Source organism: Oncorhynchus mykiss, chromosome 12 (genome assembly GCF_057628025.1).
Source record: "Oncorhynchus mykiss isolate SJ-2025 chromosome 12, ASM5762802v1, whole genome shotgun sequence".
Lineage (NCBI taxonomy): Eukaryota > Metazoa > Chordata > Actinopteri > Salmoniformes > Salmonidae > Oncorhynchus > Oncorhynchus mykiss.
Genome location: NC_143033.1, coordinates 22,009,645 through 22,081,733, shown reverse-complemented (window position 1 = coordinate 22,081,733; position 72,089 = coordinate 22,009,645). Strand labels below are relative to the sequence as shown.

Here is a 72,089-nt window from a genome sequence, read left to right as displayed (position 1 = left end):
AGACAGAGTATGTTCCTGAGTGGCCCGAGTTACAGTGCTTTAAAGTCTATGGCAAGACCTGAAAATGGTTGTCTAGCATTGATCAACAACCAATTTGACAGAGTTTGAAGAAGTTTGAATGTGCATATGTTGCACAATCCAGGTGTGGAAAGCTCTTAGAGACTTACCCAGAAAGACTCACAGCTGTAATTGCTGCCAAAGGTGCTTCTACAAAGTATTGACTCAGCGGTGTGAATACTTATGTAAATTAGATATTTATGTATTTCATTTTCAATCCATCTGCAAAAATGTCACGTTTTCGCTTTGTCATTATGGGGTATTGTGTGTATATGGGTGAGAAAGAAAAATCTATGTATTCAATTTTGAATTCAGGCTGTAACACAACATAATGTTAAATAAGTCAATGGGTATGAATAGTTTCTGAAGGCACTGTATATATTTCTTGGTCATATACACACAATAATATTAAGCGCTGTGCAGCAGTGGGATTTTCTGACCTGCAGATGTTTACATTCTCTGCATACTGCCCTGTCAATTAAGATGTGACATTGTTTTGGCCAAGGCGGAAGATTTATAACTGGATAGCAGCTGCCTGAATTGGGATATATGTGGGCTATTAAAATACTGCTCATGAACAGTCTTGGCTTTCCTTGGGACTGCAATATTAATCTCCTCAATGCACATTCGTTCCCTCTGTGCCTATTCACCAGGTATCACAAGGCTTGTCTGGCATGCAGAGGCAGATTAGTTTCTTAGAGTGCCTCTCTTCTGGTAATCTCCTGTCCTCTGTCTCCCTGTAGATTGTCTCTGCATTAACTACGGCTCCCCATCGTGCTTTAGCCCAGTCATTTAAATTGTGCACGTCTAAAACGGTAACGGTAACTCAATGCTGAGGGAATTCATTAGTACAGAGTAGAGATTTTACCTGGCCTACTTCTGGTATACCTTCCATGGCACAGACTTATTGGGATGTTCTGGAAGCCGTTTGGAAATAAGGGAGGGGCCGGTTGATTGAGTGCCATGATGGTTAACTCCCTCAAGAATCCTCATCCTCCCTTGTTGGGTAATGACTAGACTTAGAAGAGTAATGTGCAGAGTCCTAAGGCTCTATTCAATCCATATCGCAGAAGTTCAGCGTTACAGTGTGATTGAAATTTAAAGGCCGTATTCCTGTGTTAGCAGAGACTGCATTCACGGTAAACCCTGCATTTGTCTGCTCAATCTGAAATTACTTTTACATTTATATTGTGCAATCTGTAACGCTTAAGTGATACAGACTGAATAGAGCACCTAGAGGTCAAGAGGCCAAGGTCTAACTTTAATGGTCATACATCTTTATGTCCAGTGCCTCACCTTGTGCCATAACAAACTTCAAACAGTGCCAAAGCAATTCTTGTTATCAGATCATTTGACAAACAGTTGAAGTTAAAACCTATAACCTAAGCATTTAATAATTCATTTCATAATAACAGATTAATAATGCATTAATTAAAAACAACAGGGATTTATTCCAAGCACAGTTCACAAGGGTTTCATTTAAACATAATCTAGCCTAGGTCTTAAATAAAAGAAGAAGATATTATCATCTAATTAGAGAGGAATTTTATTGGACTACTGAGACTGGTGAAGTTTTATGAGCATGAGGTAAGATGTTGGCAGAGAACAGACTTTTTTAAAAGTGATTTATACTCTGATACTGCTTGGGATGCTACAGCCGTAGTTCAGACACTCTCATAGCAATTATCCTAATTTACTCACTCTATACTGAGGTGATACATACCTTAAGGTATTATACACAGTATTGGACCTGCTTCTTTTGAATGAAGGCCATTCTTTAGAGATATGCGTACTCCGCATCGACTTGAGGGGGAGACAAACTTAAAAGTGAAGTGGTCTTTTCTTTTCTGAACAATGAGCTGTCTATTTCCTTGATGGATAAACCTTGAAACCTAACAAAGATGAATTAGAATGACCAAAGGGAAAGAACCTTTCGCCATCATCAAAGTTCTGTGTTTGACATTCATAAGAGGCAACTGGCCTTTATAATCAACTTGCGGCATGTCACAATGCCTATATGGTCTACTGATTTCTCACATAATTATTCTTAGAAAAATTTGTGGAAGTACCATAGTTTGAGCTGGCTTTTACTGTTGTGTGTGCCAATAAGCTCACACGTACACACACAGACCAGAACCCAGTTAGGCCATATCTGCTGATAGATTGATGCAGGGAAGCATTCAGTTGTGTAGTTCAGATATCTCTACATCACGGAGAAGAAAACAGAGTGGCATGATTGGAATATCAAGTGTCACACCGACCAACCGTTGTCACTCTCAGTGAGTATCGCAGGATGACTATGCCCTGCTAAATTAATCACAGGCCATTCATTAGGAAACATCTTAGCAAGTCAAGTGCACTAAGTGCATAAAAAGAAAGATTGAGATTTCCTTAACAGGATAAGATTTATTGCTGCATCTCTTCACAATGGAAATGGAATGAAGCGCATCGACATTGATTGTGTTTGTTTGGCTTGGCACCTCGGCACCTGCCATCCAGGACATCTACAGCACCCAATGTCACAGGAAGGCCAAAAAGATCATCAAGGACAACAACCACCCGAGTCACTGCCTGTTCACAGGGGTGAATCAACCAGAAGGTGAGGTCAGTACAGGTGCATCAAAGCTGGGACCGAGAGACTGAAAAACAGCTTCTGTCTCAAGGCCATCAGACTGTTAAATAGCCATCACTAGCACATCAGAGGCTGCTGCCTATATTCATAGACTTGAAATCACTGGCCACTTTAATAAATGGAACACTAGTCACTTTAATATTGTTTACATATTTTGCATTAGTCATCTCATATATATATACTCTATTCTATTGCATCTTAGTCTATGCCGCTCTGACATTGCTCGTCCATATATTTATGTATTCTTAATTCCATTCCTTTACTTGGATTTGTGTCTATTGGGTATATGTTGTGAAATTGTTAGATATTACTTGTTAGATATTACTGCACTGTCGGAGCCAGAAACACAAGCATTTCCCTACATCCGCAATAGCATCTGCTAAACATGTGTATGTGACCAATAAAATATGATTTGATTTCCTGTTCAGTTACGACTGCAGAAGGCAGGTCTGAGGTTGGGGGTTTATGTGGGTCTGGGGTGGCTAGCTTCAATAACATTCCTCCCCACACTCTACTTCTGTCTAACATGAGGGACAGATCAGCCTTACTTGCCCTTTCACCATAGTGTCCAAACATCCTCAGGAGACTAATCTGGCCTTGAATGTTAATAATTTCCTATTATGCGATATATTGACAAATGAACATTGAGGATGAACTTCATGAAGCGATTATGTTTCATGGATATTAGTGTCACTCTGTATTCAATTCAACATCAAATGTCAGCATCTCATTGTCTCTTGTCATTGACATGACACAAATGCAAATAGAATACATGCATTCAAAAAAAAAAATTAAGAGACAAACATTTTCAAATGGCAATGGCTTTATGATGCCTGTCACTTAACCTGTATTGAACACAACAGGTCTGCAAAACAAAGACAATACTTTTATTAACAGTATGGCAGATTGAAGACATCCTTGATAGCCTGTAGGCTTACCCCATTGAGTTTGGTTTACAGCAGGAGGATGCCTTCTTTATAAGCTTCTCACAAGCCACAGAAAGCTGTTGGGTCAGCATCAGCATTCCACATGGGGCACTGGGCTTGAATCTCTGTTGGGCCATACCTGTCAACTATGACCGAAAAATAACTTTTCAAGCTTGTGGCTTGTTTTCATAAGTCACGATTATGATGCTCCCTCCTCTCTAATAAAATTGTCCTGGAGTTGTAACCCATCCTTAATGAGTCTGTAGTCTGCAACTGGCACAGGCGTAATGGGTCATGAAAAGCTTATTCCACTCGATGTCAGCTGGGGAGACAGACTTTGATTCAGTCCAAATCTGCATACCCAATTTACATTTCAAAAGGCACCCATCCCTTTAATTTCCATGAAATTGGGTGTGTATTTGAAAGACTTGGATACATGGAATAAGAAAATAGGTCCAATATGATTATCACTCGGAGGACATTACACTTGGGAAATCATCAGGGAGATTACTGTTGCGGTTATCTTGCCTCTTAATGATTGGTTAGCTTCCAAATCATATCCATATCCACATATCTTACCTGACTCAAGTTATTCAAAAACATCATATTCTAACGCTTATATATTTTGGTGACCCATGCACTACACATGATGAGGAGGATATTACAATTTTCCAATACATATTTTAAGTGAATGTTTGTGCTGGTATACATTCCTCCATACTTTGCATCATTTTCTAAGGCAAATCTATTTTCATTGCATGTTTTTATGCCCCCCACAGTCTCATACATTGGAATCTTACATTGCAGTCAGTCCACCTGGTAACTGAAATGTTCAGTGTCCCATGACATGATCTTTCATCTCCATCGCCCTAGGACAGACAATTTCATGGCCATGTCACGTCCTGTTACACTCTGATGGACATCCGGGTGACAGACACTAGACAGGCTTCCAGTAATAGACAATGACAAGGACCTGACATACAAATTCCCTGAGGGAATTCAAACTTTATTCAGGGTTATGTGACTTTACCTGTAAATCAGAACAGGTTGGTAAACATGTTCACAGGGGCAAAACACATAACAATTCTAATCATACAACCAGCCTTCAAGCAACAAAGTTTGTAAAAATATCAAAATAAAATAAAAGTTTGATTGTCGAAACAGTATTCATCAACCACAAGGAACTTTGGGCATCTTACTCACACTGGCTTTCAAATTTGGTCTGACATTATTATGACCATCTGGCTTCATTTCTGCTCTTGAACTCTTGACTGGCTGAGATTTGCTACAGCGGCTACCTGGCTGGAAGAAAAGTTTGCTCTGTGCCCTCACTTGAACTTCCCAGGAGAGACCATGACTCCCAGCTTGACTCCTGAGGGCCATACCCAGTCATCATTACTGTCAACAATACTGTCGTGTCTTTGGCTATGCCGGATTAAGTGATATGACATTCTATTCTATAAAATCCTTTCTCTGTAATTAATATTACCTGATTGAGCTAATCATGTAAATGTAATTAACTAGAAAGTCGGGGCACCACAAAATAATATTTATAGAGCAGTTATCTTCCGAATAAACTCTTAAAGACCTAGTAATATTTTACATCAATATCAGTCAATATTAATCGTCACCGTTTTTCATTCTCATCTGAAATTTGTAAATTCTTGGTTATCTTCACGTACCCTGGCTAACAAGTTGATTCAGCAATACAAAATTGGGTTTAATTATTTTTTTTACTAAATACCTAACTAATCACACAGAATTACATATACACAGAATGAATCATACCTTGATTACAAATGATGTCATAAAGGAAAACGTCCCTAGCGGATGGAACAGATATGATAGCTGGTTACCCAAAGGAAAGGGGGCTTGGTTTGAGTGAAAGAGCGGGAAGACTGACGAACAAAGGGAAAAGCTATGTCTCTAGGCAACTACTCTATCGTAAATACAGAATCTTATGCATTCTAAATTACCGCCCAATTGGAAAAGGAAATGCAATAAATATTTACTCTGAGCTGTGTTTCGGTAGGTTGGTGGTAGATGGAAGGCTGTGTTGCCCAACAGAGTCCTTTGTCCTTGGAAGAATGTCTCTGGTGGTAAATTGGTTACGTTGTATTAACGTCATTGTGTGGTAGACAGGATACTCTGTCTGTTCTTTCCTAGCCCACATTTGCAGCTACTGTTGCTAACTCAACGGTTAGGAGGTGAATAAGAGTTCAAAGTTCATACCATTCGCAACCAAAGCTCACGCTGAGGTTGGCTTCGTTCTGTAGTTATTATCTGAACCCTTTTGACATCGGATCACCATCCTAATGTACCCGGAACAGGAGGTTACATTTTCGTCAAGGGATTATATAGTGGAGGGAGAAGGGTGTGTTTTCATAGTTTTATAACCCATGTCTCTTCACAGGGGCGGGCCACTGATTGAGCAGAGCCCTAACCTTATGAAAACCCACATTTCTCATCTGGAAGCTAAAATTTCATTTAATCTTTTCACCAATAATTTTATATTCAAACATTTAAATTGCACAACAATTCCATGTGAATCTGATACCTATAATGTGTAGACTTTCCACTGTACTGTTTATGTCATCCTATCATTGATGAGAATGTCTCAGATGATAACCGAACTGACATCATATTCATTAAGTACCAACGCATATGTTCAACTGGTTGGATTACCAAAATATGGTTAATTTTCCCCCACCTTCTGATGTTCCCAGAATCTCTGTTTAACAAAGGCTATTCAATAGTCCCTCTGTAGAGTCAAGAGAGAGGGAAGGGAGAAAGGTATTTATGGGGGGGGGTCATAAACCTTACCCACAGGCCAACGTCATGACAGTACCGTAGTCTGGATATGTTATGTGCTGTTAGCGCCGCAGCTCTTCCAACTTACTGGCTTTGTCTGCTGATGTCAGTGCTTTGAGTAAAGCTTTGATCTTTAATTCCAATCTAAAAACCATTTAACTATTACACTATCTCTAACTTAATTTCTACCCCGACCCTCTGGCCCCAGTACCCAACCCCTAACCCACCTTTTAATGCCACTCATCTATACAAAAATCGTAGAACAAAGTAAAGTATTGATACAATTTATGAAATGCAGATCTTAAAGATCACTCTTGTGTGTAACCTCTTGTCATCAATGCCTCTCCTCTATGGCTGCGAAGTGAACGGCTTCATTACTTGAGAGGTGACTGACCCACAGAACTGTAAAATTGGTCTCAGAAATGGTATTGATCCAGCCTCTCAAAGCAGTACAGCTGTGACCAGACTCTCAGCACTCTCTTTGATAGTTCCCCTGTGCCAGCTTCCTTCTTCTGCTGCTTCCCTGCACCAAGACTCCAGAAACACACTGCATTGATCATAGAAACATTTGAGACTGTAAACTCTCCTCTGTTCTATTAGCTTAGTAGGGGTTATGTTTTTCCTCAGAATTGATCACAGTGAACCAAACAGTACCATACAAAACATTTGAAAGTACACTGAACCAAAATATGAACGCACCAATGCAACAATTTCAAATACTTTACTGAGTTACACTTCATATAAGGAAATCAGTCAATTGAAATAAATTCATTAGGCTTAATCCATGGATTTCACATGACTGGGAATACAGATATGCGTCTGTTGGTCACAGACACCTTAAAAAAAGGTGGGGGTGTGGATCAACAAAACAGTCAGTATCTGGTGTGACCACCATTTGCCTCATGTGCGACACATCTCTTTTGCATTGTTGATCAGGCTTTTTATTGTGCTCTGTGGAATGTTGTCCCACTCCTCTTCAATGGCTGTGCGAAGTTGCTGGACATTGGCGGGAATACACGTCGATCCAGAGCATTCCAAAATAAAATGCAATTCTGTTCGTTGTCCATAGCCTATGTTTGCCCATATCACAATCCCACCGCCACCATGGGGCACTCTGTTCACAACGTTGACATCAGCAAACCACTTTCCCACACAATGCCATACACTGCTGTCTGCCATCTGCCCTGTACAGTTGAAACCGGGATTCTTCCGTGAAGATATTAGCAAACCACTCACCCACACAATGCCATACACGCGGTTTGCCATCTGCCCAGTACAGTTGAAACCAGGATTCATCCATGAAGAGCACACTTCTCCAGCGACTATTGAAGGTGAGCGTTTGCACACTGAAGTCGGTTACGATGCCAAACTGCAGTCGGTTCAAGACCCTGGTGAGGACAACAAGTACACAGATGAGAGTCCCTGAAACGGTTTCTGATAGTTTGTGCAGAAATTCTTTGGTTGTGCAAACCCACAGTTTCATAAACTGTCCAGATGGCTGGTCTCAGACCATCCCGCAGGTGAAGAAGCCGGATGTGGAGGTACTTGGCTGGCATGGTTACACGTGGTCTGCGGTTGTAAGGCCGGTTGAATGTAATGCAAAATTCTCTAAAACAACATTGGTGGCGGCTAATGGTAGAGAAATTAACATTCAAATCTCTGGCAACAGTTCTGGTGGACATTCCTGCAGTCAGTATGCTAATAGCATGCTTGAGACATCAGTGGCATTGTGTTGTGTGATAAAACACATCAGCATCTTGATATGACACACCTGTCAGGTGGATGGATTATCTTGGGAAAGGAGAAATGCTCACTAACAAGGATGTAAACAAATTTGTGCACACATTTGTAAGATATTTTATTTCAGCTCATGAAACCTGGAACCAACACTTTACATGTTGCGTTTATATTTCTGATCCGCTTCAGGAAACTAGGCGTATGACATAAGTCACGACTTCACATGAGAGCCATTTGAAGTTCAACATTTCTTTTGATCAAAATGTGTTCTTTGTCAGAAATCCCTTCTCAAACATGTGAACTTTCACATGCCTTAATAACAAACATTTGTGCCATCTGTTAAATTACGAGCCCTGTTGGTTTAGCCAAAGAAAAAGTCGATTGACTGAGATAATGAGTGGGCTGGACATGCCGAGAGATGAGTTTCAGATTGGTCTGCAGAGTAGCATCTTGTGTCTCTAAAATGAGATGCTCGTTATGCATAGATAATCCTTTCCACTGCAGTTTTTTTTTTTCAAAAGGTATAACATTAGCCATGGAGAACTGCAAATATGTTGCTACTGCTCTCAATAACATTTCTGCCCTGAATTTATCAGGCGCTATCAACAAAATTCAGTGGGAAAAAGTTGTGAGGGACTACTTTCTGGAGGACGATCGAGACGATGAGCAAATCCCTGATTTAGGTAAAAACATTTTAATTGAAGAGTCTTCTGATAACAGTGATGGGGAAGAAATGGCGATCAACAGTATTGTTGTCACAGAAGAAGTTGACCAAGTTTTGAAATCAGTGGAATTTGATCGCCATTTCTTCCCCATCACTGTCATCAGAAGACTCTACAATGTATTTTTCAATGAAAATGTTTTTACCTAAATCAGGGATTTGCTCATCGACTGATTCATTTTCAGAGTCAGAGAGCGTCAGCATGGCATCATCGTCCTCCAGAAAGTAGTTCATCACAACTTTTACCCACTGACCTTTGTTGATAGCGTCTGATAAATTCATGGCAGAAATATTTTCAGTTCTCTATGGCTAACATTATATCTTTTGAAGAAAAGAAACTGCAGTGGAAAATATTATGTACACATAACAAGCAGCTCATTTTAGAGACACACGATGGTACACCGCAGACCAATCTGAAACTCATCTCATGTCCAGCCCACTAATTATCCCAGCCAATCATGGCTATCAGGAAGGTTCCTGACTTTTCTTTGGCTATGCAAACGTAATTTAACAACTTTATTCGTATTTACAGATGGCATAAAAGTTTGATATTAAGGATCATGAAGTTCACATGGTCGAGAAGGCATTTCTGCATCCTGACATACAACTAGTTTCCTGAAACGGATCACATATTCTTGAGGAAGAACATAACAATTTTAATGCTAATTTAAGCGGCCATGAGATGACATGGCTTTTTTATATGCTGCTTATTACACCCTTGTGAAGGTATGGTGGTTTGAGGAAATCCACCATGAGTGCTTGGACTCAAAGTTTCCACAGAAGGTTTGTGGCACCTTAATTGGGGAGGACAGGCTCATGGTAAATTCTGGAGCAGAATTGGTGGAATGGTATCAAACAGATTGTAAGGACCTTCGTTGGTGGAATTAGACCAAGATGCAGCGTGGGGTAGGTTAATCATATTCTTTAAATGATAACCAGAAAAACAAGAAAGTGAGAACCAACGAAACGTACAGCCTTGTTGGGCTCAACAGCAACAATATCAAACAGATTGTAAGGACCTTCGTTGGTGGAATTAGACCAAGATGCAGCGTGGGGTAGGTTAATCATATTCTTTAAATGATAACCAGAAAAACAAGAAAGTGAGAACCAACGAAACGTACAGCCTTGTTGGGCTCAACAGCAACAATACAAGGACAAGATCCCAAGGCTACCTAAGTATGATTCCCAATCAGAGACAATGATAGACAGCTGCCTCTGATTGGGAACTACACTCGGCCAAACACAAAGAAATACAACACATAGAATGCCCACCCAAATCACACCCTGACGAAACCAAATAGAGACATAAAAAGGCTCTCTAAGGTTAGGGCGTGACAGTACCCCCCCCCCCCCAAAGGAGTACCCCCCCCCCCCCCCAAAGGAGCGGACTCTGGCCGGGTGGGCATCTATCCTTGGTGGCAGCTCCGGTGCGGGACTCATGCCCCGCTCCACCTCTGGCTCCCCCCACTTTGGTGGTGCCTCTGGTGCGGGGACCCTCATCGCCGACCCCGGACTGGCAACCCTCGTTGTAGGCCCTGGGCTGGGGACCCTCACTGCAGGCCCCGGACTGGGGCCCGTCGCTGGAGGCTCCGGCCTGGGGACCGTCGCTGGAGGCTCCGGACTGGGGACCGTCGCTGGAGGCTCCGGACTGGGGACCGTCGCTGGAGGCTCCGGACTGAGGACCGTCGTTGGAGGCTTAGTGCCATGGATCCTCACTGCAGGCTCCGGGCCATGGATCATCACTGGAGGCTTCGTGCCATGGATCATTACTGGAGGCTTCGTGCCATGGATCATCACTGGAGGCTTCATGCCATGGATCATCACTGGAGGTCTGGAGCGTAGAGCTGGCACCACCCTTCCTGGCTGGATGCTCATCCTAGCCCGGCAACTGTGGGGCACTGGCACAGGACGTACTGGTCTGTGGAGACGCACCGGAGACACAGTGCGCAGAGCCAGCGCAGGATATCCTGGACCGAAGAGACGCACCGGAGGCCAGGAGCGCTGAGCCGGAACAATCCGTCCTGGCTGAATGCCTAGGATGAATACTCTAGCTCGACAAATGCGAGGAGCTGGCACAGAGTGCACCGGGCTGTGCATGCGCACGGAGACACACTGCGAAGAGCCGCATAACATGGTGCCTGACTAGTCACTCTCTCCCCACGGTTGGCTCAGGTCTATAGCCTGACTCCGGCAATCACCCCGTGTGCCCCCCCAGGCTGCCTCTCGTGCATGCTTCGCCGCGCCAACTCCTCGGATCTTCCCCGTTCCGCTTTTGCTGCTTCTCTTACCTCATTAGGACGGTGATATTCTCCAGCATGCGCCCAGGGTCCCTTGCCTTCCAGTATCTCCTCCCATGTCCACTCCTCCAGAAAATGCTGCTTGGTCTTTTTGTGGTGGGATCTTCTGTAACGTCCGTCGTTGGTGGAATTATACCAAGATGCAGCGTGGGGTAGGTTAATCATATTCTTTAATGATAACCAGAAAAACAAGAAAGAGAACCAACAAAACGTACAACCTTGTACGTACCAGAGACAACGATAGACAGCTGCCTCTGATTGGGAACTACACTCGGCCAAACACAAAGAAATAAAACACATAGAATGCCCACCCAAATCACACCCTGACCAAACCAAATAGAGACATAAAAAGGCTCTCTAAGGTCAGGGCGTGACACACATGGTTACTATGTATTTGATGTCATTCCATTCGCTACATTCCAGCCATTTTCATGAGCCATCCTCCCATCAGCAGACTCCCCTGATCCCCACCTAGGCTGGAATGTAATGGGATTGGAGAGGAGTAGGATGAGGCTGACAGCGCAACCGGTTCATGAGGACAATGACTGATTGCCTGGGGAATGCAACCCTACGTAATGCATTACTGCTACATAATTGACTTTAGTGGCAGACAAGATTCCCAAGGGCTAACGCTTTATGCACAAGTTCACTGTTTTGTGCAGGAAGCAACATTCTTAAGAGAACGTTCATGCCAAGATGTCCCAATATGCAGACCAAAAGGTAAAAAAGGTAAAGCCATTATACATGACCTTGTGTAGAGTAGTATCTGTCAGAGGCCAACACTCTCAGTTGCTCAACACTAACCCATAGGCCAATTAAAAGCTGTAACCTATAACATTATAAGTCGATGACGGTTCTTGCTGTGTTACGAGAAAGCAGGTTTATATTGACTTGCTGTTCATGTTTTTTTGTTTCACCCTGTAGACATTGTTTTGGCGAGCTACATGTTTTGAAATGTGCAACAAGCATAACATGGCTTATCCAGGACATAGCCTACCCCAGGACGAATTGAATTTGGCCCACAGTTATGTATGTTCTCATTAAACTTGAAACACTAACACTTGTAAACCCTTATGAAGGTTTACAGACCAAAACATTGTTTTAAAGTGATGCCAGCCAGTGTGCAGGAGTTTCTGTTTTCAATTATTCAGTATGCTTTACCAAACACTTCAAGGTGTGCAAACTTTGCCTTCCCTAACTCATTAAAACACTTAAAATGTGAAAACAACATAAAACACGGGGAATAAAACACACTGGAGGAAATAGAGTTATTAGCTAACCGTCCAGGAATATATTCCTCAAGTCCATCAGAAAACAGACAAGCATAGCAGGAACCAGGGAGAAGTGAATTTAGCTCTGACTCTTTGGGGAGGCTGGTTAATTAAGCTTGGCTCTCTTTCCTGGCCCAATGACAGCGTATTTAGTTTCAACACCCATCAAGCATCTGTCAGTCTGTTGTGCCTATTACCATGATTGATTGTCACACACAGGCGTCCAATGACTCGACAGAGACAGCCTACCACTGTGTCACTCTCAGTGGTTAATGGCCTCCTCAAGGTGTGGATGTGACAGGAATACTAGTTGAATGTCCAGCCTGACCCTTGGCCACATATGAGCCTCCCCACCGACACTGACACAAACACTGTAATTAAATGATCAGAGTACAAGAGAAATCCTTGAAGTATTTTTGTAGTCTCTAAATCTCTGTCAAAAGTGTCATGCCTGCTCCCGCTCTTCCCCCGCACCAGGCTCCTCAGCATTACACACTCCTGCCACCATCATTACGCACACCTGTCTTTGACTGTATTGCGCATCAGCAATTACTAGACTCAATCACCTCTGTCATTACCTCCCCTATATCTGTCTGTTCCCCCGCTCTGTTCCCGGCTTCAGCATTAATGTTCATATGTCGTTGTGTTACCCGTGTGCTGAAGCTTTTCCTGTCTTGTTCCATGTCTGTTCCTCATTAAATGTTCAACTCCCCCATACATGCTTCTCTTCTCTGGCATCGGTCCTTACACAAAAGGGTGAATTATATCCCCCATATCGCGCATTCATGACTTGGCCTGGGCTATCAAATGGGCTGGAGGAGATTCATAAAGCAAATAGAGTCTCCTACACACCAATTAGTGAGGATCCATAGGAGTAGAAGCACTGTGAGTCTTCACACGGCACTAATGTCCAGCATGCTGCCATGAATACCTGATGAGACTGAGTGTTAGCTGTGTGACATGGTAGTGATGAGTTGCGAGGCTGTGGAGATCACCTGCAGGAGTCACACAGAAATCTGTCACTGTCACGGGTAGAGAGGGGAAAACAGCTAGGCTACAACTAGATACAGACACGCACAGACAAACACTTGCATGCACACAAATGCATATCTTTATGTAGGGTTCATTCACCAAACAACATATAAACAAGCACAACTCTTGGTCTCTGAACCAAACAAATGCTGCTCAGAGAAACAAAACAATCTGAACTTGAAAAAAACCACACAAATTGAGCCCATGTCAAAATAAAACAAACTATTTAACTTCGAGGTGTCTATACCTTAAGGCAGGTTACCAAGAAGTTCTATCAAACAACCTACTTCATTTTGTTGGCTCCTTGTCTCTGAATACTGAATATATTCCATAAAGTCTGGCAGGCAAGATACACTGAGGCTGAAAGACTCATAGAGATGGAGAGAGAGAGAGAGAATGGTAGAGATCCAGGAACATGTTTCTCATTCCAGGCAGACTTTCCAAATGCCCCTATGAGACCAGCCTTCCATGAGGGTCTGGCTATTGAACATGAAGGGTCTCCTTAGAGCTCTTTTCCACCTGTCAGGATGTTTTCACATCCAGGTTGCCTGTACCAGGCATGCATCCCTGGAGAGATAAATTAGAGGGATAGTGTTTGCACTTTCATGACCAGCTTGGGCCTTGTTGACAACATGATGGCGGAGATGCCACTCATCTGAGTGGTCATTGATAAAAAATGTGGCTTGTCCCCTAAACCCTCACAAACTTTTACAGATGCACAATTGAGAGCATCCTATCGGGTTGTACCACTGTCTGGTATGGCAACTGCACCATCCACAACTGCAAGGCTCTCTAGAGGGTGGTGCGGTTTAAACAACACATCACCGGGGGCAAACCACCTGCCCTCCAGGACACCTACAGCACCCGATGTCACAGGAAGGCCAAAAAGATCATCAAGGTCAACAATCACCCGAGCCACTGCCTATTCACCCCGCTACCATCCAGAAGGCGAGGTCAGTACAGGTGCATCAAAGCTGTGACCGATAGACTGAAAAACAGCTTCTTTCTCAAGGCCATCAGGCTGTTAAACAGCCATCACTAACACAAAGAGGCTGCTCCCTACATACAGACTCATAATCATTGGCCACTTTAACAAAATTATCACTAGTCACTTTAATAATGCAACTTTAATAATATTTACATATCTTACATATTCATCTCATATGTATATGCTGTATTTTATACCATCTACTGCATCTTGCCTATGCTGCTCGGTCTTATTCCATCCCTTTAGATTTGTGTCTATTAGGTAGTTATTATGGAATTGCTAGATCACTTGTTAGATATTACTCCACTGTAGGAACTAGAATCACAAGAATTTTGATACATTAATTTTGCACGCATTAACATCTGCTAACCATGTGTACACTACTGTTCAAAAGTTTGGGATCACTTAGAAATGTCCTTGTTTTTTAAAATAAAAGCACATTTTTTGTCCATTAGAATAACATCAAATTGATCAGAAATATGGTATTGTTATGCTCGTTGATGGTAGGTTCGGACCAAGATGCAGCGTGGTAGGCGAACATCTTAATTTATTAAATGAACTTCTTGACGCACCCATCCCGTTAGCGGGATCATTTTCATCAACATCCGCTGAATTGCACAGCGCCAAATTCAAATTAAATTACTAAAAATATTTCATTTTCATGAAATCACAAGTGCAATATAGCAAAACATAGCTTAGCTTGTTGTTAATTCACCTGGCGTGTCAGATTTCAATAAAGCTTTTCGGCGAAAGCATAACAAGCGTTAATGTAAGAACATCTCTCCCAGTAGACAAAATATTACAAACAGCTAGCAGCCAAGTAGATTGGTCAAGAAAGCCAGAAAAGCAATAAATTAAATCACTTACCTTTGATGATCTTTGGATGTTTGCACTCACGAGACTCCCAGTTACACAATAAATGTTCCATAAAGATTATTTTGATATCCAAAATACCTCCATTTGTTTGGCGCGTTATGTTCAGAAATCCACAGGCTTCGCAGACGAAGATTCCAAATAGTATCCTTAAAGGTCGTAGAAAGATGTCAAATGTTTTTTATAATCAATCTTCAGGTTGTTTTAACAATATGTAATCGATAATATGTAAACCGGAATGTAGCTTCTTCCATAGGCGAGAGAGAGAAAATGGCCATTGCGCATTAAAAACTCTGCTAACACCCAGCTTTCCACTGACGCGATGGGTTCTTTCTCGCTCATTTTTCAAAATAAAAGCCTGAAACTATGTCTAAAGACTCTTCGCAGCTTGAGGAAGCCATAGGAAATCTGGTTGATATCCCTTTAAATGGAGGCAAGGCATCCAATGGAACAGAGAGCTTTCAGGAAAAACAGCACTTCCTTGTTGGATTTCTCCTCAGGTTTTCTCCTGCAATATCAGTTCTGTTATACTCATAGACAATATTTTGACAGTTTATGAAACTTTAGAGTGTTTTCTATCCTAATCTGACAATTATATGCATATTCTAGTTTCTGGCCCTGAGAAATAGGCAGTTTAAAATTGGTACCTTTTTTTGCCAAAAATGAAAATACTGCCCCCTACACTCAAGAAGTTTTAAATGAACACCGAAAAAACAACAAATACGTAACGTCTAGTAGGGCTAAACAGCACAGTACCAAAAACAAGATCCCATCCCAAAAAGGCTGCCTAAGTATGATCCCCAATCAGAGACAATGATAGCCTCTGATTGGGAACCATACCTGGCCAACAAAGAAATAGAAAACATAGATTGCCCACCCTAGTCACACCCTGACCTAACCAAATAGAGAATTAAAAGGATCTCTAAGGTCAAGGCGTGACAAGTGTAGACATGTTTAATGTTGTAAATGACTATTGTCACTGGAAACAGCAGATTTTTTAAAAAATTTTAATGGAACATCTACATGCCCATTATCAGATACCATCACTCCTGAGATCCTCTGTCCTGTGTCTATGTTATTTTGCCCATCTTTTATTCTTATTAACCAGTCTGAGATATGGCTTTTTCTTTGCAACTCTGCCTAGAAGGCCAGCATCCCGGATTCTGGTTAGAGCCAGTTTGCGCTGTTCTGTGAAGGGAGTGTTGTACGAGATCTTCAGCTTCTTGGCAATTTCTCGTATGGAATAGCCTTCATTTCTCAGAACAAGAATAGACTGACGAGTTTCAGAAGAAAGTTCTTTGTTTTTGGCCATTTTGAGACTGTAATCGAACCCACAAATGCTGATGCTCCAGATACTCAACTAGTCTAAAGAAGGCCAGTTTTATTGCTTCTTTAATCAGCACACAGTTTTCAGCTGTGCTAGCAAAATTGAAAAAGGGTTTTCTAATGATCAATTAGCCCTTTAAAATGATAAACTTGGATTAGCTAACACAACGTGCCATTGGAACACAGGATTGATGTTTGCTGATAATGGGCCTCTGTACGCCTAAAAAAATCAGCTACCATAGTTATTTACAACATTAACAATGTCTACACTGTATTTCTGTATCTCCCCCAAATTAAATGTGATTTGATTTGATATAGTTCACACTTGGAGAGAACTGACTTGGACATCTGCATGTCTGAAGGGAACTTTGTTTATTTTCCTTGGCACTTAATTGATCCTTGGAACTTATTAATTAGAGCCCTATCGTCTTCCCAGTACCCTTTGCCCAATTAGGTACCAATCGACGTTGAAAAGAATAAGACATGTCATCTCAGCAGCTTGATTCACACCCTGATGGCACACAGCCAATTCAGCAATCCACTAAACACATATCTAATATTAATACGTCTCCATTGTCACGCTCGCTGGAATAATTATCGGACCAAGCTGCAGCGCGATATGGTTTCCACATATTTATTAGAAACGCACAAAACAACAAAGAACGAAACACACAACGAACTGTAACTAAGAGGTGTAACATACACTAACTCAAAACAATATCCCATACACACAGGTGGAAAAAATGCTACTTAAATATGATCCCCAATTAGAGACAACGATAGCCAGCTGCCTCTAATTGGGAATCATACCAAACACCAACATAGAAAAACGAAACTAGAACCCAACATAGAAAATAATAACTAGAAAACCCCCCAGTCACGCCCTGACATACTTTACCATAGAAAATAAGGTCTCTCTATCGTCAGGACGTGACATCCATTAATAACTGATCAGGTAATGGATTCCATTTGAACAGTGTGTGAGGGAGAACTCCTTCGGGATCCTGATTACAGTATCAAGCAAAATGATTTTGATACATTTCCACTGACAATAGTAGAAAAGTTATAACATGGATTATCTGTACGTCATGGACAATGACATGTGAGACTGACAGGATCTCGAAGTCCCACTTATCTCATGATAACACATTCCTCTGACCGCCTCGAATGCTACATGGACGGCTGAGATTTCCTAGGCATTAGATTAATCAAAGGACCGTGTCAATTGATTGTCTTGACATATCGTCATATGTGTGTGAAACCATCTTCTCAACCTCACTAGAGGAACCAGAGCCATTTATTTATTTATCATTTCCTTTTACTCGTTTCAAAAACATCACATAACAGATAGTAAGACAATTCCATTGAAAGAAAGAAGATAACAACCAAAAGGTTTAATACTGATGTGCCTGTATTTTAGTTTAAAAGCAGCCTAATGAGCGGCAATTAGGAAATCACACATCCCTCATTAGCTCCTCTCTGCCTGGGTTCAATAATTGATGAATTTGTTATATTTTAATATATCACTTTAACACAGGAAGATATCCACAAGCTCGATCTGCCTTTGTTGGCCTTTTATCTGTCCTCGCAGGACGGAGGAACAAATTAATTACACGGCCATTCGTCATGAACATCCATGATGAATGTCTAATCAGGAAGCCATGTTAATTCCCTGCATTTGGGTTAATGACAAAGCCTGCCATCTGCTGCAGCAACAGGTCATTTAAGAGTTATGTTTCACCACCATCTCTTGGCACATGCTTTTGCCATGGCATGATCTGTGAATGTGAAGAGTGAGCCGTCATATACTTGATACACTCACTTGACTTTATTGACTGAACCAGGCTAACAGTATGTGTTAATCAACTTGTGACTAGTTCAAGTGAACTGTCTCCAGATCTCTACAGGGGTCTTACTTCAGCAAGGCAATGTGTTGTAACTGGAAGAAGGTCCATGCTACTTTTCATACAAAGACAATGAAGGAGAACATACAGTCAGTGTGGCTGATGATATGCATGCAGATTGCTTCACATCAATCCCATAATGTACATTCTTAGAAAATAAGGTTCTTTCTAGAACCTAAAACAGTTCTTTGACTATCCCCACATGTAAACCCTTTGAAGAACCCTTTTGAGTTCCATGTAAAACCCCTTTCCACAGAGGGTTCTACATGGAAACCAAAAGAGTTCTACCTGGAACCAAAAAGGTTTCTACTTGGAACCAAAAAGGGTTATCCTATGGAAAGAATGCCTTTGGAACCCTTTCTTCTACATGAGGAGCCTATTTTGGCACCATTAGACAGTTTTAATGACCTCTGAATAATACATGCTGAGGGAGATATAGGAAAGAACTGAATGAATAGTAAATGGATAAGATCTAAATGCAGTTGGGAGTGTGAAGTGAGGAGTGTGACATGATTAAAATGTAATCACAAAACGATCTGCGGAGTTTCCTTAATGGCCCCTCCGATGGCTAGTGACCCTCCATCCCCTATGCAGGTTGCGATTACACTCTCCTAAACTGTATATGCTGCACTTTTTTTCACCTCAGGCTGTGCCACTGCAACCAAATCTTTAGTCTTTGTGAAGTTACTCTGTATGGTCTTTCAAATTAGGTTATTCATAAATGTGTGTGCATGCTCACACGTGTTTGAATATGTGCCTCTTGTGTGTTTATCTGACTTTATGGATGTGTATAATTTGTGCTGCAGAGTGCAGGCAGAGACTGGGCTGTTTGCCCCATGCTCAAGGCCAAGTGCAGTCTGGGTCTCCAGTAATCATACTACTCTGGGTCTTGTCCTCCTCTGGTGAGAGGGGCTAGGAGTGGCGCTTCTCTGTCAGAAAGTTTCAAGTACATGCACAAGTACAGTAAAATGTCTTTAATGCAAGCTCTAAACCCAACAATGCATTGATCAATATTGATGTAGTACTAAGAAATAAGAAGAACAGAAGAAAGTAAGAAGCTATATACAGGGTCAGTTCTAATACCCTATTTACAATGTGCAGGGATACTGGAGTAATAGAGGGGTAAGGGGTAAGGTGACTAGGCATCAGGATGGATGATAGAGTAGCAGCAGTGTAAATTAAGATTGTATGTGAGTGTATGCATGTGTATAGTCAGTATAAATATGTGTGCATGTTATGTGTGTGTTGGAGTGTCAGTGTGCGTGAATGTGCAGAGTCCTGTGAGTGTGCATAGACAATGATGTAATGGTTGTTTAGTTGGTCAGTGGACACCAATCAAGGTTGAAAGGACTGATCTTTGTAAAAGTAAATAACAATATCATATCAAATAACAATGTTTTTAAATGAAAACACAACTGTGAGCTGATAAAAGCCTATTTCGGCTTCCTACTGATAAACAGAGAAATTAAAATAACTACATGTAGGATGGATGCAACAGAATGAAAAAGCAATTGTCAGCAAACATAGCAAAATACAAGTTTATAAAAAAGAGATAAAAGAGGAATCCCAGGTAGCACCTCTGGTTCTTTGGAAAGTACTATTTTGTTTTCCCATTTGGTTCTGGGAAGAAAGCCATACGTTCCCTGAACTTTAAAACATTTTGAGAACATAAGTAAAAATGTAACCTGTTTTGGGAATGTTCATTTTCAGGTTGCAGGGAGGTACTGATAAAGTTTTTCTGTCATTCCTTGGCATTTTTGCTGGGAGGTTTTATTAATGTAAATGAAGGTAATTAAATAATGTTCTGAGAACATCTTTCAATAAGACTTCTAATAACGCTGCTAGTTTAAGTTTACTGTTTTGAACTCCAATCACAGATAGGTCACATGGAAATGAATTTGTTTAGGCATGAATCATGCAAACACATCATTTTTTATTGTGGCATTAGTGAGATTTTAACCTATGATCTTCTGCTCTATATCCATGGAATTAGTCCACCGCACCAACAGGATGTAGCTAGCATGCCATGTTTTTTGGTTACTCATAAAAAGCTTTTAATTATTTTTGTCTATTCAATCAGACCCTATTTCAAAGGAAATTACTCATTAAGAGGTGTGGCCAATTAGTGGGCGCGGACACATAGTTTTGTTGATGCTGAGAACGGAATGTATATGTTTTTAAATAACGTTATTTTATTTGTTTAATTTTTAATTTCACCTTTATTTAACCAGGTAAGCTAGTTGAGAACAAGTTCTCATTTGCAACTGCGACCTGGCCAAGATAAAGTTTAGCAGTTCGACACATACAACAACACAGAGTTACACATGGAATGAACAAAACATACAGTAAATAATACAGTAGAAAAAAAAGAAAACAATGTCTATATACAGTGAGTGCAAATTAGGTCAAATAAGGGAGTTAAGGCAATAAATAGGCCATGGTGGCGAAGTAATTACAATATGGCAATTAAACACTGGAATGGTAGATGTCCAAAAGATTGATGTGCAAGTAGAGATACTGTGGTGCAAAAGGAGCAAAATAAATAAATACAGTATGGGGATGAGTTAGATAGACGGGCTGTATACAGATGGGCTATGAACAGGTGCAGTGATCTGTGAGCTGCTCTGACCGATGGTTCTTAAAGTTAGTGAGGGAGATGGGAATATCCAGCTTCAGTGATTTTTGCAGTTCGTTCCAGTCAGTGGCAGCAGAAAACTGGAAAGAGAGGCGACCAAAGGAGGAATTGGCTTTGGGGGTGACCAGTGAGATATACTGTACCTTCTGGAGTGTGTGCTACGAGTGGGTGCTGCTATAGTGACCAGCAAGCTGAGATAGGGCGGGGCTTTACCTAGCAGAGACTTGTAGATAACCTGTAGCTAGTGGTTTTGGCGACGAGTATGAAGCGAGGGCCAGCCAACGAGAGCGTACAGGTTGCAGTGATGGGTAGTATATGAGGCTTTGGTGACAAAACGGATGGCACTGTGATAGACATCCAGTTTGCTGAGAGTGTTGGAGGCTATTTTATAGATGATATCGCCGAAGTCATGGATCGGTAGGATGGTCAGTTTTACGATGGTATGTTTGGCAGCATGAGTGAAGGAAGCTTTGTTGCGAAATAGGAAGCCGATTCTAGATTTCATTTTTGATTGGAGATGCTTAGTATGAGTCTGGAAAGAGAGTTTACAGTCTAGCCAGACACCTATACGTGTAGTTATCCACGTATTCTAAGTCAGAGCCGTCCAGAGTAGTGATGCTGGATGGGCGGGCAAGTGCGGGCAATGATCGGTTGAGTAGCATGCATTTAGTTTTATTTGCGTTTAAGAGCAGTTGGAGGCCACGGAGGGAGAGTTGTGTGGCATTGAAGCTCGTCTGGAGGTTAGTTAACAGTGTCCAAAGAAGGGCCAGAAGTATACAGAATGGTGTCGTCTGCGTAGAGGTGGATCAGTGAATCACCAGCAGCAAGAGCGACGTCATTGAAGTATACAGAATGGTGTTGTCTGCGTAGAGGTGGATCAGGGAATCACCAGCAGCAAGAGCGACGTCATTGATGTATACAGAGAAGAGAGTCGGCCTGACAATTTAACCCTGTGGCACCCCCATAGAGACTGCCAGAGGTCCGGACAACAGGCCCTCCGATTTGACACACTGAGCTCTATCAGAGAAGTAGTTGGTATACCAGGCGAGGCAATCATTTGAGAAACCAAGGCTGTTGAGTCTGCCAATAAGAATGTGGTGATTGACAGTCGAAAGCCTTGGCCAGGTCGATGAAGACGGCTAAACAGTACTGTCTTTTATCAATGATATTGTTTAGGACCTTGAGCGTGGCTGAGGTGCATCCATGACCAGCTCGGAAACCAGATTGCATAGCGGAGAAGGTACGCTGTGATTCAAAATGTTCAGTAATCTGTTTGTTAACTTGGCTTTTGAAGACCTTAGAGATGCACGGTAGGATATATATAGGTCTGTAGCAGTTTGGGTCCATAGTGTTTCCCCCTTTGAAGAGGGGGATGACCACGGCAGCTTTCCAATCTTTGGGAATCTCAGACGATACAAAAGAGAGGTTGAACAGGCTAGTAATAGGGGTTGCAACAATTTCGGGAGATAATTTTAGAAAGAGAGGGTCCAGATTGTCTAGCCCGGCTGATTTGTAGGGCTCCAGATTTTGCAGCTCTTTCAGAACATCAGCTATCTGGATATGGGTGAAGGAGAAATTGTGGGGGCTTGGGCGGGTTGCTGTGGAGGGTGCCGGGCAGTTGACTGGGGTAGGGGTAGCCAGGTGGAAAGCATGGCCAGCCGTAGAGAAATGCTTATTGAAATTCTCAATTATTGTGGATTTGTCGGTTATAACAGTGTTTCCTAGCCTCAGAGCAGTGGGTAGCTGGGATGAGGTGCTCTTATTCTCCATGGACTTTACAGTGTCCCAGAACTTTTTTGAGTTTGTACTGCAGGATGCAAATTTCTGTTTAAAAAAGCTAGCCTTAGCTTTCCTAACTGCCTGTGTATATTGGTTCCCAACTTCCCTGAAAAGTTACATATCACGGGGGCTATTCGATGCTAATGCAGAACGCCACAGGATGTTTTTGTGCTGGTCAAGGGCAGACAGGTCTGGAGTGAACCAAGGGCTATATCTATTCCTGGTTCTACATTTTTTGAATGGGGCATGCCTATTTAAGATGGTGAGGAAGGCACTTTTAAAGAATAACCAGGCACCCTCTGCTGTCGGGATGAGGTCAATGTCCTTCCAGGATACCCCGGCCAGGTCGATTAGAAAGGCCTGCTCGCAGAAGTGTTTTAGGGAGCGTTTGAACATGACCAATGTTTTCTTGTGAGAGCATGACTTCAAATAGGACCATGAGTAAACATGCAAAAAACATAATGCTGAAGAACTGGAATTCCCATTAAAGATAGCTCTTTCTGAACATTCTGAGAACATGACCTTAAATAGAACCATGCGGAAACTACAGAAAACGTTTTTCTGAAGTACTGAAATTCCCACAGAATAACTTTTTTTTTTAACATTCTCTGAACATTCTGAGAACATGACTTTAAATAGAACCATGAAAAACCTGTAGAAAACGTTATTCTGAGGTTCTGAAATCCCCACATTGTTTCTTTACGTTCTCTGAACGTTCTGAGAACATGACTTTAAATAGAACCATGAAAAAACCTGTAGAAAACGTTATGCTGAAGTCCTGAAATGCTCACAGAAGAACGTTGTTTCTTAATGTTCTCTGAACAATTTGAGAACATTGCTTTAAATAGAACCTTGAGGAAGCCTGTAGGAAACGTTATGGGAAGGTTGTATGAAAAATAACTCTAGGACAACCACGCTCTCACCAAGCTCTAAGAAACATATGGTTCTCAGAACATTATGTGCTAGCTGGGATGTTCTCCAAGAACTGTTAGGGGCATGATGATACATATTCATGAGCTGATGATGTGTAAGTAATGTGCAAAGGTTCAAATGAAATGGTAACACGCCAGATCAGTTATAGCCAGCTACCCTGGGATAACACTCAGTGACAGATCTCAAACTAATGTAAAACCAGGCGTATCATATCTTTCGCCACACGGAGGGCCAGCAGAATGAAATTCAATACATTTTCAATTCTATACTATAATCCTTATGCATGAGTTGTTCTCAATCTCATCCTGAAACATAAGCTGGTGCAAAAGCCCATGTATCATGCAAATACATTTTTATAGACAATGGGTTTCAGGATGAGCCAAACCAGATAAGATGGCCATTACACGTTTGATCACAAACACTCTGAGATACCCTCTTGCAAGCTTAACACACACATACCACACACACACACATTTAACTCTTCATCGGCCATCCTTGCAGATGGTGAAAAGGAGTCATCTCCAAACATAATAGCGTAGAATAGTTGAGTGTCCTATTCCTTCTCCCAGTGAGTTTATAATAGTAGAGACACACTACTGAATAACTGTACATGAATATTAATTTATACCTGTCCACACAATGATACTAACTTTGACTCAGAGCCTATACTTGGAATTCCTACTTAAGTCACCATAGAATCTTCCAAGTACGAGTCACTGAGAGAGCAGGGACTACCGTCTAAAAACCATTTTTGTGGAAATATAATTATTTGGATGTGATTTACTGACACTCACAGCACTTTCACAGAGAATCCCACAAGGATGCCCTTGAGATTGAATTGTTCCTTATATCAGTCAGACTGGTATGAAGTGACTCATCTTAATGTCTCCTGTTTTCATTCTTTCATTATTCCCATCCTGTCCTTCCACCTCTCTCCAAAATAATGATTTCTCTCTGTCACAACTGCCAAACGCTTATCATTCTATGGCCCTATTGGCGTGTCAAAGAGGAGGCTGGCCTATTAGCAGTCCCAGTAATGGAGATGTATTTCAGTGTGACAGCTCCCATCATCTCAGGAAATAATGCAACACTTCGATTGATTTAAAAAAATTATCTTATTTTAACACCGGCTACATGCCTGCAGGGCTTTCGGAAAGTATTCAGACCCATTGACCTTTTCCACGTTTTGTTACGTTACAGCCGTATTCTAAAATTGATTAAATAGTTTTTTCCCCTCACCAGTCTACATACAATACCCCATAATGACAAAGCTTAAACCGGATTGTATGCTTGGCACACCTGTATTTGGGGAATTTCTCCCTATTCTTTGCAGATCCTCTCAAGCTCAGTCATGTTGGATGGGGAGCGTCGCTGCACAGCTATCTTCAGGCCTCTCCAGAGATGTTCGATCAGGTTCAAGTCCAGGCTCTGGCTGGGCCACTCAAAGACATTCAGAGACTTGTCCCAAAGCCACTCCTGCATTGTCTTAGCTTTGTACTTAGCATCGTTGTCTTGGTGGAATGTGAACCTTCGCCCCCATTCTGAGGTCCTGAGCGCTCTGGCGCAGGTTTTCATCAAGGATCTCTCTGTACTTTGCTCCGTTCATATTCCCCTTGATCCTGACTAATCTCCTAGTCCCTCCCACTGAAAAACATCCCCACAGCATGATGTTGCCACCAGCATGCTTCACCGTAGGGATGGTGCCAGATTTCCTCCAGTCATGACACTTGGCATTCAGGACAAATAGTTCAATCTTGGTTTCCTCAGACCAGAGAATCTTGTTTCTCATGGTCTGAGAGTCCTTTAGGTGCTTTTTGGAAAACTCCAAGTGGGCTATCGTGCATTTTACTGAGGAGAGGTTTCCATCCAGCCACTTTACCATAAAGGCCTGATTGGTGGAGTTCTGCAGAGGTGGTTGTCCTTCTGAAAGGTTCTCCCATTTCCACAGGGGAACTCTGGAGCTCTGTCAGAGTAACCATCATGTTCTTGGTCACCTCCCTGACCAAGGCCCTTCTCCCTGGTTGTTCAGTTTGGTTGGGCGGCCAGCCCTAGGAATAGTCTTGGTTGTTTCAAGAATGATGGAGGCCACTGTATTCTTGGGGACCTCCAATGCTGCAAAAACATGTTAGTACCCTTCTCCAGATCTGTGCCTCAACACAATCCTTTCTCGGATCTCTACAGACAATTCATTCAACCTCATGGCCTGGTTTTTGCTCTGACATGCACTGTCAAATGTGGGACCTTATAAAGAAAGGTGTGTGCCTTTCCAACTCGTGTTCAATCAATTGAATTTATCACAGGTGGACTCAATCAAGTTGAGTCCACCTGTTGAGTCCACAAGTTGTAGTTCAATTTCTAGTCTCATAGCAAGGGTCTGAATACTTATGTAAATAATATATCTGTTTTTTATTTTAATACATTTGTAAAAAAAAAAAAATCTAAAAATCTATTTTCGCTTTGTCATTATGGGGTAGTGTGTGTAAATTGATGAGGAAAACATTTATTTAATACATTTTAAAGTAAGGCTGTAACATAAAACATTTTGGAAAAGGGAAGGGGTCTGAATACTTTCTGAATGCATTGAACCATTTAATTTCACAATGGCGTGTTCGCTAGAGACACTCCACTGTCTTTCGGAATACTTTTAAATGAATCACGTTTGGCCCTTTGGTTTATACATTCTAAATGATGGAAACGCTTACATTCCAATCAGATTTCAATCAGACTATCAGTCTTTTCAAAAGGCCATTGTCACAGGATTCAATCATCAAAAAGGGAAAAAACTGAATCGGTAATTATTATATTATTCACAGACTCATAATGGGTATGCATGATAAGTGTGAAATATATTTTCATTAGAATGCTGATGGGTCCAAACGTACAAGCAATAATAACATTGTTGAGGATATGCAACTTTGGAACCATTTCTAGGTCATCTTGAAATGAAATTTTCCTTCTTTTGTTTCCAAATGAGTGTGTGGTGAAAAGAGTGCATTGTGCCTGCTTATCCTCAGTCATCATTTCTCCTCTTATGATAACGATCTGTCTTCGTCAGGAATCTCTATTTGTCATTGAATATTCAGAAACCTGCTCATTAACATTGTACATTCTATACCACCTAATGGATGATTCGTTGTTGTTCATCCTCTACAACTTTCATCTGTTCAATGTTTGAGGGGGAAAAACACTATCTGGTGTCTAAGATCTGTGACAAAACACTGAGATCATTCAAACAACACAAACGAGGTGTGCTTGTTCCCTGGCTGCACCAGTCAATGGATTTTACTCTGAATTTCACCCACTGACTTGAATTACTTACCCACTGACTTGCATTACTTAACATGTTTTCTAGACTTGAATATTCATCTAAATTCCCCTCGGGCTAGTCGGTTATCAAGCCAAAATTGAAAAAGTAGTAATAATATTGCTTAAAATGCAATCCACTGTACTCATGTTACTCCATCCAGCAAATGCCCGGCATGAGTTATTAGCTGAAATTCAAGTATATTAGTGTTCTGTATCTAGAAGGTAATTGTTTTGAATAGACTGAACCCTCGGTAGCACTTTTTGAAGATCTTTCTGATCGCTTGCATTGCTGCGAAGTGCCAGGAGCACAGCAGAAAAGGACTGTGTAATTTATGTATCTATGCTGTTTTGCCTTTCCCAGTGAGTATGCTGGAAAGCTCCAGAAGGTAACCTAATTGGATACAGAGTGGCTGTGTGCCCTTCACAAACAGAAAAAAAAACACCCTTTTCAAATTAATGGGAAGGCTGCATTGCTATTTTGGATTTTCTACTCTTTTGAAGAAGGCAGATTTAGAGGGTTTTTTATAGCCACACAGGCACATGCATAGAACGCAATGTTGTCATGTTTTGCCTCAATAAAAGTGAGGGGTTAGGGATTAGGTTGCAATGTGAATACCTTCTGGCTGTCTGCCACAGAGAGTGAGTCAAATGTCTTCTGTCAAATTCAAGGCATCGATCTGACACTGGTACATACAACTCATGCTGTACTTCCCTTCAACACCCAGTTGACTAAATACTCATGTAATTCCAGTCTCATTACACTTTGAATATGACATATCAACATCCTGTTGCTATTAAATCTAAATATTATAAACTATCACACTGATTGCAATACAGCCAGGAAATGTATTGTATATCACCTGGTAATGAACAAGTGCAGCAGGCAGTGTGTGTGTGAAAGAGAGAGCCCTATTTCCCAATATTAGAGCAATGCTAATTTCCTTCATCCAGGATTCAAACAGCCACACAGAGCTATAAGTCATAGCTGCCAAGTAAAAGCCTTTACAGTTATTTAATGTAAGTCTGGCTCTGGTGGCTGATGTAGAGTGTCTCTATCTGAATGACCTTGGCTCTCCTGCGCTACAGTGGTGTTCTCTCCCTCCCTCTCTCTCCATCTTCCTCTCTACCTGAGTTTGTGCATAGGAGGGAAAGATACGGCTCTGTGATCAGACATAGTGATACAGTCCAGGAAGTGTATCGTCAAGGCACAGCTTATACTAAAACAAATAACATTTTATTTGTCACATACTTTGTAAACAACAGGTGTAGAGTAACAGTGTAAAATGCAGAGATAAAGATAAAAAATATATATATATAATATATAAGAGGTGACATGAGGAATAAATACACAGTGAACAAGAATAACGAGTAAAAATAACATAGCTATATACAGGGAGTACCAGTAACAAGTCAGTGTGCAGGGGGGTAGAAGTAATTGAGGTAGCTATGTACATATCGGTAGGGTAAAAGTGATAGGATGTATGATAGACAGTAGCAGAAGTGGGTAGCCATTTGATGAGCTATTTAGCAGTCGTGTTTAGCACACTTATGGCTTGGGGGTAGAAGCTGTTCAGGGTCCTGTTGGTTCCAGACTTGGTGCACTGGTACTGCTTGCCGTGCGGTAGCAGAAAGAAAGTCTATATCTTGGGAGTCTTTGACCATTTTTGGGGCTTTCCTCTGACACTGCCTCATATAGAGGTCCTGGATGGCAGGGAGCTCGGCCCCAGTGATGTACTGGGCCGTGCTCACCACACTCTGTAGTGCCTTGCGGTCGGGGAGCCTTGCAGTTACCGTATCAAGTGGTGATGCAACCTTCTGAGGGGGAAGAGGCGCTGTCGTGCCCTCTTCACAACTGTGTGGGTGTGTGTGGACCATGTTCAATCCTTAGTGATGTGGACACCGAGGAACTTGAAACTCTCCACCTGCTCAACTTCAGCCCCCTGCTCGCCCCTCGATTTCCTGTAGTCCACGATCAGCTCCTTTGTCTTGTTGACGTTGAAGGAGAGGTTGTTGTCCTGGCACCACATTGCCAGGTCTCTGATATCCTCCATATAGGCTGCCTCATCATCACCGGTGATCAGTCCTACAACTGCCGTGTCGTCTGAAAACCTGATGATGGAGTCGTGCGAGGCCACCCAGTCGAACCGGTAAATAACGTTATATTGTGTTCCATGCATTTTCTTTCTAGTCACACAAAAAAAAACGCAACAACGCGCCTATGCAAAGCCCTCATTCTGTCACTCAGAAACATATTCCAGCTATTGCCTGCAAGTTTAACATCTCTGCCAGTGTGTGTGCGTGTTAGGGCTAAACATAGGCTGACGTTACAAGAGTGATTCAGAAAATAGGGAGAGAGATTTTTAATTAGCTAGAGAAGAAGGGATTCACTTTTTCAATGCTACTTAAGGATACCATGGGCCTAGCTTTCACATTTTTAATTATGGTACCGCTCCGCACACACAAACTTGGTAGCTAGCGAAGTCAAAGGACATTCAAAGTTCCTCCATAGAAAGCAGCTCCTTCTAGGTATGATTCTGTGGAACTACTACAGATAATACATGTCATAACAAGATGCCCAGCGCCACAAGCCTCCTCCTCACCCTCTCTCGCTCTCTCCCCACCCACAAATGTTCAGTTGCATCTTGTGCTATAGATGACACTTGTCTGTCCATCATGCATGTAAACAACAAGCGTGCCTGTTCTATCCTCACTGATTGGTGAAGATAAATGTAAAAAAAACCTTTATTTTGTTGGTTGGAACAGTGGAACGGAACAAAACAAATTGTGGTTCTGTTCAGAACGAAACTATTGGAAAATAATTTTGGTTCCGACTCCTGCTAAGCACACCCCTGAGGAGCCCCTGTATTCATGGTCAGCATGGCTGATGTTGTTGCGTCGAGGCTGTAATCGAGACTGTAATCTCTGCCAAAGATGCTTCAACAAAGTACTGAGTAAAGTGTCTGAATACTTATGTAAATGTAATTTTTTTTAAAAGAAGATAAATATTCAAACATTTCTAAAAACCTGTTTTTGCCTTGTCATTATGGGTATTGTGTGTAGATTGATGAGGGGAAAACTATTTAATACATTTTAGACTAAGGCTGAAACGTAACAAAATGTGGAAAAAGTCAAGGGGTCTGAATACTTTCCAAATACACTGTAGGTATTCCTTTTGTCAGTTTCTCCTTTTAATGGCACATGTTCAAAGTGGACGGCCCTTGATAATGTCTCTCACCTGAGCCGCCACTGTCCTTTACAGTCCATTATGTCTTGTTCATTTTCCTACCAGTACAGCAGCAGCATGAGAGAAGTTAGGACTGGATCTCTCTCCATGCTCACTCCACATGGACCCATGTTGCACTCCTGAGATAAAAAGCATGAGAGAAAAGGCAGTTGAAAGCTTCGACTGGATGCTGTGTACAGGTTGCTGGCTTGGACTCAGGTCTCACGGTAGAAATGGTGAAGGACCATACTGACCGTAATTTTTGTCATTTTCAGCTGGTCACCTTCGCCATAACCGCGAGAGAGGACAGCCCAGAACAACAGTTTAGTTTAGAATAACAGCACACAGTTGAACCCCCCCCCCCCCCCAATTGTCTTACACTCCCCTACCATCTCGGCAATCTCACTGCAGGGTTGCAGGTCAGGCAGTCAGATGGCTAATCCTTAGGGAGAAATCCCGACTATCCAGCAGACCCAATCTGGTGAGATTTGTTATTGAGGCAAGACAAAAACAAAGAAAAGAAAACAACACCAATACACGTCTATCACTAAGGTGGTGGAAAACTTAAATTAATTTGGAGTAATTGTCATTCATTACCAACATCTCTTTTTTCCCTTTACAGGCAGGCATGTGAAGAAAAAACATTTGCATATTTACCAAAGGGCCCCAGGGACCGGTAATTCCCCCTTTGGACACATGACTCACATTGTAATTCATGCATCCCAAAAAAACAACAACACTGCCTGTTAAATCAAAAATAAACAAATTAGAATAACAAATCAAATAATCTATTGATAACTCCATAAGGAAATAATTGTATCCCATAAGGTAATGTAAAATAGAACAGAGACAGCTCTCTCTCTCTGTCCTTCTCGTGGTCCAAATCACACATAGGATCATTGATTAATTATAAACTTCTTCCTAATTATTAGTTTTTACATAGCCCATAAAAATAAAAAAATGTCTCCTGTCGTTCTAGTGAGGGTGATCAGGCCTCATCAGGAAGTCAGAACAGAGGTCAGAGGTCAGCCAGCCCTATTGAGTGACTGTTTATTTTCCTGTACCTCAGACATTATTTTTTTTAAACTCAGCTCGCACAGAACTGGTTGGGGTATCCATTTTTTCACGCACTTAGTAATCCTCTTTCACACTGAAGCTATTTGCCTGACAGCTCTCATTCACTTTGTACAGTCAGCTTAATATCCACATTTCAATCTCTTAACATCCAAATTTCAATCAATAATTTTTTAATCAAAATTCCAATGAGCTTAACAACCAAATTTCAGTCAATCATCTTATTTTCCACATTTCAATCAGATTAACAAGTCCTTTCCACACGCACAACCGTACACAACTTTCACATCCACATTCACTTAGTAACCAACACAAACAAACACACTCGGTAATCTCCCTTTGTCACACCCTGATCTGTTTCACCTGTCCTTGTGCTTGTCTCCACCCCTCTACAGGTGTCGCCCATCTTCCCAATCATCCCCTGTGTATTTACACCTGTGTTCTCTGTCTGTTTGTTGCCAGCTCGTCTTGTTCGTTCAAGCTAACCAGCATTTTTCCTGTCAGCTCCTATCGTTCCCATTCTCTCTTTCCTTGTCCTCCTGGTTCTTGACCTGCTATACACAGAGAAGTTATATTTGCATGATTTAGCATAATTAATTAATCTTTACCGTTTTGTTTCATTCATGTGACCGACCAATGCTTCTTCTCTCTAAGCTGAGACCTTGAATCTGAGATCTTTCGTTCTCAAAACAAGGTCTGGGCATCCTGCCAAATTGTCTGGGCATACTGCCAAAATGCAGCTACTGACAGTGAGGATTCGTTCAGTCAGCCACTAAGAAAAGCACAAACATTAAATTCCCATTACACCTGACATTTGAATATAAAAATGGATTGTATCAAACAAAACTATGCTTAATTTTACAGTGAGGGAGAAAAGTATTTGATCCCCTGCTGATTTTGTACGTTTGCCCAATGTAAAAAAAATGCAAATCAATTTATAACATTTTTGACATGCGTTTTTCTGGATTTTTTTGTTGTTATTCTGTCTCTCACTGTTCAAATAAACCTACCATTCAAATTATAGACTGATCATTTCTTTGTCAGTGGGCAAACATACAAAATCAGCAGGGGATCAAATACTTTTTCCCCTCACTGTATCTCTGGGACCCTCAGGATGACAAATCAAGATTACTGAATGTAAGTACATTGTTTACCTTCAGAGGTGAATGTATAAAACCAGTTGCCGTGATAAATGTTTTGTTGTTGTGCACTATCCTCAAACAATAGCATGGTATTTTTGCTGTAATAGCTACTGTAAATTTGACACTGCAGTTAAACTAACAAAAATGTAAGGTTTCTGCCCATATAGGGCATGTCTATGTCCCGGAAAGTTGCCTGTTGTTTACAACGTCATTCTAGTCACATTATCGCATAATGAGCAACAACTGTCCCGGTTTAGGGATACCGATACTGTAGAGGTTTTAATACTGCCTCCACTGATGCATGTAGGGAATATCTTCCATCAACATCTTCTAATTGAACTATGGTTGGCTGTGAGAGCAGGCTAAAGGATGAGACATTACTGTAATTTAGCCACTTTTTGAGTTGTCCAACTCTGTCTTGCAAATCACCTTGTTAAAACTGCAACAGCAGTATGCCTTCACTCGCTCTCTCCTTTAAGTAAATACAATATCCCTGCCTATCAATCAATCAACTCATTGATAAACTATTCAATCCAACAATCAAGTATACAGTTGATCACACTTGAAGCATCATATGGCTAAATAGTGTAAATAGTAATCATATTATGGGTTAACTTCTGATTGAGTGTTTGCTTGTTTTCATTCACACTAATTACATTTACATTTCAGCATGGCTGCGGTGCTAACATCCACATGTAAATTTGAGTAAATGAAAATGAAGACCACTCCCAACAGATGCGTTAAAAAAACAGCAGGATATACAACAGGTATATTAACTTCATGGGCAATCTTTACTAAAGGGGTAGAAAAGGTTGATGTATTCCAGGCAAACATTGGGCCTAGGCTCTGATTGAGTTACAGTAACAGGGACTGCAGGGTAATCGGATCAGGAACAAAGTGATCCAGGCCGGCTGGAGTCCCTTATGGCTCCGCCAGTCAGTGTGCAGAGGGTGATGGAAGAAAACAAGGCAGGTTAGTTCAAGGTCAGTCTCACACCTTCAGTAACATACAGTACCCACTCACTCACTTGGTGATGTTTGATAACGCCTCTGCCTAAACACCCTAACTTGTAATGCCTATGTACATCCTTTAACAACATATTGCAAGCATAAACTCAGATCTTCCACAATCTTCCACAGACACTCAAGTAAACAAGGTTTTGAAAGAGAACCTTTGACTGTTTATCTTCATCCTTTTTTAAAAACATATTTTCCTGCAAACACTATTTGTTAATCAGTGGTACAGTAGATGTGGCTGCGGAGTGCTTATAGCATTTCTTTCACATGACACACCAATTTACACGTGTGTCTGGGTAAGAATCATCTAATAATTATAAAATATTTATACAATATTTTTATCTGGACACTTTCTATTTTTCATATTGCTACTATGTAAATATGCAAGTAACCATTTCACTGTACAGTTTACACCTTCTGTATCCTGTGCATGTGACAAATAAACATTGGTTTTATTTTCTATAGTGTGTGTTTACCAGAAACGGTAATGTGAAGAACAACATGACCTGCCTCAAAGTCCGATTATGATATTTGCTAAGGACTAGATAAAGTCAATTTTAGCTGGAGTTTTTGCTTATTGTAGGCTACTACTTTCCCCACTTTTAGTCATGAAATCTTTGGTTGTTTACTATGCTACCTTGCTCACGTGTGAATCATTAAAGAGAGGGGTGGTGCTAAAGAGGGTGTAAACGATCCTGAATAGGTGTAGACAAAGAAAAGCTCTCTGGTAGGTGTACCAAAAAATTAAAGGGCCATTTTCTCAAAAGTGTGGTTACAAGATTATCAACTTTAAAAGCAGAATTACTTTCCCATTGTTCCTCAACTGTAGTGTATGATATAACATTTTCTAGCTCTGAGTCTCTACTTTAATCTAATGTAAATAACACAATTTCAAATTTTGCTACGTAAAACCAAATCGAGGCGGTCGGTCAAATATTGGCTGTTCTTTCTCTTTTCCCACCGACAAACTCTGCTCTGAAGAAACTGGTTTTAATTGGGCCTTCAAGTGAATCATCTGAAATCAATATGTACATGAATGCCATGTTTGACCCATAATTTGCATTTGATTTCAACCGTCCATTAATAATCTTACTGTATTGTACCTCATGCTGTCAAAGTTCAGAGTTTATAAGGCTATAATGCTGTCAGAATTTCACCATAGTCAAGCTAACAATGACAGGATCATCTGTAGGCTGACTCACAAGGGTTTACTGCTGCATCATTCATCACCACAAACCGCTGTGTCATTATTGCTCGTGACACCCATTAAGTCATGCTTAGGGGCTGCATAAAGTAATGCTTAAGAAGAACATCATTTGATGACATATGAATTGTTTCCTATTCAAGCTGGAGGGTCTGTTTGACTCTTTGAGTGATTTTTTTTCTACCAAGAGAAACTTCTTTGAGAAGAGGAAGATTGTTAAACCCTCTGTCCCCAATATTGACTCAGCTCATACAAATCAGCTCTATAACTTGGAGCCTAATTGCTTTGAGAGACTAGTCAAGGATCATATCAACTCTACCTTACCTGACACCCTAGATCCAATACAATTTGCTTACCGCCCCAATAGATCCACAGACAATGCAATCGCCATTGCACACTGCCACATCCCATCTGCACAAGAATAATAGCTTTCCAAGAAATCTGTTAATTGACTATAGCTCAGCATTCAACACCATAGTACCCTCCAAGCTCATCATTAAGCTCAAGGCCCTGGGTCTGAAACCCACTCTGTGCAACGGGGTTCTGGACTTCCTAACGGGTTGCCCCCAGGTGGTGAAGGTAGGAAACAACACCTCCGCTTTGCTGATCCTCAACACTGGAGCCCGACAAGGATGCGTGCTCAGTCCCCTCCTATACTCCCTGCTCACCTATGACTGCGTGGCCATGCACGCCTCCAACTCAATCATCAAGTTTGCAGACGACACAACAGTAGTAGGCTTGATTACCAACAATGACGAGACAGCCTACAGGGAGAAGGTGAGGGCCCTGGGAGTGTGGTGCCAGGAAAATAACCTCTCACCCAACGTAAACAAAACAAAGGAGCTGATACAGAGGGAGCACAGCCCTATCCACATCGACGGGACCGAAGTGGAGCAGGTGAAAAGCTTCAAGTTCCACGGAGTACACATTACTGACGACCTGAAATGGTCCACCCACACAGACAGTGTGATGAAGAAGGCGCAACACAGCCTCTTCAACCTCAGGAGGCTGAAGAAATTTGTCTTGGCACCTAAAACCCTCACATACTTTTACAGGTTCACAATTGAGAGCATCCTGTCGGGTTGTATCACCGCCTGGTACGGTAACTGCACCGCCCGCAACCCCAGAGATCTCCAGAGGGAGGTGCAGTCTGCCCAACGCATCACCGGGGGCAAACTACCTGCCCTCTAGGACACCTACAGCACCCGATGTCACAGGAAGGCCAAAAAGATCATCAAGGACAACAACCACCTGAGCCACTGCCTGTTCACCCCGCTATCATCCAGAAGGTTCCACCATCATTTGCAAATAAATTCATTAAAAATCCTACAATGTGATTTTCTGGATTTTTTTTCTCTTTTTGTCTGTCATAGTTTAAGTGTACCTATGATGAAAATTTCAGGCCTCTCTCCTCTTTTGAAGTGGGAGAACTTGCACAATTTGGTGGCTGACTAAATACTTTTTTGCCCCACTGTATGTGGTAGTGGTGGAGTAGGGGCCTGAGGGCACACAGTGTGTTGTGAAATCTGTTAATGTATTGTAATGTCTTAAAATTGTATAAACTGCCATAATTTTGCTGGACCCCAGGAAGAGTAGCTGCTGCTTTGGCAGCAGCTAATGGGGATCCATAATAAATACAAATTTACAAATACCCCCACACCCTTCACCCCTACCTACATGTACAAATTACCGCAGCTAACCTGTACCCCCGCACACTGGCTCGGTACCCCTTGTATATAGCCTCATTATTGTTATTTTATTCACTTTTTATTATATTTTTACTTTAGTTTATTTGTTAAATATTTTCTTAACTCTTCTTGAACTGCACTGTTGGTTAAGGGCTTGTAAGTAAGCATTTCAAGGTAAGGTCTACACTTGTATTCGGCGCATGTGACAAATAAAGTTTGATTTGATTTTTATTCAGAAGAGCATCGTTCAACTGGGAAGCAATCGGAAAAAACTCCAGAAAAACCTCAAGGCCCTATATTACATCATCTGTTTTTCAACTTGTGTCATGTCACCTTCTTTTGCATACTGCATCAGATGTTCTTGGTGAGGATATTTTTCTCCTGACTGGCTGACAGGTGCAGAACTCCACATGAAAAACCTCTCCTAAGAAGACACGGTGAACCTATGTTACTCTCACTTCATGAACATGTTAGCTTATTCTGAGTAGTCTTGGAGGCAAAGCAAGTGAATTTTTGTGCAGTTGACTGACGGTATCTATGAGATATACAGCTAATGCTCATGCAAAACTTCCTGAAGAGTCTGTATTCCCCCTTGCTCGGCATGAGAATTCCTACAGAAGCTTACATTTCACATTTATCTCATTAAACTGGCTGCCTGTGTGATTTAATGACAGTTTGACAGTATAGACATAAACAACAACAATTAAAAATGTTTCTTTGGTCATGAAAAGCAGAAAGTTGTCTCTATCTAAAAAGTTTTGCGATGCTGACAGCACCCTCAAGATGTTTAATTATGAGCGCTGTGACAACCTACCCGGTGAGAAATAGTCCCACTCTCCCATACAAAAGTAAAGACTGAATGGGCAAGAAAAATAAGCACATCTCCTTGCTGATGATTGTTTGGTTTAGAGAATTGAGCTGAAAGCCCTGGATTTCAATCTCAGTGCATATCTGAGTCATTAAAGAGGCTCTTTGATGTGCTGTGTACATACTGTATCATTAGTTCTTCTTAGAAAGACAGGTTCTGTAAGAGTATACGTTATTGTTCAGGTTGGACAAGAAATTATCATTTCAAAGTAGAACACCTATTTAAATAAAGTCCAAAATATATACAATTGTATCCAAACATCATTGTGCCTCATTCCTCTCAAGGCAAATCAAGAGCATACATAAGCTGGTTGTTTAGCATATGTCACATTGATTACAAACATGGACTGATTGTAGTTAGTAGGCTGTTGTCCCAAACCACCTTACTCTGTGTTGAGATGTATAAGTACGGAGGTATAAGGTTTCTCTTCACACTTCGCTAACAAATAACTTGATAATAACTACAGGTGAAACCCCTTGTCACCCCAAAATGTTATTGTTTGGTGAAATTAGGTAGAAGTTATAGAGTGCGCCACAGGAAAATAACACCCTGGCATTCTTCCTTTGGCAATGTTAGAGCAAGACATCCTGTGGGTTAACTGTTTAAAGTGGTGATTAAACTGGTGATGATCACAAGATTCACCCAAGCAACAACCGTGAGTTAGAATTCTGTGTGTAAAGCCAGAGAATAGTAATGGTAATTATACTGTAGCTTTTCATTGTGCTTATTTAAGGAATGTTAATTATGCTGCTTAATGGTATCATAATTCTGAGGAACATTTGTTCAACACAAACAAATCAGAATCTAAATTAAATTCATTGGTGTCTACCCCACCGCAATATCATGATTATTGCCCCATAGATATGCAAAAGTGCATTTGGGAAATCTAATTGGAATGATCAATTCAGATGATCTGCTCTCAGGTTATTAATGGTTTAATCCAGACTGAGGGAAAACAAAGACCAAAGCAAATAAAAGTCCAAAATACAAAAGTCTCTTAAATCTTCTCAAATAAAACCACTTTCACTTTTTCCCTCTCACTTTTGTTGTAAACAAAAAGCTGATTCAGGATTGGATATCAGGATTATGTTACAACAAAAAAGTAGTAGTAGTTTTGCCAGTCAACAAATTACTTCAAACAGGGCTGTATTTGGTCAGTCGTGCCACTTCTATGACAATGTTATGATGGCGCAGTGGAAGAGATTTTCTTGAATTGTGATTCAGACTGTGTATATACATATATGATAAATATTACTCACTACAAGGGTACTGGCAGACCAATTCAAGATAAGTTTTGTCACATGCTCTGCCATGGGATAAGCCTTGGGGGTGTGTTACTTGGATAATGGACCAGGTTTCATTCGGATCACATGCACGCTGACAGATAAGTGTACACTCTGGAATTGAGGGTCCTCCAGTCAATTACAGAAGAAATCAATATTGCCAATAGAATCGGCCATGAACCTGTTGCAATGCAGGTCCCGTTGATGAGATTTTTGGGGACTTCTTTCTGCTCTGCTAGTTTTACAGATTGCGTTTTTCATGGAGGGAAAATCTGTTCTAGTTTGTTTGTTTAACAGCTGATTTTTTTCTGGTTTTAACTAAATCTCATCAAATAGGTATTTTACAGGAATTTCTTCAACCTCCATCAATGAGCTATTTACCAAAACAACAGAGGTGTAAAGAAATTGAATGGAGTCCACATTGATTTATTTCTCTAATAGATATAGGCCATTCTTATTCACATCAGAGCATTTGTTGGTAACAACTGACGTAAATCTTTGTCATCGGCTATGGGTGCGTGTGTGTGCTGAATAGTTAAATGACAAACTTACAACCAATAGATTTGACCTAACAATTCCTATTAGTTTGTTGTGTGTTGTATATGATCTTATGTAATATATGGGACATCTTAATCCATTTTCAAACTTCTTTAACCTACAACAAGAAATCTTTTCCCATGTGATAACTAGCATTTCCAGTACGAGCCACAGTGCATTTCAAACACTCAGTACAGAAGTTGGGTAGGTTGATAGCTTTAGGCAAAAGACATGAACAAACAAAATGATTTCAAGCCATCAAATCCGATCCCTCATCTAGTGGTTGACTAAGAACATTTGTACTTAATCTGCCCTGCCAAGGCATAAAGATGAGGCTGAAATCCCTTAATGGAGGTTTTCTCCCAGCACAGAATATTTTATATCTAATATGTTCACTCTGAAACAGCCATAAGCAAACCAAATGAATAAGTAGCACTAGAGGTTATTTTAAATGGGGTTCTTTCTGTTGTTTTAACATGACTCTACATAATTTCACTGTGACCTCTATCACACTATTGAAGTTCTGACACTATTAAAATTGATACTGACAAGTTTTAGGGGATCTAAGTTCATTGGTTTACTCTTACAAAGAGGGACAGAGTGTTATGTTTCACCTGTGTGTAGTACAAGCAAGGAAATAAATGAAAATAGCAGAAAGTGGTTATATCGACAGATTCTTTCAAGTCTTGGTCTCTAACTATGGTCTGAGACCATTAAAGATTTTACATGAACAAAAGATGAACCCATGCTGGCTGATGGATAAAAGCATTCTAGACGTCAAATGCTGTATAGATGTCTGACCTTCTAGTACTGCCCGTGCACAAGGGTTTGTATGCTGTTGAGGGGCACCTTTTCTGGTTTGCCCTAAACCTACTCCCTCCCTCACACATAGACACGCACAAACATACAGACACAAAAAAGCTCATGCAGTGTGGTGCCCACACAGTGAATAAACAACAGGTTTTCAGCATATTTTATCCTAGCAGGGCAGCTGTGACATTGAGAATCAATACATATTTAAAGGTGATGCACTCACTCACCAAACATGCAAGGATGCCTTTGTAAACAAGACACGTACTGTGCAGTGTGGGGGCATTTTGGATGTGATTATCAAACCATGGCTTTCTCAGGGCATTGTGTTAGAAAAATCATTAAAGCTGAGCCTGTCTTTCTGGGTTTGAGAGGATGACTCAGGGTCTGAACCATCACATCCATTGTACTGTGGATCGGTTTGGAATGAGAGGTGCCTGTTATTCAACTTTCATAAAGCCTGCTGCTGTCAGAGCCCAGGCAGTGCTCAGACAGAGGCTCAGGGAGGGGCCCAGGTGCAGCAGAGGGAGACAATCCCCCAGCATCCAGAGAGGAATAGACCTGTCAGCCAAACCAGCACTAAAACAGCCCAGAGAAACCATTCAGAGCCCTCACCACAGGATTCTCATTCAACTATGTGAAGAATCCTGACACACAGCCAACAAACAAGCAGTACATAAAAATAAATACACACACACATGCACACATACACTGAAATTGTGAATAATTCTAGTTTCATCTACAGACTTGAGTGATATGCTTCATTGAGTGATGTTTAATTGAAATCACATATTGAAGAACTCCGTAAGGAAATGATAGAGGCGTTTGGCGCCACGACGTCAGACTGACATGAGGAAGAGGAGGCAGTAAAGTGCATGAACGTTAGAACGCGCTGTCCTTGGTGCTGGAATCGTATTACGGCGCGCAGCTTTGACCTTCCTATCACAGTAGCTATCGTCCAAAAAAGTCAAACTGAAGATCACCTGTTGTTCCTCGGGATCAGCTCTTGCACATTTCAAGTAAAAACATATATATATGTATTACCATATACAGCTTTAGCATAAAACTATATATTTATATGGATAGACTATAATATTATTTCTCTATCTCTACGTCCATCTATCTATTCATTTACCATTACGTGCCCTAGTACAATATACAGTGACCATCATGTTCAAGCATTACTAAATAGTAAAAAGAGTCAGTCATCAATGTCAACCTTGAGAGACACGTTTTGTGTTCAATAAGATAATATATAAAGTCTACTGTGAAAGGGGAGGTGGATGGGGTTGTCATCACTAGAAACCGTGGGGAGCTTGGATTGAGCGAACCCAAATGAGACAACAGTGTGCAGAGCAGACTGCTCAAGGATCAACCTACACACGGAGTGTTTCTCCATCAGAATAAAGAGACAGTGGGTCGACCAGGAAATCCAGTGACTATTGAATTCCATGACAACTCTTGTTTTTAGTTTTGCTGTTATTTAGTTGTTAGGCTATACATTTTTTTGTCTATTTTTGCCGCCAAAAAAACGTGTTAATTTCACTGAGAAATTTACCGATGAAAATCTGTTCAATAAGCTACTGGTTGCAGCTGTTTTTGGCTAATGGTTATTTACAGTTGTATCGACTGGTCTCAAGAAGTGAAGATAAAGGAACAGGAGAAGAACGTGTGAGGAAACGGAAGGCATTAGCCTAACTTGATCTATGATTTAACACAAAAATATGTGCATGCTAGCTAATCCTATCAAACACGAAATAGAAGTCTTTAGTCTCACAATTATGTAATGGCGTGCATTTTAAAGCGGGTGCATACTTCATCTGCGCTTGACACGGATTTGTAATTCACAAGTTGTGTTTTTATGTATAGTTTTTTTGTATCATTATTTTATTCCCAGATATGCGGAATATAATATGTGGTTTCAAATTGGAGGTTTTGGTGTAACACAGATATTCGCTATGCTTAGGTGGATCATTATTTGAGACAATAACATAGATATAATTACACCTGATAATAAACTTTCTGCACTATATGTAGCACTTATATCCTTTGGTAATTGTATTGCAGAGTTGGCTTGACATATGTACACAAGAATTCTTGTTGTATAGCCAGCCATTACATGCATGAAGCCAAAGGCAGAGACACCTGCCACTTTGTCGGGGACTACACGTGCTTCGATTCCGCTACTGTTTTCTCAACAGGCTACACCAAAAAACAGAAAATATCAAGTGACATAACCTGAAGAGATTTTTTTTCTCCAAAGTGCACTATAGTAAAGTTTTGTTCAGCAAACAGTGAGCTATAGCCTATGAAGATCGCGACACAGATTTTCCCTCGCAGAAATGCCAGTGCGAATGCCAGTGCGAACCACCAGGTTGATGTACAGGGGAATTTGCACTATTCCAGATATCCTGTCATACCGGACCCCCATTAACCTGCCTGAGGATGAGGTGGAAGGTGAGTCATGATTGTTATATCTACAGATGTAGGATCTTAATTTGATCACGCTTTTGTTGTTGAGAATTTTCCTGCACAGCAGGAAATACAAACATATAGTGTATTTGAGGCTTAAAAATGCTTATGAAGTTTGTAATTTCCACTTTGAAATTTCAGACTTGACTTGCACTTGTAAAAAGATTATCAACCCCTACAAAAATGTCCATTATTGTATCAACAAAAAATGTATCAACCCCTAAAAACATGTCCATTAACTATAATAATTTATATTGCTGTTGCTGCTGTAGAAAACTGTCTCAAATTAAAATCTTACATTGTATTGTTTCATGTCTTGCCTAAATCCATTCTGCATGTGGCGGATCGATCCAGCCAGGATAAGAGAATGACCTTAGACTTGACCATAAAATGAGTCACATAAAATGAGTCAGCAAGTTGGAGAGCGCCTCACAGATACGGGGCTAAATGTTTGACACCAGAATGGTCACAAGCAAGAGCAGCAATTACAACGTAAATGTACTCACATTATTGGGCCTGCCGTAATATTCTCTATTTTGGTGATAAAGCCGGTGTTTGAATGATATATTGGCAAGGGTGTTGTTAGGTCCGAGATGAATTTGAACGCCAGCAAACCGTGCCAATATATCCTCCAAAAACCGGCTTCGAGGGAATTATACCTTTCATACAATGGGTTACCAACATATTTAAATAATGATTGACATAGTTTCATTAAAAGCTTAATTTTGATGAATTTATTCATACAATTTCATCTTTCCACAAGATATAGTCCCGACACAAATCTAGGGTTGCATGAGACTCGACACAGTCATTCAGTCTATTTGTTCAGTATCTATGGATGTGACCCAGTCGTTAGTTCTAAATGTTCCATTGCCATACTGGCTGGCAACGTTCTTATACCTTGCTTGCTAGCTAGCCAACTATAATAACAACAAACTAGCCGCATTTGCATTTGTTTAAGCTGTATTCTAGTGACATTTATTTGGATACATCCATAACAATGAGCTAAATTCAAGGCCTACCTTCAAATTCAGTGCCTCTGCTTAACATCATGGGAAAATCAAAAGAAATCAGCCAAGACCTCAGAAAAAAATGTAGACCTCCACAGGTCTGGTTCATCATTGGGAGCAATTTCCAAACGCCTGAAGGTATCACGTTCATCTGTACAAACAATAGTACGCAAGTATAAACACCATGGGACCACACAGCGTCATACCGCTCAGGAAGAAGATGCGTTCTGTCTCCTAGAGATGAATACACTTTTGTGCAAAAAGTGCAAATCAATCCCAGAACAACAGCAAAGGACGTTGTGAAGATGCTGGAGGAAACAGGTACAAAAGTATCTATATCCACAGTAAAACGAGTCCTATATCAACTTAACCTGAAAGGCCGCTCAGCAAGGAAGAAGCCACTGCTCCAAAATTGTCATAAAAAAATCCAGACTACGGTTTGCAACTGCACATTTTTTTCCCACCTTTATTTAACCAGGTAGGCAAGTTGAGAACAATTTCTCATTTAGAATTGCGACCTGGCCAAGATAAAGCAAAGCAGTTCGACACATACAACACAGAGTTACACATGGAGTAAAACAAACATACAGTCAATAATACAGTAGAAAAATAAGTATATATACAATGTGAGCAAATTAGGTGAGATAAGGGAGGTAAAGGCAAAGAAGGCCATGGTGGCTAAGTAAATACAATATAGCAAGTGAAACACTGGAATGGTAGATTTGCAGATTTGCAATAATGTGCAAAGTAGAGATAGAAATAATGGGATGCAAAGGAGCAAAATAAATAAATAAATACAGTAGGGGAGGAGGTAGTTGTTTGGGCTAAATTATAGATGGGCTATGTACAGGTGCAGTAATCTGTGAGCTGCTCTGACAGCTGGTGCTTAAAGCTAGTGAGGGAGATACGTTTTTTTTCAAGTTTCAGAGATTTTTGCAGTTCGTTCCAGTCATTGGCAGCTGTTAACTGGAAGGAGAGGCGGCTAAAGGAAGAATTGGTTTTGGGGGTGATCAGAGAGATATACTGTACCTGCTGGAGCACGTGCTACAGGTGGGTGCTGGTATGGTGACCAGCGAGCTGAGATAAGGGTGGACTTTACCTAGCAGGGTCTTGTAGATGACCTGGAGCCAGTGGGTTTGGCGACGAGTATGAAGCGAGGGCCAGCCAACGATAGCGTACAGGTCGCAGTGGTGGGTAGTATATGGGGCTTTGGTGACAAAACGGATGGCACTGTGATAGACTGCATCCAATTGATTGAGTAGAGTGTTGGAGGCTATTTTGTAAATGACATCGCCGAAGTCGAGGATCGGTAGGATGGTCAGTTTTACGAGGGTATGTTTGGCAGCATGCGTGAAGGAGTGGCGGGGTAGCCTAGTGGTCAGAGTGGTGGACTTGTAACCGTAAAGGTTGCAAGTTCAATTCCCCAAGCTGACAAGATACAAATCTGTCGTTCTGCCCCTGAACAGGCAGTTAACCCACTGTTCCTTGGCCGTCATTGAAAATAAGAATTTGTTCTTAACTGATTTGCCTAGTTAAATAAAGGTTACAAAAATAATATTTGTTTGCGAAACAGGAAGCCAATTCTAGATTTAACTTTGGATTGGAGATGTTTGATGTGAGTCTGGAAGGAGAGTTTACAGTCTAACCAGACACCTAGGTATTTGTAGTTCTGTACATATTCTACGTCAGATCCGTCCAGAGTAGTGATGCTGGACGGGCGGGCAGGTGCAGGCAGCGATTGGTTGAAGAGCATGCATTTAGTTTTACTTGTATTTAAGAGCAGTTGGAGGCCACAGAAGGAGAGATCGTACATTTTGGAGAAATGTCCTCTGGTCTGATGAAACAAAAATAGAACTCTTTGGCCATAGAGAACATCATTATGTTTGGAGGAAAAGGGGGAGGCTTGCAAGCCGAAGAACACCATCCCAACCGTGAAGCACGGGGGTGGCAGCATCATGTTGTGGGTGTGCTTTGCTGCAGGAGGGATTGGAGCACTTCACAAAATAGATCATCACGAGGAAGAAAAATGAAGTGGATATATTGAAGCAACATCTCAAGACATCAGTCAGGAAGTAAAAAATTGGTCACAAATGGGTCTTCCAAATGGACAATGACCCCAAGCATACTTCCAAGGCTGTGGCAAAATGGCTTAAGGACAACAAAGTCAGGGTATTGGAGTGGCCATCACAAAGACCTGACCTCAATCCTATAGAAATTCTGTGGGCAGAACTGAAAAAGCATGTGCGAGCAAGGAGGCCTACAAACCTGACTCAGTTACACCAGCTCTGTCAGGAGGAATGGGCCAAAATTCACCCAATTTATTGTGGGAATCTTGTGGAAGGCTACCGAAACATTTGACCCAAGTTAAACAATTTAAAGGCAATGCTACCAAATACTAACTGAGTGTATGTAAACTTCTGACCCACTGAGAATGTGATGAAAGAAATAAAAGCTGAAATAAATAATTCTCTCTACTATTAATTTGACATTTCACATTCTTAAAATAAAGTAGTGATTCTAACTGACCTAAAACATGGAATTGTTACTAGGATTAAATGTCAGGGATTGTGAAAAACGGAGTTTAAATGTATTTGGCTAAGGTGTATGTAAACTTCCGACTTCAACTGTATATCCGTAGAAATGATGCCAGTTGATTCATGATTTCGACTGGCTGAGAAATGCTGCCTGCCTGTCTGTCTTGCCCCGACTCCCGACACATTCATTATTATGGGACAACAGGAGATCAAATTTGAATATTGAATCAATGTTGCCAAAGTCTGAGAGACAGACAGCAAGGATTTTGCAAATCTCTGCTGTTGAATACAAAATGTTAGTCCAAAAGAAATTTGAGATAATGTCTGGATGCTTTTTGTAGTGGAGCTCAAGTATATAAATTGCCTGGGAGACAGTGTATTGCGTTGAGTGGATTGCACAGAGTAAATAGGCATTTTAACATCATAGATTTAGCCGGTGGCAACTTGTGGAAAGGACACCAGCTGGAATGCGGTTTTAATAACCAATCAGTATTCAAGATTAGGCCCAACCGTTGTATAACATATGTTCTTGACCCATTAATTTGTACATAAAACAACTTACATGTGAACAACTGTTAAAATTGGGGGATCAAAGTAGTGTAACGTTTCACCACATTGGGTTGCGAGACATTAGTGGGCACCAAAGTGTTGTTATTGTTGTTAATAATGATCCTGTTTTGATGGTAGTTCCACCATTAGCAAAATAACTGAAATCCTGATCATTTAAATCCTTCATCCTGCAGCATGTGACAGACAAAGAGAATGGGTGCTAGTATGCATGCAAATCTGAGTGTGTGCTATGAATATTATTATTCTAAGGCTTGCAGGCCTGGAAAAGCATGCTGAATATAGCTAGACAATATTTGTTTGAATGTTGCTTGAATGCTCCTAGACAATATTTGTTTGAATGTTGCTATAATGTTGCTAGACAATATTTGTTTGAATGTTGCTAGATAATATTTGTTTCACTTTTGCTTTGAGTGTTGCTACACAATATTTGTTTGAATATTGCTTGAATGTTGCTAGACAATATTCAGGTCTTTGTACTTCCATTTTTTGTTGTATTCGTTGTCTGATACTTTATTCCTGTATTTAATTATACTTAAATTGACTTCATGCAATCCTGTTTCACAGAAGCCTTGTTGGACCTACATGTCCCAAATCTTAGTTATGTCAAGCAGTTAATGATCTCTCTCTCTCTCGCACTCTCAATATTCCTTCTTTATTAATCTATCTTGCCAAACATGGGCGATTCAGACTGCCTGTGAGTAAAGATGTGTATACAGATATATCTCTCACAGCAATCACTCAATTCACTCCATTATTCTGATTCATATGTATTGAAGCCCCTGCATATTGCTTACTGCAAGCTATTTCCTATACAGGCCACCCAGCATCCACAGACTTTATCTATCTGTTAACTCTAATAACTTTTCTGATTTAATTCAGTAAAGTTATGACTTATCATCAACAGAGTAGCTGCGGATCTTACTATTCGGGACCCTTCTTCCTGACAGCTAAAGTTCCCGAAGCTTTTGCACATGTTTGGGATTCTATTTACGCACAGTCTCTGCTCTATTCGTAGAGAACAAGTGACTCTGGCGAATGGTGCTCATTTAATAAAGTTATATCAAAGCTGAATCAATTTCTGCAAGATCACATAATGATAGTATTTTACATAAAATAACAGAATATAATAGCATAGTCTAACATCACTGTAAAACAATAAAACACCACCTAATTTCTTATGAGATTACAGCATGATGGTAAAAATGTTCTGTCATGTAGCTGAAACTCAACAGCCATGCCACGAGGCAAAATATGTGCTTTGAAACAAAACACAGGTAGGCTATGCTACAGTTTATTAACACCATCTGCCCTAAAATTCAGTCACTTTACACAATTCAAAACAACAAAGTAGCCTGCTTCGAAACAACACTATATAACTCAACAAGATCTAAATCCATATTCCCATGAAACTGATTGAGATAAAATGGCTGATATGCAGATGCTGCATGGACGTCTCACCGGTTAAACCTGAAGAATTATCATTCAGGATTGACAGTGAGAAATGTGAAGGGAGGGTGACAACAAAAATGTGTGCGCAAAACGTGATTTGGATCGTCAGCTCCGGAACGGGATACAGGGAAGCGGGACAGAGCGGTTATCTATGGATCGCAAACCACTGCCTATCATTAATGCGTTGGTGCTGCAGGGAGGGGACATATAGAATCAGGAGAAACAGGATATCACCAAGTGTAACTGTGTAGCAGGATAAATCCAAAAATGTCACCAGAATTTCCTAGGAAATGCAATCAGATTTTCCTGAGAGGATGTACTGTAGCTAAAACAAGCCGACGTGTTCAAAACATACCCCTACCTAAACGTACAAATTACCTTGACTAACCTGTACCCCGCGTATTGACTCGGTACCGGTACTCCCTGTAAATAGCCTCTTTATTGTTATTTATTGTGTTACTTTTGATAGTTTTTTACTTTAGTTTATTTGGTAAATGTTTCTTAACTCTTTCTTGAACTGCATTGTTGATTAAGGGCTTGAAAGTAAGCATTTCACTGTTGTATTCGGGGCATGTGACAAATAAAGTTGGATTTGATTTTAATATAATCTGTGTATGTCTGAAAACCAAGTACTTAGAATCCAAATAGAAGAAAACTATTTTTGCCAATTATTTACTTCTTCACACTTCCAGAAAACAACAGTCATTATAATACAATGCATGTCCATTCTGACGTTAGAGGGAGGGTCCTCTAACCCTGAAGTAAAGGAAATGGTGCATTTTGGTCCATTGGTGTGCACTGTGTACATGGTATGGCATTGGAACTCACAATATGTGATGACTGCTGATGATGAGCATGACTCCCGGCTGCCAATTAAAAGTGAAAATATGAATGTCATTGACTGTTTTTATGAAAGTCATTGATGATTGACAGCAGGCGATGGTATGGGGCAGGGAGGAGTGTCTACTACTTGGAAGGACCAGATAACAATGAGAGAAGCTGCATTGTGAAATCTGAAAACAAGTGGTTCATGGAGATTTGAAATTGAACTAAATACATAGGAATTAAAACAATCAACAAAATAATAAAAACCTTAGAAAATAGTTAAGGATTGATCGGCATTGACACATCACTGTTCTAGTTGACCTTCGTTTGGCTATAGAGGTTGCAAATCATAGAGAACCTATGGGTTTGGGTAATATAGAACCTAGTCTTGCACAGGATATTTGGTCCTGGGTGACGAGATTATAGAACCCAAATATAAATATAGAACCAAATATAAACTGGAGACAATGCTTTGTCTACTACTCCAGGAAGAATGGACTGTGGAGTTGAGTTCATAAGGGATGTTTTCATTTTGAAAAGCCAAATTCTAAAGTTCACATAGGTGCATCTCAGCAGACGGATCATTAAAGAGATCTGGCATTGGGTAAAAAACTAAACCCTGCCAAAATATTGCAGCCTTCCTCCTGTCTGAAAGGGCAATTTGGTGGTTCCTGCAATGACAAGATACACATTAATTAGAATAAATGTGTTTTCATAAGTTTCCTGAAAGTTAACAATGGAGATTTTGTTGTAACAAAAAAGAGATGAAAATCAGATCAGTCTTTTATGCTGATAATTAAATCCCCATTTTCTGTTTCTGCTCTTGGTTAGACACCCTGGCCCCAGATCTGGCCAAACTGTCTCGCCCTAAAATTCCATCATCGCTTTGAGCAATTAATTTGCTGTCAAACAGCTGTACATGTTTTGGTCCTGAATATGAAACTGGTATACTTTTTTATTTATCACAATTTTCTTTCCCAATTTTGGTCTAAATGTTACTTCAGACAAGTTCCCTACTTTCTCCCCCTTCCACTGGCTTCTTCCATTTTTGCGGTAATGCTGCAATTAGTTGGTTGTAATTTTGAGTAGAGCAGTCATGTCCATATATTTTTGTTAGCTGCATGTGTGACATAATTCCACAGACCTATTTATCAAATCAAATATTATTTCTCACATGCACCGAATACCTTACCTTGAAATGCCGACTTACAAACCCTTAACCAACAATGCAGTTTTAAGAAAATAGAGTTAAGAAAATATTTACTAAATAAACTAAAGTAAAAAAGAAAATAAATAACACAAGAAAATAACAATAATGAGGCTATAACCTGTACAGGTTAGTCGGGGTAATTTGTACATCTAGGTAGGGGTAAAGTGACTATGCATACTGTAGATAATGAACAGCAAGTAGCAGCAGTGTAAAAACAAAGGGAGTGGGGGTGTCAATGCAAATAGTCTGGATGGCCATTTGATTAATTGTTTAGCAGTTTTATGGCTTGGTGGTAGAAGCTGTTAAGGAGCCTTTTGGACCTAGACTTGGCACTCCGGTACCGCTTGCCGTGCTGTAGCAGAAAGAACAGTCTGCGACTGTTTCTTCCTCTCACACCTCTTGACAGTTTAATACTTTCTGTGAAGTACCCATTATTTACTATTTTTACACCTACGGCTGCTATACTAGAACCCATTGTATAAGAGATTCACCAAAATGTAAATATTCAAGGCATTTATATATAAATCTCAATCGTACTTTATCAAAAGTATTTTCAAAGTCCGCTAAGAATAACAGGCCTGGTTTTCCAGATTTTTCACAGCATTCTATTGTTTCCAGTACTTGTCTTATATTATCTCCAATGTATCGTCCATGTAAAAAACCTGTCTGATTAGGATGAATAATATCCGACAATACTTTTTAAATTCTATGCGCTATGTACTTTTCTATAATGTTTTGCATCACAACACTGAAGTGTAAGGGGACTCCGATTTTTTAAAATGGATTGGATCTTTATATTTACCACTTGGGTCCTGTTTCAGTAATAATGAAATCAGACCTTCTTGTTGAGTATCTGATAATCTACCATTTTGATAGTAGTTAAAAACATGCTAATAACAGTCTTCTGAGTACATCAAAAAAGGTTTGGTATATCTCAACTGGTTTGCCATCCAGCCCTGGAGTTTCCCCAGACTATAATATATTACACTTGATCTTTCTTGAATAAGTTCTTCCATTTATTTTTGTTTTTCCTCTAACGTATTCTGTGCCTGTATGGTACTGTTTTGGTTAGTATCTATCTGTACTGTTAGTCCCTCTATTTCCTTTCTTAATATGAATTATTTTGACTTAAATTGCTTTTGTTTTAAAAATGAGTATTGAATTGCATGGCCTCTAAAGGCACATTTAAAAGTGTCCCACACAGTAAGGGGATCTGCGGTACCTACAATATATTATGTCAGAAAAAGCCAGTTATAAATTCTTCTGTCCTGGTTAAAAACAAGCTGTCATCCAATAGGCCTTGATAAAGTTCCCAATATCCTCGCTCACTTGGAAATTCTGTAAGAGAAATGTGCATACAAATATTTGATGGTCCAACTGCATTCTGTCTCCTGTCAACACTTTTTTTGAAACTTTTGGTGCTGACGAAAATGACATAAGTATTCAATACTACTAACTTGATTGAGCCTCCACCATTTATGTCTCACTAGTTCAGGATATTTAACCCTCCATATATCCACTAGTTCCATCATATCAATGATATTCATGATTTATTTAAGTGCAGAAGGGTGATAGTTTGTAGTGTGAGGAGGTTAAAAACCTCTTAAGGATCTCTACAGATCGGTGTCCCACCCTCTGGACGGTTGAGCTAATGTGTGCTAATGTGATTAGCATGACGTTGTAAGTAACAAGAACATTTCCCAGAACATAGACATATCTTATATGGGCAGAAAGTTTCAATTCTTGTTAATCTAACTGCACTGTCAAATTTACAGTAGCTATTACAGTGAAATAATACCAGGCTATTGTTTGAGGAGAGTGCACAGTTATGAACTTGAAATGTTATTAAATAACCAATTAGGCACATTTGGGCAGTATTGATACACAATTTTGAACAGAAATACAATGTTTCATTGGATCAGTCTAAAACTTTTCACATACACTGCTGCCATCTAGTGGTCAAAATCTAAATTGCGCCTGTGTAGGAATAATACATTCTGGCCATAATTGACAGCATGGCCAATGTTGATTGTTTATCATTTTAAACTTGGAAAAAAGCCCCTTAATCCCAGATTTGGGACCACACAGCCATTGTCACTGATTCCTTTCAAACCACTCGTTGAATTTGGGATTTCCAACTTGTTGTGTCATATTTATGTCCACTGGCCGATGATCACCGCTACGTTTTTTTGTATAATTTTTCTTCCTTATTTCTCTTCATATGACAAGGATTTAAAAGGATTTGCAAGTAGATTGTCAACTTGATTCATAATGATGACTGCTAGCTAAGATTGTGAAAGTATGATATTGACATGATCGGTTCAATCAAAGTGATTTGACATCCTTTTATCTGTGGCCAATGACCTTGAGCCTTCTTTGATGGGCACTTCGTTGGCAGCAGCTGATGGGATAGAATTTTCAATGTCTCCTCTTACACTTGGCAGTGACGTAAAGTCCCCATGAGTGACAGAACACTGAGCCAATCACTGAGCGTAACACTCCGTATTTTCTGCTGGCTTTCCCCACCACCACAGAAAGCACTGACCTAGGCTGAAACACCTGCATTTTGGAGCTGCCTTTCTCAAGAAAACAAAAAAAATACCATGTTTGTATGCGGGTTTATTAACTCAATGATACTGTATATATTATTTGAACGTTGTTTGCAAACTGATATGTGACACTTATTAATTCCACAATAACATGCAAAACAGGCAAGTCCCCCCCCAAAAAAACAAAACCAAAAAGTATTTTATTTATTTATTATTTTCTAAAAACCTGCCCTGAAAGACGGATCGCCACTGCTTGTAGGCTTGATAAATGAATGGTAATAATGTTGGCAATAATGTTGGCAATTCATATGAAGGATTGTTACCTATAACCAGGATTGTTACCTATAACCAGGATTGTTATCTATAACCAGGATTGGCATTAAAAGAATTGCATTTTTGGCAAGCAATTATTGTTTTGGCCATGTACTGTCATAATCTCCAGGGCCACAATAATTTGCCCCCTCTCTGATTGTGACCCCCTCCCCATGGGTTATTGCAGCTAGTGTAGCCAGTACCGCTACTACCTGTATGGGGGCATCCCACCGGAATCCCCACCAGCTAGGTACAAGGCCATCAAGGTTCTCATTAGCAGCTTTGAAAAATTCCTTGTATATTATGCTCACATATCCAGGGGCTTTGGCTTTAGTGGAGTCCGAGTCTGCCAGGCAGTGCTACTTTAGTGGGTCTCTGACCGCGTTTATCTTTCTGTCTTGGCTGCATATAGGCTACTTGCAGTAGGCCTATAAAACAGATAAGGATTTCTCCTTAGTGTGTGGGTCACTCAGGTGGGTGTCTAGGGGTCAGGGTCGGGGACTGCTCCGTCATGATAAGAAAATAAATAAATAAACTATATCTATAATCTATTTTAAAATGTATATCCCATATCTGCACAAAATTGAAAGCTCTCTCTGTCACTACTCCTGCTCGCAGACACACATAGGCTCTGGCATTTGCAACAATTTTCCTTTTTCACTCACTTAACTCCAGACTTTTCCAAAAACATATACCGCATAAACATATACTCCATCTTCCATCACAATACACCCGCACATACCCACATACTGTGCCTTCTATGTCCTCTGTTAGCTGTGTTTTTTTTTATCTCTACCATGTTGATTCCTACCTAATTTTGGGCTTCTAAATACTTTTGTGTTCCAGTTCATTATATTTGAAATATGTATTATTTCAATAATTATCCTTTCTTCTAATGCTGTTTTTTAAAATCTTTTTATAAATAATATGAATAGAAAGTCGAATACAAATTATTTTACAACATGCTATCTTGAATGATATAGTGTATTTGTAGTTTATTTCTTTATCAATTGTTGTATTTTCTTGTTTTCCGTTTTTTCCTTGATTACAATCCCTACCATGGATAGTAATGGACGTTATTCAACTCCTCTTTTCGAACTTTGTATTATTTGGAATAGCCATGGAGTAGTCTTGGTGTCTCGGAACAATTGATTATCAATGTACAGTTTATCGACTACGAGAGCTACACATTTCCCTATAAGTCTATTCACCTTGAATACTGGGTACCGAACTTTGCGCCGTTCTGCAATTTCCTTCAGGAACTGATCATTCATTCCTATTTTTGTGCCAGTGAGTTTTTTGTCCAGGCCTTTAACCATTATTTTATATTTAAGAATGCAAATTTGGCAACGATTGGGCACTCATATTGTTGTCCTCTGTATCCGAAATGGTGTACGCGTTCGAAAAAGGCTTGCAGTAATTTTGCAGTATAACTGCAGTTAGAGTGCAGTAGAACTGTGCAGTTATTCAGTGCAGTTATTCTGCAATTACTGCGTCCAAAACACTACAGTCGACTGCAGTTACTGCAATTTTACTGCAGTTTTAAAACTGTAATCTTTTTTTGTAAGGCTTGATTTTGTCAACAGTATCACATGGGATCTGTAGCGCTTCAAGGAGGAATTCTTTCCCCATACTTTCAGGATTGTCACGTTCTGACCTTTATTTCCGTTGTTTTGTATTTATTTAGTATGGTCAGGGCGTGAGTTGGGTGGGCAGTCTATGTTTGTTTTTCTATGTTTTGGGGCATTTCTATGTTTTCGGCCTAGTATGGTTCTCAATCAGAGGCAGGTGTCATTAGTTGTCTCTGATTGAGAATCATACTTAGGTAGCCTGGGTTGCACTGTTTGTTTGTGGGTGATTGTCTATGTTAGTGGCTTGTGTCAGCACAGGTCTCATTTTGTAGCTTCACGGTCGTATTTGGTTTATTGTTTTCGTTACTCTTTTGCATAGTGTTCAGTCTTTCTTTATTAAAGATTCACCATGGACACTTACCACGCTGCGTATTGGTCCTCAGATCCATCTCGCCTCTCCTCTTCAGATGAAGAGGAGGACGGCCGTGACAGAATCACCCACCAACCAAGGACCAAGCGGCGTGGTAGAAAACAGCGACGACAGCAGCAGCAGCAGCAGCAGCAACAACAGCGGCCGGTATCACAGGACTCCTGGACATGGGAGGAGATACTGAACGGAGAGGGACCCTGGGCACAGGCTGGGGAATATCGTCGCCCCAAAGCAGAGCTGGAGGCAGCGAAAGCTGAGCGGCGGCGATATGAGGAGGCAGCACGGCAGTGCGACAGGTACGAGAGACAGCCCCCAAATTTTTTTGGGGGGGGGCACACGAGGGGTGGAGCTAAGCCAGGTAGCAGACCTGCGCTCACTCCTCGTGCTTATTATAAGCAGCGCGATACTGGGCAGGCGCCGTGTTATGCGGTTAAGCGCACGGTGTCGCCAGTACGTGGCCATAGCCTGGTGCGCTATAGGACAGCCCCCCGAGAGTGTCATGCGAGTGCGGGCATCGAGCCAGGGCGTATGGTGCCTGCTCAGCGGGTCTGGTCGCCGGTACGCAGTTTTGGTCCAGGGTATCCTGCGCCGGCTCTGCGTGCTGTGTCTCCGGGGCGCTGGGAGGGTGCAGTGCGTCCTCTGCCTGCGCTCCGCTCGTGCCGGGCGAATGTGGGAATGGAGCCTAAGGGAGAGGTGCGTGTAGTAAGCACTAGATCTCCCGTGCTTACCCACAGCCCGGTTCAACCTGTGCCTGCACTCTGGAGGGTCCGGGCTAGAGTGGTTATCCAGCCTGGGGAGGTGGTGCCAAGGTTGCGCACCAGAGCTCCAGTGCTCCCCCACAGCCCGGTCCTTCAGGTGCCTCCTCCTAACCCCAAGCCTCCTGAAGGGCTCCCCAGCCTGGTGGTACCTGTGGCAGCCCCACGCACCAGGCTGTCTCTCTGTCTCCTCCCTGCAGGTGGCCCTGTCTGTCCGGCGCCGCTGCCGGAGTCTCCCGCCTGTCCGGCGCCGCTGCCGGAGTCTCCCGCCTGTCCGGCGCCGCTGCCGGAGTCTCCCGCCTGTCCGGCGCCGCTGCCGGAGTCTCCCGCCTGTCCGGCGCCGCTGCCGGAGCCTCCCGCCTGTCCGGCGCCGCTGCCGGAGCCTTCCGCCTGTCCGGCGCCGCTGCCGGAGCCTCCCGCCTGTCCGGCGCCGCTGCCGGAGCCTCCCGCCTGTCCGGCGCCTCTGCCGGAGCCTCCCGCCTGTCCGGCGCCTCTGCCGGAGCCTCCCGCCTGTCCGGCGCCTCTGCCGGAGCCTCCCGCCTGTCCGGCGCCTCTGCCGGAGCCTCCCGCCTGTCCGGCGCCGCTGCCGGAGCCCCTCTGCCCAGAGCAGCTGTCTCTCTGTCCCGAGCAGCTGTCTCTCTGTCCCGAGCAGCTGTCTCTCTGTCCCGAGCAGCTGTCTCTCTGTCCCGAGCAGCTGTCTCTCTGTCCCGAGCAGCTGTCTCTCTGTCCCGAGCAGCTGTCTCTCTGTCCCGAGCAGCTGTCTCTCTGTCCCGAGCAGCTGTCCCTCTGTCCCGAGCAGCTGTCCCTCTGTCCCGAGCTGCCCCTCTGTCCAGTGGGGTCATTGAGAGGGGTGGTCATGCTGAGAAAGCCACGGAGGCGGACAATAAGGCGGACTAAGACAATGATGAGGTGGGGTCCGCGTCCCGCGCCAGAGCCGCCACCGCGGACAGGCGCCCACCCAGACCCTCCCCTATAGGTCAAGGTTTTGCGGCCGGAGTCCGCACCTTTGGGGGGGGGGTACTGTCACGTTCTGACCTTTATTTCCGTTGTTTTGTATTTATTTAGTATGGTCAGGGCGTGAGTTGGGTGGGCAGTCTATGTTTGTTTTTCTATGTTTTGGGGCATTTCTATGTTTTCGGCCTAGTATGGTTCTCAATCAGAGGCAGGTGTCATTAGTTGTCTCTGATTGAGAATCATACTTAGGTAGCCTGGGTTGCACTGTTTGTTTGTGGGTGATTGTCTATGTTAGTGGCTTGTGTCAGCACAGGTCTCATTTTGTAGCTTCACGGTCGTATTTGGTTTATTGTTTTCGTTACTCTTTTGCATAGTGTTCAGTCTTTCTTTATTAAAGATTCACCATGGACACTTACCACGCTGCGTATTGGTCCTCAGATCCATCTCGCCTCTCCTCTTCAGATGAAGAGGAGGACGGCCGTGACAAGGATCTTTCACCCTCATTTTCTTTAAGCACCAGATTTTCTAGTCTGTATTCCATGTAAGGCTTCTCTTAGAAACATGTTCTCCTTTTTAAGTTCATTAACATCAGATTCAATAGTATTGACTGTACCTTTTAGCTTGTTTGTTTCTTTCTCCATTGTCGCAGCTTTTTCGTCACTCGTTCTCCTTTATGTTTTTACTGACAAGTTCAAATTCTCCCAATTTATAATTTCTTGATTTTAGCAGGTTGGTTTCCACTCTTACCGTACCAGGTGGTGTCTGTCGAGGAATCGCGTTGTTTTCTCTTGGAGTTTGGTTCTTAATTTTTTTCCCTGGTTCCTCTTTGACATGTTTTGACCTCGACTGCATGTAACGAATACGCTGGGAGTCCAAAAGCAGGTGCAGACGGTGAGTTTAATACGGAACTGATACAAAAGGACAAACATGGGAAGCGTACTGAACGTGAGAGACAACCAATAACACCTAAGGACTGATGGTTAGTGGTTGGTAAACCGGCGACGTTGAGCAACGGAGTGGTGAAGCGGGAGTAGATGTGACAGTAACCCCACCCCCTGACCCCCAGAGGGCGAGGGGTGGGCCGATCTGGATGGCAAGGGTGGATATCTCAAATTATGTTGGGATCTAGAATGTCGTCCACTGGAACCCAACACCGCTCTTCTGGACCGTACCACTCCCAGTCCACCAGGTACTGCAGTCGACCCCCACGACGTCAGCGGTCCAAACCTCCTCTGCATGCGAACCACTCGTCTGCTGCTTCGGTCAGGCTCTGAATCCACGGGGCCAGGGCCGGCTGGTACCCCAGGACGCACTGGAAGGGAGACAGCCCAGTGGAGCAGTGACGAAGTGAGTTCTGGACGTACTGCGCCCAGGGAAGGAACCGTACCCACTCCCCCTGCTGGTCATGACATTGACTCCTAAGGAATCTTCCCAGCTCCTGGTTGGTCCTCTCCACCTGGCCGTTGGACTGAGGCCGGTACCCGGATGTGAGGCTAACCGTGACCCCCAGCTTCTCCATGAAGGCTCTCCATACCCGTGAATTGGGGGCCACGGTCGGAGACGGTGTCCTCCAGAAGGCCATAGTGCCAGAAAACCTGTTGGAACAACGCCTCAGCAACCTGGAAAGCGGTAGGAAGACCACAGAGAGGGATAAAATGGCAGGATTTGGAGAATCTGTCCACAACAACCATAAGAGTGGTGAAACCATCAGACGGGGGAAGATCAGCAACAAAATCTATGGACAGATGTGACCAAAGCTGCTGAGGCACGGGAAGGGGAAGTAGTTTCCCTGCTGGAGATTTGGATTGGGTACATAGGGACCACGAGTTGACATAGTGGGTGACGTCCTGCGCCGAGGTGGGTCACCAGTACTTCTCAGAGAGGGATTGGATAGTGTGGGTGATATCTGGGTGTCCGGCGGCGAGGGATGTATGTGCCCAGGTCAACAGCCGATTCCTCACCCCCGTGGGGAAATAGATGCGTTCTGGAGGGCAGGTAGCAGAAGCAGTTTCCCTTTCCGGAGCCTGACGAGGGCCACATCAACATCCCAAAACATGGGAAGATATAAAACATCAAACATGGGAAGCGTACTGAACGTGAGAGACAACTAATAACACCTATAGACTGATGACAAATGAGGGCTAAATAAAGGGGGAGTAATCAGGGTATTGATAAAGTCCAGTTGTGCCTAATGATGGGGCGCTGGTGTGCGTAATGAGAGTTGCCAGGTGTGTGTAATGATGGGTTGCTAGGACCGGTGGTTAGTAAACCGGCGACGTTGAGCGCCTAAGCGTTGGAGCGGGAGTAGACGTGACAATGCGTTCGTAATATTTATCAATTAACTTCTCTGTCCTTATACGTTTTTTAGGGTTATTATCCAGTTTGAATGTTATTGCCCACGTGCAAATGGATCCGTTTTAAATACAGTGCCTTGCGAAAGTATTCGGCCCCCTTGAACTTTCCGACCTTTTGCCACATTTCAGGCTTCAAACATAAAGATATAAAACTGTATTTTTTTGTGAAGAATCAACAACAAGTGGGACACAATCATGAAGTGGAACGACATTTATTGGATATTTCAAACTTTTTTAACTAATCAAAAACTGAAAAATTGGGCGTGCAAAATTATTCAGCCCCCTTAAATTAATACTTTGTAGCGCCACCTTTTGCTGCGATTACAGCTGTAAGTCGCTTGGGGTATGTCTCTATCAGTTTTGCACATCGAGAGACTGACATTTTTTTCCCCATTCCTCCTTGCAAAACAGCTCGAGCTCAGTGAGGTTGGATGGAGAGCATTTGTGAACAGCAGTTTTCAGTTCTTTCCACAGATTCTCGATTGGATTCAGGTCTGGACTTTGACTTGGCCATTCTAACACCTGGATATGTTTATTTTTGAACCATTCCATTGTAGATTTTGCTTTATGTTTTGGATCATTGTCTTGTTGGAAGACAAATCTCCGTCCCAGTCTCAGCTCTTTTGCAGACTCCATCAGGTTTTCTTCCAGAATGGTCCTGTATTTGGCTCCATCCATCTTCCCATCAATTTTAACCATCTTCCCTGTCCCTGCTGAAGAAAAGCAGGCCCAAACCATGATGCTGCCACCACCATGTTTGACAGTGGGGATGGTGTGTTCAGGGTGATGAGCTGTGTTGCTTTTACGCCAAACATAACGTTTTGCATTGTTGCCAAAAAGTTCAATTTTGGTTTCATCTGACCAGAGCACCTTCTTCCACATGTTTGGTGTGTCTCCCAGGTGGCTTGTGGCAAATTTTAAACAACACTTTTTATGGATATCTTTAAGAAATGGCTTTCTTCTTGCCACTCTTCCATAAAGGCCAGATTTGTGCAATATACGACTGATTGTTGTCCTATGGACAAAGTCTCCCACCTCAGCTGTAGATCTCTGCAGTTCATCCAGAGTGATCATGGGCCTCTTGGCTGCATCTCTGATCAGTCTTCTCCTTGTATGAGCTGAAAGTTTAGAGGGACGGCCAGATCTTGGTAGATTTGCAGTAGTCTGATACTCCTTCCATTTCAATATTATGGCTTGCACAGTGCTCCTTGGTATGTTTAAAGCTTGGGAAATCTTTTTGTATCCAAATCCGGCTTTAAACTTCTTCACAACAGTATCTCGGACCTGCCTGGTGTGTTCCTTGTTCTTCATGATGCTCTCTGCTCTTTTAACGGACCTCTGAGACTATCACAGTGCAGGTGCATTCATACGGAGACTTGATTACACACAGGTGGATTGTATTTATCATCATTAGTCATTTAGGTCAACATTGGATCATTCAGAGATCCTCACTGAACTTCTGGAGAGAGTTTGCTGCACTGAAAGTAAAGGGGCTGAATAATTTTGCACGCCCAATTTTTCAGTTTTTGATTTGTTAAAAAAGTTTGAAATATCCAATAAATGTCGTTCCACTTCATGATTGTGTCCCACTTGTTGTTGATTCTTCACAAAAAAATACAGTTTTATATCTTTATGTTTGAAGCCTGAAATGTGGCAAAAGGTCGCAAAGTTCAAGGGGGCCGAATACTTTCGCAAGGCACTATATGTGGTCAGGTGTAGTGCTACTATTTGGTCCGTTTTAGAGATAATGAACATTGCAATTTCTCATGAGGCATTCTGCACCTCCATCTTCAGTCCGCCATCTGCTAAATAGTTAACCAAATAGATAGCCGGACAATCTCAAATGTCTTTTATTGTCTGCCTTATAAAGTAATTGTCTTTTGGCCGGGTGACTGGTTTCTGGGACTGATTACACTGTAATACTGCACTGTCCAAGTTTCAATATTAAAAACCTTTGTGCTCCTTGATGATACTGCAAAGTGCTATTATAATAACTGTATCATGTACCATTTTCTCACCAAAATTGTTACAGTTGCTATATGACAAAATAATTATTACCAAAATAATGCATAAAAAAATATATTGAAAATATTATTTTAAATATGTGGTCAGGAGGTGTAACTATATTCATCATCAGGGAACTAAAGGGGATTACAGCGAAATGCACTTTTTGTTATTCTTCCCAATCAATATTCCCTACAAACAAGAGTCAACACCTCAAAATAATCAGACTGAAACGGTTCATTCAAGTGCACCTCGACAGCTATGGCATAGTCAGGAAAGCATTTTAGGACTGCCAGTTCTCGCCCTTGAACAAGTCTGCCGAGCAAGATAAGACCACAGAGCACTGATTTCCTTAGAGTGAGATCCCATGTCTCAGTCTCCACCTCTCTTCCTGTTTCTCAACTCACAACTGACGGAGCTCACAAACGTTCTTTATAGATCACAGAATGTCAGAGAATCCCCCAGACACAAGACATTGTTGTATGACTCCACTTTGTATGCAAATCTGTCTTCATACATGGTTACAAATGGGAAGATAAGCACCTCATATAGAGATGAGGTCTCTGACTACTGTAAATCTGAAAATGAATTAGCTATTACATTTGATACAATGCTAACATTTGACAGAGACCCATAACCCTCTGTATGGCAGCAATGCTCCCCATCAGCTGATTTACACATAATACCTAATACACAGTTGAACACACACTGGACTCTAATTGGGCTATAATAGAGTTCATACATAGGGTGTGTTCGTTAACTCCACCTGGCTATCTAATCCGATTTCAGAGCACTCTCTTCTGAGTGTGCCAGAACTCAGAATAACTGATGAATTTAGGAACGCTCAACATCCATCGAAAATGACCGGTGTCAGTAAACATCTGCAAAAAAAACGCAATTAAATTGTTGCCAGCAGCACATTGACGTGTTCTCTCATTTTATGTCTAGAAGTAGATAGCAAGCTAGCTAACTTTAGCCAGTTAGTTTGGGTGCTTGACTGCCGTTGTGAGGTCAGAATGCTCGGATCAACCCTACTCTTTGGTTAGAGCGTCCAGTGTGCTCTCTAAATGTTCAGAGAGCGGCAGGCTCTGAATTTTCAAACGGACAATCTCTGTATTTACGAATGCCCAGAGTGCCCTCTGAGCGCTCTCTTACACTCCAGTGTGAATTTACGAACGTACCCACAATAGAAAGAATCATCAGAATTATATTTAATTGAGAAAGCGTTGCTATAAACAAAGTGGCATGGCATTGTTTGAAGATTGTTTGAACAAATTAGAACACAGTAGTATACAGTGCTGTTCTCATCAAATACTGTTACCCTACTGTATGTAGGTGGGTCAATTCCTAGAATGGGGAATCCAATGCCAAATGTGGATATATGGTAAGCTGTGGTGTCCTCGTGGACTCACTCGCTGTTTAAATTAGTACCAGGAAGGCTTTTCCCACAGTGTTGAATCTGCAGGGTCCCAGAATAGAGTGAACTATAAGAGGGTTTCCATCACCTTACCTCTTACTATGTAGAGTCCACCTCTGGTATATAGCAATATAGAATCTTAATTTGATCACTCTTTTGTTGCTGCACTGCAGGAAATGCAGATGGGCTTTGTGATTTACATAGATTCACTGAAAACCCACTCTAAAGCACGGTTATATTAACAGTATTACACTTTTCATTTAGCCTACTTTTGACCTGCTGATAGCCTAACCACCGATCAAGCAACATTATGGACTAAACATTCAAATCCTGTTGCTGCAGGATTATTTTGCTGTAACAATATAGGTCAAATTAAGTTCTTAAATCTGTAGCAGACAGCTTGTACCGCAATTGCCTTGGCACATCAGAAGAATCAGAGTTTCCTGTTGAGTCTGTAAAGCTGAATAGATAACCCGGAATTAGTTATTTGTTAAAGCTGAATTATTGAAAATGTCATAACAAAGATCAAGTCATGACTGGAGATTGTGATAATTTCTTGGAGAGCTCCAGGCTCACAGTAAGCTATCTGAAGACGAGGGATCTCTGGAAACCCTCTCTCTCTCTCTCTCTCTCTCAATCTCTCTCTCTCTCTCTCTCTCTCTCTCAGCCGCAGTCTCACTGAATGCAGAACCAATGTCACAGTGCCAATTCAGCTATATTATGATAAAAAGACAAGCCTTTTGAAAGAGAGAATTCTCATGAAATGGATGAGCATGTCGCTTAAAATTGAATATCTGACACCAGCTTCAGCAAATGTAATTGTCAGTCAGTTGGAACCACACAGTCTTGTGATTTTTCATTTTTGTTTGATTGTTGTCAGTCATTTGTTGGGAAAACATTGGGACAATGCAGAATAGAGCTATATCACCCATACAAGACCTACCTGCAGAGTGAGACAGACAAGCAGAAAAAACTGTCCTCCTCAGAGAGGGAAACTATGGTCCTGAGGCACTGGGGAGGAATAGGGCTCAGGCTCATAGGTGACCTTTTGTTCAGGGGGAACGGAGCAGACAGACCCCTGTAGAGGTCCCCTTTCAGGGCTGGGATCACTACACCAGAGATGGTTTCTTTCTGCTCTACAGAGCAGATTGATTGAGGAGATTTTAATACACCTCTAGATTGGAATCTTTTAAAGTGACTACCAGGTGGAAATGAAGGAATTGACTTATATCTTCAATAATGGAACGTTGTTCGGTGTGTGTTCAGAGTCCTGCCGCTGCTCAGGAATGTCAGCAATTCTACAGATCAGATGTGTATTGTGAGCATAAATAATGATAGTCGACGTGAGAATTCAACTCCAGTCAAATATCTGCACTTTGAAGAAAATGGACATGCGCACGCAGGCGACGAGCTAGGCTCTGTAGTATTCCATTCTCAAAGATACAGATCATGAATTTAACTCATTTGTTAACTAACTGTGGGAAACTAAGGTTTTGACTGACTTTGAAGAAGTTCTGAACACGTAAAATAAAGGATATGCCAAGGGAGCTAAGGTTTTAAAGTACAACTCTTCTTCGAATAGGAGCAATTTGGTGGCCATAACCTTGACATTAAATCAAGGACTAAGACTTAAAACTACGACCTTCAAGAATCTATGACCTTCAACCTCTCTCATTCATATTAAGGATATCTGTTAGAGAGCCAAGATATACTTGGAGCTGAATCGTAATATTCAGAATTGACAATTAACATATCAGCAGTAAATTTAGATTTAGATAAAATATGGCTGTGTTGAAAGAGAAAACAAATAGGTGAAAAAGTGAATAATCGCTGCCCCAATAACGCTCAGTCACTGGTGGCTGTATCTACAGCCACAACACTCAAAGGGGCATTGCATTTATCAGCCTGATGTCGTCAAACACTCAGTGGCCAGTTTATTAGGAATCAAACCCACAACCCCGGCATTGCAAGCACCATGCTCTACCAACTGAGCTACAGAGGACCATTGTGAGGCATTGAGAGGGGCAGAAAGATGTCTGATGGCCAGGTCAATGTGACCTCATCTCTCTGTCAGAGCTGATGGGATGTCAATCTGACACAGCTGAGAATTGAAATCGGAAGGGATACCATGAGAGGGAGAAGGAGGAGGATCTCTCTTTCACCGAAACAATAAAATAAAAAGGCGATACCCTGACAGCAGATCAAACAGCCAGAGCCACGCTGGAGGGAGATGAAGTATAAAGTAACAAACATCAGCCTAGCTGTCCCCTTCCCAGAGAACACACTTAACAATGGCCGAAGGACTGTCAGAGGACTGTCAACACAGCTGAAGAAGATATAAGAGTTATTGATCCACACATCATATTGTTAGAACTGAGTGTCTCTATGTGTATTTATTATGGATCCCCATTCATTCCTGCCAAAGCAGCAGCTACTCTTCCTGTGGTCCAGCAAAGTTAAGGCAGTAAATACATTTTTTTTCAATTACAATACATCCACAGATTTCACACTTTGTGCCCTCAGGCCCCTACTCCACCACTACCACATATCTACAGTACTAAATCCATGTGTATGTATAGTGCGTATGTTATTGTGTCTGTGTGTGTGTGTGTGCGTGCGTGTGTGTGTATGCACGTGTCTGTGCCAATGTTGTGTTGCTTTACAGTCCCCGCTGTTCCATAAGGTGTTTTTTATTATTTTTTTAATCTAAATGTACTGCTTGCATCAGTTATCAGTTTTTTGTGGCACCTGACCACATGACTGAACAGTAGTCCAGGTGCGACAAAACTAGGGCCTGTAGGACCTGCCTTGTTTATAATGTTGTTAAGAAGGCAGAGCATCACTTTATTATAGACAGACTTCTCCCCATCTTAGCTACTACTGCATCAATATGTTTGGACCATGACAGTTTACAATCTAGAGTTACTCCAAGCAGTTTAGTCATCTCAACTTGCTCAATTTCCACATTATTTATTACAAGGTTTAGTTGATGTTTATGGTTTAGTGGGTGTTTTGTTCCAAATACAATGCTTTTAGTTTTAGAAATATCATTGGATGTGGTGAAAATCAAATTATTATCAGAAACAGTTTATTACATTGAGGCCCTGGTATTTGTATCAACCTTCCTAATACTGCCAAGATTAGAGACATCCATGAAACTACTTGGTACGGAAAGAGATAACCTTATTAATCTCCATTATACACAGGATGTGAAGGCTGAACAACTTTCTCATTCATTCAATCATTAATCACGATTTCCTTTGATGTGCTTTCTGGGAAACATAGCAGTTATAACAGCACTCACTGTAATTGTATTGTGTGATTTGTCTTGATCCTGCTGTTGTGTCCCAGAGCAGTAGGGTCAGTCTGACCCTGGCCACAGATTAGACACAGGGACACATCTATTTCAGCATTCAGTACACCAAAGAGGTTCCGATATGCCTTTTATCAATTGCATTTAACAGAAGGTTAACACATGCACACAAGTGCTCAAATTATTCATCACAAAAAAGTCATTTGAGTATAGGCTAATTGGTTTGCATGCTATTTCTATTGCAATTCTCCTGTCAAAAAATGAAGTTGTGTTTTTTTTACAGATAATTACTTCACTAGCATATTGTAATTCAGATCCCATACATATAACAATACAATATGTATTGGATACTTTGTATGTGAAATCTGCAAATCCTTTGGACTTTGCCTCAACTCACTAAATATAAATAGCCACTCAATTGTTATACTGTTTAAGTAACAGCCTCCTTGGATTATACATTCAGCAGGGGAATATAAAAACCAGTTCCTCGAAACACATTATCCACTTAATTTGTCATTTTCAAACCCCTTGAGTCTTGTTACAATTGGGTAAGTGCAATATTTAAAGCCTCTTTGTCACTGGAAGGACTATTCACCACCAAATGTGGATTTAAAGTGGCATTTGCATGGATTATGCGCAGGTTGAGTTTAGCGTTTGAAATGAATTTAAGGTGAAAGGAAAGCGGTATACCTCATCTGAGCACAGTATTGTTGAAGTTTGACGTGCTGGAATCTTATGACTGTATGCACAATATGCTCAGTTTGTACTAGCTGATTCTGATCTGTTGTCTTTTACCCAGCCTGGAAAGATGGCTCAAAAACCTCAGTGGTGATATACTGTATCTAAGTAAACTCCAGGTCAAGGATATTACAAGCCTTATCCAAACAAACATTTAAAGTCCCTTACCATATTGATAAGCATTTTGTTTATTTGTAACCCTCCAGATCTGGTATGGAAACTATTCCTTAACCCCTAGCTACTGCTATTAGGCTTGTAGCCTCTCCTCTTGTGCTACAGTATTCTGTTTGAAGTGAATGAGATACAGTTGGCATCACAGATGTAAAATGTCAGTCCCTCTGCTGTTTGATGCAAACAAACACTCAGCCAACTAGCCGCAATAAGATATGAACATAATACCACATATTTCTCAGTCAGCATTATTTACGTGAACACAACGCCACATAACTCTGAGTCTGAGCATTATTAACACATCAAATCAAATCAAACTGTATTTGTCACATGCCGAATACAACAAGTGTAGACCGTTAAATGCTTACTTTCAAGCCCTTAACCAACAGTGCAGTTCAAGAAGAGTTAAGTAAATATTTACCAAATAAACTAAAGTAAAAAATGACACAATATAATAACAATAAAGAGGCTATTGGGGGTATAGGTAGAGGTAATTTGTACTTGTAGGTAGGGGTGAAGTGACTATGCAGTTCTCTATGAGTGGTTTGAGAGGTCAGGACAGCTCTGTTGTGTGGCGGGGAAATGTGAACTACAAATGATCAGTGCATTAGAAATAGAATATCAGACTAGTCTCAACCCTTCTACCCTCCATTTCCCCACAGAGATCCGCGAGGCCTTCAAGGTGTTTGACAGAGATGGAAACGGCTACATCTCAAAGCAGGAGTTGGGGGTGGCCATGCGGTCGCTGGGATACATGCCTAATGAGGTGGAGCTGGAGATTATTATCCAAAGGCTGGACATTGATGGTGAGTTACAAACATATGCAATTTTAAATGAGGTTTACTGGGATAATTCAAGATAAAACATTGGCCCCATTACATGTGTAAAAGTGTCTGGCTGACGAAACTATTTAGTAAATATCCCCTCTCCTGTCCCTGCAGGTGATGGCCAGGTTGACTTTGACGAATTTGTTGCACTGCTTGGACCAAAACTTATTGCTGCTGGGATGCCTGATAAGTTCCACGGGGCAAACTTTGACTCTGTATTTTGGAAGGTAAAGTATCACTAGTATCACTATCAAAAGCCTCATCTGTGCAGTCTCATTCTCTTCTTTCTCTTTTTAATTATGGCTTAATATTTCCTCATCAGAGTGAGATGATTTTCCTGAGGGCTTTTAAAGCTTTTGTGATTATAAACCACAGTCAGTCTAATTAGAATTACCATAAAAACATGATAGGAGCTAAATGAGTCATTAAAGAGAGGCCAATTCCACTGTGGTTATGAAATCATGTATTTTATTCCTAATTGCCATTGCAATCGTTCCCCTGAGATTCAAATTTCTATTCAATTTTTCCATGAGAGAGAGAGTAGTCCAGAGCAATGTTCAGACAATTAAGACAAACACTTTCTTAGTTTTATTGTTTAAATTCTTCATCACTCTGTGATGACTGGATCATGACATTGGATGTCATAATAGTCAGGGGGCTGTTCATGATTTTAAACTTCATAACAGTAATTCACATTATAAGAGGCTGGTAGGAGGAGCTATAGGAGGATGGGCTCATTGTAATGGCTGGAATGGAATAAATGGAACAGAATCAAACATGTGGTTTCCATGTGTTTGATGTATTTGATACAGATCCATTAATTCCATTCCAGACATTACAATGAGCCTGTCCTCCTATAGCTCATCCCACCAGCCTCCTCTGATTTACATCCATGTGTCTGTGTAGAGATATAAACCCTTGCACCTCTTATAATTGTCTAACATAGAAATGCTCCCCTGTGTAACCTTGCTCAAACATTAATATGCAGACAGACACCTGTAGTTGTGGTCAGTAACCAAGTTTCCATCTAACCTTTTTATGCGAGTAAAGTACATGTCGGAAAAAATGTCACGACAGGCCTAATGGAAACAGAACATTTGTCAGGAAATGTCCAAATGTTGTCAAAACAAAATACAATAGACAATACAATTTATTTACAAATATTTACAAATACAATTTGTGTCTGTAAAGTTGATTATGCGAGAAATGTCGGTGGAAACGCTTCTATGCACAAATATTGATACCATCATATCGAGGTAAATTTGGAATCACATGATGAAATGTTGTGTGGTCCTCCCAGTACGACTCGTCGGGGAGCATGCAGTTTATTAGGCTACAGATGAACTTCACAGGGTGGTGAAAGTGTAAGTGGATGAGCTTAATGCTCCTTTCCAATAAATATTGAGGGTCTTATTCTGGTGACATGATGATCGTTGCTTTACTGCTGTTTGACAAATAAAAAATATTGTCGCTCTTATCCACAATAATCTCATCATGTAGACTAGCCTACCCGCACTGTATCTGTTGATAGATAGAGCACATGTACCAAGACCAGAGTAGGCATGTGCTATTTAACACAACAGTTTTTGTGATAAAACTATTGGTGGTGTGGAAAATTTTTGACACGATATAGCAGCATTTTTATTCGGTACATGAAAACGTGACTTTTTTGGTGTGCATTACCTCATCACACACTGATTGTTATCTGCAACAAGTACCTTTGGTGGAAACACACCACTGGTGGAACATTTGCATATTTTTGATGTGTATTTTTGGATATTCGCATGAAAATCTGTCGCCTGTTGGATGGAAACCTAGCTAGTTTTGTGTCTGGTACTATCCCCCAGTGTGACATGTCGAAGCTAACGGTAGATGAGCTGAAGAGGCTGCTGTATGACACGTTCTGTGACCATCTCACCATGAAAGACATCGAGAACATCATCATGACCGAAGAGAGCCACCTGGACAACCAAGTGTGCCAAGTGGACATTGACAGTAAGAGCTTCAGCCAGCACAATCATGTTTAACACATTGCTGATAAATACAGCTATGCAATATTTCTAATGAGCAAAAGTCATGCTACCGTCTTACGAAGGCTTGTAATCGATGAAGTACAATGTATTGTGTACTGTTTTCCTGATAGATTTCTCTCTCTGTCATTGTCTCTCTATTCTTCTCTCTCTCTTCACAGCGAGCCCGACACAACAGGTGAAGCACACTTGTGTGCGGAAGAGTCTGATTTGTGCTTTTGCCTTTGCATTTATCATCAGTGTAATGCTTATTGCAGCTAACCAGATGCTCCGTAGAGGTATGAAGTAGAAAGTCCTTCACTACCAGAGGGGAAAATAGTTTTCTTCATTGTCCTTTCACACTCAATCCAGTGACTAAGCAGAGACAAATTAAACTGGAAAAAAAGAACCAAAATGACATGGATTTTCTTTGATTCAGAGACATACACTGAGTGTACAAAACATTAAGAATACCTTCGATATATTAAGTTGCACCCCCAGAACAGCCTCAATTCATTGGGGCATGGACTCTACAAGGTGTCAAAAGCGTTCCACAGGGATGCTGGCCTATGTTGACTCCAATGCTTCTCACAGTTGTGTCAAGTTGGGTGGATGTCCTTTGAGTGGTGGACCATTCTTGATACACACTGGAAACTGTTGATTGTGAAAAACCCAGTAGCGTTGCAGTTCTTGACACAAACCGGTGCACCTGACCCCAACTACCATACCCAGTTCATAGGCACTTAAATATGTTGTCTTTCCCATGCACCCTCTGAATGGCACACACACAATCCATGTCTCAATTGTCTCAAGGCTAAAATATCCTTCTTTAACCTATCTCCCCCACTTCATCTACACTGATTGAAGTGGATTTAACAAGTGACATCAATAAGGGATTATAGTTTTCACCTGGGATTCATCTGGTCAGCCAGTCATGGAAAGAGCAGGTGTCCTTAATGTTTTGTACATTCAATTACCATTCTGTCCTGAGATCCATTTAGAGCCAGAGCATAGACCGAACCCCGTTACTAAAACCGTCAACTGGACGAATGGGCATTCAGTGATGTAAAGTAACTAGTTTTAAGCTTCAAAATGTATTGGTCGTGTGTACAGGATACACATGCTATACACCGTCCAACGAAATGCTAACTTGCAAGTTCCTTCTTGACAATACAACAACAATAAGAAATAATAAAAGATAAGAATACAGGCACCGTTTCAAGTAGATGTCCTGGATGGGTGGGAACACGGTCCCAGTGATGAACTGGGCCGTCTTCACCATGGGACTTGCGGTCGTGGATGGAGCAATTCCTGTACCAGGCCGTGATGCAACCAGTCAGGGCACTCTCAATGGTGCAGCAGAAGTATCTGGAGAGGACCCGGGGTGGCATGCCAAATTTCTTCAGCCCCCTTAGGAAGTAGAGGCGATGTTGTGGTGGTGTAGCGGTCCATGTCAAGTCCTCGGTGATGTGGATGCCGAGGAACTTAAACTGCTGACTCTCTCTATTGCAGTCCCGCTGGATGATGTGGAACTATACTGAACAAAAATATAAAAGCAACATGCAACAATTTTAATGATTTTACCTAGTTACAGTTCATATAAAGAAATCAGTGAATTTAAATAAATTCATTAGGCCCTAATCTATGGATTTCACATGACTGGGCAAGGGGTGTAGCCATGGGTGGGCCTGGGAGGGCATAGGGAGCTCCCCATCCACTGGGGAGCTAGGCCCAGCCAATCAGAATGAGTTTTTCCTCACAAAAGGGCTTTATTACAGACAGAAATACTCCTCAGTTTCATTGGCTGTCCGGGCAGCTGGTCGCCGACGATCCCACAGGTGAAGAAGCCGGATGTGGAGGTCCTAGGCTGGTGTGGTTACACGTGGTCTACGGTTGTGAGGTCGGTTGGACGTACTGCCATGCTCTCTAAAATGATGATCAACATGCCAATTGCAAGCTCCCTCAAAATATAAGACATCTATGCTATTGTGTGACAAAACTGCACATTTTAGAGTGGCCTTGTATTGTCCCCAGCACAAGGTGCACCTGTGTAATGTTCATATTGTTTAATCAGCTTATTGATATGCCACACCGGTCAGGTGGATGGATTATCTTGGCAAATGAGAAATGCTCACTAACTGGGATATTAACAAATGTGTGCACAAAAGTTGATTGACTAACAATTTACATGTTGCGTTTAAATTTTTGTTCAGTAGAAGTACAAATAATTTGAAGTACTACTTAAGTATTTTTGGGGGGTATCTGTAGTTTACTTTACTATTTACATTTTTACATTCTGCCATTGCATAGCATGTAGCCAATGGCAGTCGCTAAAGAAAATGTGATAAGAAGCGAATGAGATTGGAAATGGGGAAATATGATTTTGGTGAACTTCTTAAACACATAAAATATTAAGTATCATTATCAAACCTAAGATGGGATGGATCTGCCAATCCGAAGCTATTGAACCACTGTTCCAACTGCTGGCTCACCCCAGTTCTCCTTCTAAACACACAGCACGTGTAAATTACATGTAAATAAT

The 72,089-nt window shown here is 41.4% G+C and overlaps 1 protein-coding gene across 1 annotated transcript; it reads left to right on the top strand.

Moving 5' to 3' along the window:
- The first annotated feature begins 42,326 nt into the window (after positions 1-42,326).
- LOC110537173 (calcium-binding protein 7-like) lies at positions 42,327-69,970 on the top strand. The gene is made up of 5 exons (XM_021623010.3): positions 42,327-42,530; positions 67,374-67,517; positions 67,653-67,765; positions 69,386-69,533; positions 69,730-69,970. The coding sequence occupies exons 1-5, from the start codon at positions 42,416-42,418 to the stop codon at positions 69,855-69,857; spliced, it is 648 nt and encodes a 215-aa protein (XP_021478685.1). The 5' UTR covers positions 42,327-42,415; the 3' UTR covers positions 69,858-69,970.
- The last annotated feature ends 2,119 nt before the right edge of the window (positions 69,971-72,089 follow it).

Bases quoted from the DNA above. Each gene is read 5' to 3' on its own strand.
- LOC110537173 (XM_021623010.3), top strand. From the start codon at position 42,416: ATGCCAGTGCGAATGCCAGTGCGAACCACCAGGTTGATGTACAGGGGA. The intron at 67,518-67,652 runs GTGAGTTACAAA...CTGTCCCTGCAG, and splicing joins CCAAAGGCTGGACATTGATG to GTGATGGCCAGGTTGACTTT. The intron at 69,534-69,729 runs GTAAGAGCTTCA...CTCTCTTCACAG, and splicing joins GTGCCAAGTGGACATTGACA to CGAGCCCGACACAACAGGTG.